Raw genomic sequence first — 71,536 nt, forward strand, 5'->3', positions numbered from 1 at the left:
TCCCCGAGCACCGCCAGGAGTGACCAGGAATAACCGTCACAAGCTGGTAGAGGGTAGATTTAGGTTAGATATCAGGAGGCGCTACTTCACAGTCAGGGCAGCTAGGGTCTGGAACCAGCTTCCAAGAGAAGTGGTGCTGGCCCCTACCCTGGGGGTGTTTAAGAGGAGGTTAGATGAACATCTTGCTGGGGTCATTTGACCCCACTATTCTTTCCTGCCATGGCAGGGGCTCGGACTAGATGATCTGCTCAGGTCCCTTGCGACCCTACAAACTATGAAACTATGAAACTATGAAAAATACTGCTGAGAGGCCATAAACAGGATAATCATGAACTCTCTGTATGCAGGATGACATTTGGAATGTGAGTTGATAAATAGGGATGGTACAAACTGAACCTACCTTGAATTCACTAGCATAAGTAACAGTGCTGAAAAGAAAGCTGCATGTTTGATAATAAGGAAGATGCTTATGCGTAAGAACTGCTCAAAGCCTATTATTGTGTAGCTGTAGAAATTAACAAGACCATAGATAAATCTACAAAGCAGACTGGGTGCTTCAAAGACACAGCTGAAACAAGCAGGGATGCAATCCTCCTCCCTGATTTAACATATCAAAACCAGTATGTAGCCAAAAGCCAGTTTGAACTAATTAGAAGTTTTCTCACACTAACCTGATATCTTGCTTTCTCTTACAGTGGGAAATTCCCACCTACTGTATCGTGTCATGCGCACTAAAAGTTTTTAACTAACCATAGAGGTTGAGTCAATTAAGTGTAGAATTTGTGATGCAAAACGGTCTATATAAACTTGCTTACTTCTTATCAAGGGGGGCTGGTTCTTGGAGGAGACGGGCTGCTCTTTGTTGTTGTGTGCACGTTTCAATAAAGAGCTTTGAGATAAGACCTTGCTGGTGTTGCCTGTCTCTTGCGGTCAGACAACGGACCTGGGAAGTTGGGGTTCGAGTCCCTGACACTAGGATTCCAGACTAGCCCAGGGATTGACACAACACCTCGTTCTATGAGTGACAGAAAGGCTTTATTTACTACAAGTATTTAAAATCAAGTCAAGTGAGTCCAAACCAAATCAAAGTCCAGTAATTAGCTATAAGGTGATGATTTCTCACCAAACAGGCGACAAAGAGGCAATCTGTTTCTTTTCAACTTTTCAGGTAAATCGGGTGCATCAGCAACTGGTGTCAGGGATATTTCTCACTCTTGAAGTGTGCATGCTGTTTGTTGTTTTACTGCCTTTTTATACCCTTAGTTTAGCATCTTCAAAGCATTCTTTTAGTTGTGTAAAACAAGAGAGAGTCCCAAGCAGTAATTGACAGGGAAAACCTGCTCATTACTAGTTATCAGAAATTTTAAATTTGAATTAATTACCTTCTTCGGTAACAAGAGGCTATCCAGTTTGAAACATACTAAATCAGGAGGAGACATCAATTACATATGGAAAATGTCTCTTCTTGCACATAAACACAAGTTAGTCGCAAAAGAAATATTTACCATACTAATTAATCAAGGATAGATCTTTCATATGGTTACACACCAGACAACTAAGAATCTGCTTGAAATCATTCTAAATATAGCAAGATAAGGGGGGAGAGATACTTCATTATTCCTTTTTAGATGGCCTAGCCATGAACTTGCATCCTCTTGTAATATGCAGTTAGCATTATGATTCTGTATTTTAACTTTTGAGAGTAGGCCCAAGCATAGCATGAGTTTCAGAGTCATCGCCGACCCATAGAAAATGTTGAGTCCAGGGACCCAGACAGTGCTCAGGCTACTGAGCCAGCACACAGGGCCAACCCAGAGGCCCCAGAAGCAGCAACTCCCCCAAAGCCCACTGCAGGCAAGAGAGCAGCCTGACGCAGAGGACAAGGCCACCAGGCCTGGGAGCCATGAGTTGCAGGGAAAAGAGGATTCCCACAGGGGAGAGGAGTCCCCCTGGTTAGTTAAGGGCTCCTGAAAGTGGAGGTCCCACTGGGAGGGCCCCCCTAAAATTACCAGCTTCCTTATAGAGCTTGGGAATAGCACAAGCCATTGGGGTTTCCCCTTGGGATTAAAATTATCTTTGGGGTTCTTGCAACATAAGTGGTGTCATGCCATGCCTTACATTTTGTGAACTCTCATGTTTGTAAATTAGTAGATGAGTAGAGTCCTAGGGCTCTGCTGGGACCCCCTGTTGCTATTATTTCACCTGTTGTTTATCTGTATTTATTTGTGGCTTATTTATTGTTCACCCATACTTATCTATAGTTTATCTGTTGGCTATCTATGTTTATTTTGGTCTTTATCAGTTTCAGATCAGATACTTACCTGGATCTGGAGTACTGGTATAAGGTTTTATTGCATTTACCCAGAGGGTATTGTTTATGGGTATTTTTTAAAATATCTTATAAATATAAAGATATATATAGTACATATTTTTATATCCATGTTTCTTTTCCTTGTGATAAAGTAAAACAAATTGTATATAGTTAAGTTCCCTGACTGTCCTGGCCTGGTTCTAATGGGAAGGAGGGACACTGAGCAGTCTGTAGTTCCCTCACAGCACATCTGCCAGCTAACAATTGTCTTCAGTTGGAGAAGGGGAGTATATACCAGAGTTACCTGGGCTACACTAATAAATGAGCACACCCCAAAGTGATGGGTAAATCTGATAACACATCATAAAATTCTAGTTTATTAGATGGATGCAAAAGTCAGATCGTTAACCTTGGGGCTGATCCCCTCCAACACACATGCATTCATGCACACACACACTCACAGTAGCTAGCTATTGTTGCGCCCCATAACGCCGGTGCACCCTTGACCTGCGAGCCTGGGTCAGCATGACCGGCTTGGCGCGAGGCGGGGGATTTATAGGCAGGTGGGTGATAACGGTGAGCAGGAGTCAGTATGATTTAAACACAGTGTGATGGTTTCACAAAAGATTTATTTTACTTATGCTTCTGATGTGCTGGAGTGTAGGCAGAGGAGCTGATTGATTTAGTTACAGCATGCAGATATCATGTTACCCAGGATTTACGGGGTGGGTAAGACAGTTGCTTCCGAGCGATTCATATAAGCCGTTGCAGTCTGAAGATTACTAAGAGCTCTTGATAAGAAAGGTAACACCAAAGATAGATAAATGGATCGGTAAGACGAGAGGGGGGTACGCCAAAAAAGATAACGTAGGCGGAGAGATGCACGATTTGTTCTTCTTGAGTGTATACACAGTTCTCTGCTCTCTGTTCTCTGTTCTTTGGGCGGAAGTTCTTTCAAAGTTTTATTTGACACAGGTGACAAATTACTATACGCCAATTATAAATAATTAATGAGTTGGCACTTGTGCTTTCTTTGTTTGCTCAGGTTTCATAAAAAAGGGGGGTTATTTTTACTTGGGTGGTACTGGTTCTGTTTGGTCACAGGATGGCGCGCATAGCATATGTAATTTTACAACTTCATTAAAGTAGTTTCATTTTTATCTGGTGACTATGGGTACCAATATCTCTCATGCTGAATTGTCAAGGCCAGTTTCTCTCTCAAGTAATTTGAAATGAGGCACAGACAGGGGTGTGTATATGCAGCACTGTTAATACAAAAGCATAAATTACAACCACAGAGTTTGTTGTGTTAGCCTCTGACCCTTTGCCATTTGACCTTTTGCCATCGGCATCTGAAATCAAAGACTTTGATCTTTGACAGCTATGAATACTAAGCACCGATGTCAAGATATACCTATCCCCAAGCGCTGGAGTCTGCTGTCAGTGACCAGTTGAGGCTTCTTTCAGTGCGATGTTGGTTCAGAAGTGGATCGCCAGCTGGTCCTTCTGGCTGGACAGGCAGGGTGCTGATCAGGTCAAAGAGGGAGCCATTGGGGGTCATTCCTCACTGCCTTTTATCCCTCTCTGGCAGACTTTAGTGACTCCCCAATTCTCGGGCTTACTCAGTCCAGGGGTCCTTGACTTGATCAGGGGGTAGTCAGTCCCAAGAGTCAGTCTCTAGCCTCAGTTAGTTCAAACCGGGGCTTCTATACCTTTAACAGTGAAGTTTCAGAAAGTTCCGGCTCTGTATTGATTCTTTCCTCTCCTGTGGTTGTAGGTGTTAATCCTTGCTCATTAACTCATTATGGTAGATAGCTATTGTGTGAATCAATAATGATTCACTCAGGGACCAGCTCAATACAGGGAGGCAATGGTTCGATTCCTGCCCTTGCTAACATTGTTATATGATACAACTTACTTTTAAGCATAAAGTACATTTGTTGCAAAGTTAAAAACCATAAAATATAAAAGGGTGAAATGCCATGGCACATACAACAAATAGACCAAATACAATGAGGGGAAGACATACCGATGCAGAATACTATTTTACACCCATAAAAGCACTTACAAAATATATTTTTAAATTAAAGGACACCTTATATTCTAGTTAAAAAATAATAAAAGAAGAAAATGGGGGAAGGAAGAAAAGATGGAAAAGAGAAATATCCCTAAAAGGCGACAAATACTGCAAAAGGGGTTTTTCCCATATGGAGGGGCTTCACATTGGAGTGGGCATGAGGCAAAAAAAGAGGAGGTTTCTTGCTACAGTAGTACAGTGGGAATAGGGGGCTGTCAGTTGGTAGCTTGGCATGGCCAAATTCTGCTTTGGTCTGGGCAAGTCTCTGGTTACAGATGTCCATGAGAATCCCCTCGTGGCAAAGAGGCATGGGGTGGGGGTATCCCAAGAAGGATTTCTAGGTATAATCCCAGCCCAAAATCCAGTTCCTTATTTGGGTCCATATACTTAGCACAGTGCCTAGGGTGCTGTCAGTTGGCAGACTGGCACAGGCAAACCACGCTTTGGGCCAGGCAAGTCGCTGGTCAGCAATGTACAGTACCATCCCCCAGTGGCACAGAGGTATGTCATGGAGAGGCCCAGAAAGGATTCCTGAGTATAATCCCAGGCAAAAACCAGTACCTTATTCAAGCCTATGCATTTAATACAGTGGGAATGGGGGGCTATCAGTTGGCAGCCTGGCACGGCCATACCATGTTTAGGGCTGGGCAAGATTCTTGTCAGAGGTGTCCAGGAGAGTGCCCTGGTGCTACAGAGTCATGGTGTAAGGTGGCCAAGAAGCATTTCCATTTCTAATCTCAACCCAGAAACCAATTCCTAAAACCATATAGTTAACACAGTGGGGTGCTGTCAATTGGCAGCCTGGTACTGCCAAATGGCGTTTTGGGTTGGGCAAGTCTCTGGTCAGAGACATCTAGGAGAGTTCCCCTGTGGCACATAGGTAAGCCATGGGGTGGTCCGAGGATTTCTAGCTATAATCCCAGACCAGATGTGAGTTCCTTATTCAGGTCCAGATACTTAGCACAGTGTCTGTGGGGGGTGGCATCAGTAGGCAGCCTGGCACAGCCAAACCATGCCTTCAGCCTGGGAAGTTTGTGGTCAGAGATGTCCAGGACAGTCCCCCGGTGCCACAGTGGCATGGCATGGGGTGGCCCAAGAAGGATTTGTAGCTATAATCCCAGCCCAAAATCCAGTTCCTTATTCAGTTTCATATACTTAGTAGGGCTGTGCAAAACGGCACTGTTCCGTTTAGCTTGAAGTTCGAGGCTTCGACGGAACAACGTTTCATATCAAAGTTAATTTCAATTCAAAACAGCTGTTCTCTTTTGCTTCATTGAAACAATGTAAGGCTGTTTTGACTCTGTTTTGACATTTTGCTAGATCTGCCAGGGATGGGAAGTCAGCCCAGCTGGGACTCCCCGCCCCCAAGCCCAATCTAGTATGGGATGTGGCAAGTCTCCAATCAGCGATGCCCATAAGTGTCCCCTTGTGGCACAGAGGTGTGGTCTTGGGTGACTCAAGAGGATTTCTGGGTATAATTCCACCCCAAATTCCATTTTCTTATTCGGGTCCATATTCTTAGCACAGTGGCTGGGGTGCTGTAATTTCTCAGCCTGGCACAGCCAAACCAGGCAAGTCTCCAGTCAGCGATGCCCATAAGTGTCCCCTTGTGGCACAGAGATGTGGTCTTAGGTGACTCAAGAGGATTTCTAGGTATAATTCCACCCCAAATTCCATTTTCTTATTCGGGTCCATATTCTTAGCACAGTGGCTGGGGGTGCTGGCACCCTGGCACAGCCAAACTATGTTTTGGCCCGGACAAGTTTCTGGTCAGAGATGTCCAGGACAGTTCGCTGGTGACACAGAGGTGTGCCACGGTGTTGCCGGCACAAGGTGCCCGAGGGAGGCAACAATTGGGTTCGTTGCCCGGTGTGCGTCGCGCCAAATAAACACACGGGGGGGAGAAGCAGACAGAGTTTATTTGAGCTCAAGTAAAAGGCACAGGGAGACTGTATGGTCTCAAATCCTGTGTGTTTAACCCTGCAACAGCGGAATTTTATACCCCGGTCATTCCCAGTGATTTTCCACCAGCTGGCCCCGCTCTTCCTCCCCTTTCCCTCCTCCTTTCTCTCTCCGAGCGGTGCCCTTGCATTCCACAGATAACAGTTTTAGCTCGCCTGCTTTCCAGAAGGACAGGAGATTGCAGGTGCCATAGAAAGGGTTACAAAGGTTGGGCAAGGGGGGAGGGGTTTGGCTTGTCTGAGCCTGGAGCAGAAGGACTTCCTCAACACTTGTGGTCTTCCATCCCTCTGAGTTACCCACAGTTATGCCTAGTGACACCAACAGCTCCCCCCTTTGAGAATACTCAACAAAGTTTTGGCTGAGTTTTCTCATCTGAAGATAAAAAGTGATTGAGTGTTTGAGGATTGGGATCTTCAATGCAGGGGTATAATGAAGTGCTCGGGGAAGGGGATGCACAGACTTTGCGCAGGAGGGCATTACAGCACGCAAATAAGAGGAGAGTAATTAAACACAACACAACACCGGTGACCAGGAGGTGAAGGATGCCCGTTCCTAGGCCTCCGAGATTGGGCAACCAGCTTCAGAGAGAATCAAAAACAGTGGGTTCACGTTATTGACTTTTCCACTGCTCAAAAGCCTGTTCGGCTGACAAAATGTATTTGTTAATATCTTGGGAATTTTCTGGGATATAAGTACAACATTTGTTCCCAATTAGAGCACATACCACCCCCCCAAGATGCTAAAACATAATCTAGAGCCTGACAGTTTTGAAGAGATAATAAACAAAGTTGATAAATCTCAGAGTTAAGGCTCTTTTCAATAGTTGAAGTGTCACTGGCAAATTTTGTAAGAAACGCAGAAAGTTGACGATACAGCTTGGCTAACCGGCCCACTCCATACGCTGGGAGAAAGATCATGCCAAGTCTGTCTCGTGATGAATCCAGTTCTTGTGTCCATCGACCTTTGCCGCTGTGTGGGAAACTAGTAGGACAGTGTGAGGTCCTTTCCACTTCTCTTGGAGGGGCTCATCCTTCCAGGTACGAATGAGCACGGAATCCCCCGGCTGTAACAAGTGGACTGGAGCATCCAGCGGAAGAGGCTGCAAGTCTTTAGTGTACCTATGGAGAGAAGAAAGAACAGCAGACAGAGAGCACATATACTGTGACAAAATATTACATCTTATTTCCCACTCCCCTACTAGAACCAGCGTCCCGTTCATAGGCCATGCCCTTCCAAACATAATCTCAAAGGGGCCAAGCCCTAATCTTCCCTTGGGGAGGGGGCACGGATACAAAGCAAAGCAAGGGGCAAAGCATCGGGCCATCGCAGAGAGGCCTCCTGGCAGATCTTTGATAGATGACGCTTGAGGATCTGATTTGTACGAGTACTGGGGATCCGGGAGCTCCCCCACTGATGGAATGAGGGCATGCATATGGGTGTCAGCAGGTCTCGGCGTCCTCAGGGTGGCAACATTTTTAGCTTCTCTGTCCGCCCAGGCGTTACCCCTGGCTACGTCTTGATCCTCTTTCTGATGCGCCTTACAGTGCATTACTGCTACTGCCAAGAGAAGTTGAACAGCTTCCAGGAGTCGGAGAATTTGGGGTCCATACTTCACTGGGGAGCCTTGGGCTGTCAGCAGTCCCCTTTGTTTCCATAGGCCAGCATGGGCATGCAGTACTCCAAAAGCATACCTAAAGTCAGTATAGATGTTGACCCGTTTCCCTTTTGACAGTTCTAGCGCCCAGGTCAGGGCTACCAGTTCAGCAAGTTGAGCAGATGTTCCGGCGGGCAAACCCTTGGCCTCAACAACATCATAGAGGGTCACAACAGCATAACCTGCCCTTCTTTGCCCTTCTACAACAATACTACTGCCATCAGTGTACCACTCACAGTCAGCATTCAGAAGTGGCTGATCCTGTAGGTCTGCACGGCTGGAGTACTGTGCATCTATGATGTCTAAACAATCATGCTCTTGTTCTCCCGTTTCAGGTAAGAGAGTAACCAGGTTAAGTGAGGGGCAGGGCTGCAGAGTCACTTCAGGGTTCTCTAAAAGCTTAGCTTGGTACTAAGCCACCCGAGCCTGGGTGAGCCAGAGACCCCGCTTCGCATCTAGCAGAGCTTGGACCATATGAGGGGTATACACCTGCACAACTCCTCCCAGCGTTAACTTTTCAGCTTCCTCAAGTACTGGGGCAGTTGCCGCAACTGCTCGTAAACATGCTGGCCATCCCTTGGCAACTGGATCAAGCTGTTTGGAGAAATAAGCAACGGGACGTTTCCACGCCCCCAACAATTGAGTAAGCACTCCCAGAGCCATCCCTTTTCGTTCATGCACATACAATTGGAAAGGTTTAGAAAGGTCCGGTAAACCCAGGGCGGGGGCTTCCATTAGTTTCCTTTTTAGTATTTTAAATGTCTTGTTGGCTTCTGAAGGCCAATAAAAGGGGTCATGGTCTGCCCCTTTTACACAGTCATATAGTGGTTTTGCCCATAGTCCAAATTCAGGGATCCATATTCTGCAAAAACCTGCCATGCCAAGAAACGCCCTGAGCCGCTTACGGTTGCTTGGGGTGGGAACCTGGCATATAGCCTCCTTTCATTCACTTGAAAGCTGGCGCTCCCCCTGTCTTATGTGAAATCCCAGGTATCGTACTTCGGGGAGAGCAATTTGAGCTTTATTTCGAGCCACCCGATATCCTCCAAGTCCAATAAAGTTCAGGAGGCTTACAGTGGCGTTAAGGCAAGAGTTTAAATCTACGGCAGCAATTAATAAATCATCCACATATTGTAACAAGAGAACTTCATGCTCATTATTCCACTCCTCCAAGTCTTTAGCTAAGGACTGGCCGAAAAGGGTAGGAGAGTTCTTAAATCCCTGGGCTAATAGTGTCCAACAAAGTTGTTTCTTAACCCTTTTTCTGTCCTCCCATTCAAAAGAGAATATCTCCCGGGGGGGGGGTCAACTGGAATCGTAAAAAAAGCGTCTTTCAAATCAAGAACTGAGAAATGAGTATACTGCCCCCCTATGGAGGCCAGCAAGGTATATGGGTTTGGGACAAGGGGATGAATAGTTTTAACCCGTTTGTTAACTGCCCTTAGGTCCTGCACCAGTCGATATGTGCCATCAGGCTTTAGTACAGGCAAGATAGGAGTGTTCCAGGCTGACTGACATTCTCACAGTATGCCGTACTTTAGGAAACGGTCTATAGTCTCCTGCAGTCCCTCTCTGGCTTCCCTTTTGCTTGGGTACTGCTTGATTCGTACTGGACCTTTTCCTGGTAGTAGTTGGATATTAATGGGGGTTTGATGTGTAGCCTTTCCGGGGACCCCCTTTGCCCATACCAATGGGTATATCTGGTCTTCCCACTGGTTCCACTCCGGGGGAGCATTCATAGCCGGGGGTTCAACCGCGAGGGTCATTATCCATGCATTTTCAGGGGGCAATGTGAGGGTTATTTCATCCTGGGTAAAATGCCGTGATGCACCTAATCGACAAAGCAGGTCTCGTCCTAGCAGGGGTGTTGGGCAATCTGGAAGGTAGACCAATTTGTGAGAAAGAGCCCGGTCTCCCAGAGCACATTCTGCAGGAGCATACACAGGGCACTGAGTCTTTTTTCCCGTGGCACTCACCACAGTGAGAGAGTCCGCTACGGGAAGTTGAAGAGGTTGATTTACAGCAGCCCATGCTGCCCCAGAGTCTACCAAAAAAATCAATTTCTGAATTCCCCACCCGCATTTTTACTCGGGGTTCCAGGGGTGGGGTGGTCCATTTCCCCCGACACGCCTATTCCTGTCCTTCCGCTGCCATTACAGGAGTACAGTCTCTCCCTTTCTCTGGGCAGTCATTCTTCCAGTGTCCCTCTCGCCGGCATAAGGCACACTGGTTTCATCCCAGGCGTCTTTCTTGTGGGCCAGGGTGCCCGCACCCATGACCCCTTATACCTCTGCCTCTCCCACCTTCTTGTGGCCTTTCTCTGACTCCAGCCTGTACTGCTGCTACTAGCATTCTAACTTGTCTCTTGTCTTTTTCTCCTTCTCTGAGAGTATACGCCCTGTTTGCAGTCTCCAGGATTTGTGCTACAGACATACCCATTAAGTCTTCCTTTTTTTGTAAGAGGTAAGACGGGTATGATCCACAGGGTTGTTAGGGTCCCATCCATCTAAGGTCTGCTAGGGGAACCACATCTGCCGGACCAGGAACATTGACGGGATCCCTTTCATGCCTCCGCTGTGCTTCCTCCCTTGCTTTGGAAATAACTTGATTCCACTCTACTTCAGATAATAAGGTTCGCATAAGGATATTACAATCGTCCCAATCAGGCTTGTGACTAGCTAAACATCCCTCAAAGACAGAGATAAACTTACTCGGGCTAGTTGAAAATTCTCCAGCCTGTGCCTTAAAAGCCGCCAGGTCCACTGGATTAAAAGGTACATGGGTGTATACTTGCATGGTCTGGGCTGCACGCCCATCTGCCCCAGGCCGGGCTATTACAGTTTCAGTAAGCAAAGGATAAAATCCCACTGAGGGAGGAATCTCTGGAACCGGGGGCATCTGATCTTTATATGGTGGAGGTGTTAAAGCCGAAGGGGACGCTGACTCTGGCATTACAGTAATGGGGGGGAATGCTGAGACTCAACACTGACAACTACTGATCCTGTCGGAGTCAAATTACATTTCTGCAAAATATCTGTCTTATTTTGTAAAGCCATAAACAATTGTGCATACAAATGTTCATTCCACTTACCCGTCTGCTGACAAAACAGGAGTAATTGGAGGATTGTATTGTAGTTAATTGACCCTTCCGGAGGCCACCTTTCATAGATTCATAGATTCATAGATGCTAGGGTCGGAAGGGACCTCAATAGATCATCGAGTCCGACCCCCTGCATAAGCAGGAAAGAGTGCTGGGCCTACATTACCCCAGCTAGATACACATCCAACCTTCTCTTGAATACCCCCAGGGTAGGGGAGAGCACCACCTCCCTTGGGAGCCCGTTCCAGACCTTGGCCACTCGAACTGTGAAGAAGTTCCTCCTAATATCCAATCTAAATCTGCTCTCCTCTAGCTTGTGGCCATTATTTCTTGTAACCCCCGGGGGCGCCTTGGTGAATAAATACTCACCAATTCCCTTCTGTGCCCCCCTGACGAACTTATAGGCAGCCACCAGGTCGCCTCTCAACCTTCTCTTGCGGAGGCTGAAGAGGTCCAGTTTCTCTAATCTCTCCTCGTAGGGCCTGGCCTGCAGGCCCTTAACCATACGAGTGGCCCTTCTCTGGACCCTCTCCAGGTTATCTGCATCCTTCTTGAAGTGCGGCGCCCAGAATTGCACGCAGTACTCCAGCTGCGGTCTGACCAGCGCCCGATAGAGGGGAAGTATCACCTCCTTGGACCTATTTGTCATGCAGCTGCTGATGCACGATAAAGTGCCATTGGCTTTTCTGATGGTTTCGTCACACTGCCGACTCATGTTCATCTTGGAGTCCACTAGGACTCCAAGATCCCTTTCCACTTCCGTGCCACCCAGCAGGTCATTTCCTAGGCTGTAGGTGTGCTGGACATTTTTCCTCCCTAGATGCAGCACTTTGCATTTCTCCTTGTTGAACTGCATTCTGTTGTTTTCTGCCCACTTGTCTAACCTGTCCAGGTCTGCTTGCAGCTGCTCCCTGCCCTCCGGTGTGTCCACTTCACCCCATAGCTTAGTGTCATCTGCAAACTTGGACAGAGTACATTTCACCCCCTCGTCCAAGTCGCTGATGAAGACATTAAAGAGTATCGGTCCAAGCACCGAGCCCTGCGGGACCCCACTGCCCACACTCTTCCAGGTCGAAACCGACCCATCCACCACAACTCTCTGGGTGCGACCCTCCAGCCAATTTTCCACCCACCGGACTGTGCAGTAATCCAAGTCACAGCCCCTTAACTTGTTCACCAGTATGGGGTGGGATACCGTATCAAAGGCCTTCCTGAAGTCCAAGTATACAACATCCACCCCTCCTCCTGCGTCGAGGCGTTTTGTGACCTGGTCATAAAAAGAGACTAGATTGGTCAGGCACGATCTACCTGCCACGAACCCGTGCTGGTTTCCCCTCAGCATAATTTGTCCTGCCGGGCTCTCACAAATGTGAGCCTTGATGATTTTCTCAAAGATTTTGCCAAGGATGGAGGTGAGACTGACTGGCCTATAGTTACCCGGGTCCTCCTTCCTCCCCTTCTTGAAAATGGGAACCACATTGGCCCTTTTCCAGTCCTCCGGGACTTGCGCCACGAGCATTCAAATATTCCCGCCAGTGGCTCTGCAATGATGTCAGCCAGTGCCTTCAGTACCCTCGGATGGAGCTCATCCGGGCCTGCCGACTTAAAGGCATCCAGTTCCTCCAAGTGACCCTGCACCACCTCAGGGTCCACGCATGGAAGTCTGGTGCCTTGCTGCTGCCTCCCTACACTCCCAGTGAGAGACTTGTCATGCCTCTCGCTTAGGAACACTGAGGCGAAGAACTCGTTGAGGAGTTCAGCCTTGTCCCCTCTGTCCGTCACCAATTGTTTCTGCCCATTTAGCAGGGGTCCTATTCCTCCCTGGGCCTTCCTTTTACTCCCTATATATCTAAAAAACAATTTCTTATTGTCTTTTACTTGGGTTGCCATCCTCAGCTCCATGGTAGCTTTGGCCTGTCTAACTGCCTCCCTACAAGCACGAGCAGAAGAGGTATATTCCTCTTTGGTGATCTCTCCCTGTTTCCACTTTTTATGTGCTCCCCTTTTGGCCCTTAGTCTGCCCTGGATTTCTCTGGTTCTGCCCTGGATTTCTCTGATTTCCTGATCCTCCAGTTGATATTGAGGCCATTTCACTGTACAGAACCTTTTAAGATTATTTTTAGTCATTAAATCTGACTTAAACAGTTTCCAATTAGTTAGAATGCATTCTAAGGGTGTACACCGTGCCCTGCCAACTGTACTCTGTCCCTGCCCATACTCCAGGGAGACACTGGGCATCCCCAGGTCCTACAGGGAGACACTGGGCGTCCCCAGGTCTTAACAGGCAATGCTCAGACTGCTGAGCTTATCCTACCTTATCCGAGGGACCGGTTTCACACCGTCGCCCACGATCGCTTCTCCACTGTTAGAGCGCGTTGCACCGTTGTGCCCTCCGGGGTCGATCAAACCACGATAGCCCATAAAGGGGTTCTAGCTATAATCCTAGCCCCAAACCAATTCCTTATTCGAGTTTATGCACTTAGTACAGTAGTAATGGGGTGCTATCAGTTGGCAGCCTGGCAAACTGTGCTTTGGGCCAGGCAAGTCTCTGGTCCAGGACAGTGCCACAAAGGCATGGCATGTGGTGGCCTAATGAAGATTTGTAGGTATAATCCCAGCCCCAAATCCAGTTCCTTATTCAGCTCCAGATATTTAGCACAGTGGCTGGGGTGCTGTCAGTTGGCAGTCTGGCGTGGTCAAATCATGCTTTGGGCTGGACAAGAGTCTGGTCAGATACATCTGGTAGAGTCCCCCGGTGACACAGAGGTATTCTGATGGGTGGCCCAAGCCGATTTTCTAGCCATAATCCCGATCCAAAAAACAATTCTTTATTCAAACCATTATACTTGGTATAGCGGGCATTGGGGCTGTCAATTGGCAGCCTGGCATGGCCAAACTGTGGGAACCACAGTCTGGTCTAGGTTCTTTGGGACAGTCCCCCAGTGTCTTTGACAAGAAGTCTGGAGTGGCCCAAGAAGTATTTTGCCCCATAATCCCAGCCTAATCTGACCTTCATTTAGGGCTCTGTACTTGATGTGGGATATTATTTTACATGTTAATTAATACATACGAATAGCTAATGAAGTCTCTCGCTTTAGGATGTGTAATTAAGTAACAACAGGATTTTATTGAGTCTAGATTAGCTTTGAAAAAAGAACTGGGAATATGAAATAAGGAACTGGGAATAAGGAATCGGGAACTGGGAAGAAGCAACCAGTTTCTACCTCATCCCACCCGCCCCCTTCCCCACAGAGACTGGAAACCACAGGAGAAAGCCAGACCCCCAACTCAAGGTAAATTAACATTGGCAATTAACCCCACTCCAGGACTCGGACCCAGCGCAGGCTCTCATCCAAGGGCTCCCACAGCAGCCCTCTGCCCCCAACTAAGCAGGGGCCTTCGTGCCCCGCGAAGGAGGGAGGACCCCACCCAACGGCACGAACGCGCCCGCCAGCAAGGAAAAACCAGCGGGTGCAAGGAAAACCCGGGGAAGGACAAGGCCCGGGAGCTCCGCAGACACGCGCCTCCCCCTCCAACGCCCTCACGGTGGTACTGCAGGCCCCGCCCGCCCGCGGTAGTCCGCTCCAAGCCCCGCCCCTTCCGGTCAGGTGGCCCGTGCCGCCCTTGCTGCTAAACGGACAGAAGCCCGGGCCCGCCTCGGCCTAGGAGTTCGCCGCGCCGTAGGGGAGGAGGCTCTGTCGGGCCCGTGGCCGCGATTGCCGAGCGCTGCCCCCGCCCTGCGCAGCGGGCTCCGCCGCCTCGCCTCGGCCCGGCCCAGGCACAGCTGCGGCTTGCCGCGGAGGGGCGGAGGCCCGAGGCTGGGCCCGGCCAGGCCACCCCCCAGGTGGGGCTCCCGGATCCCGCACCCCGCTCGCCGCAGCAGCCGGTATCCTGCAGCGCAGGCGGGGCCCAGCCGGACCGCAAGCACCCACGTGTGGCCCCACCGCCCCCGCACCAGGCTCCTGCCAGCCGCGCTTCAGCAGGACCCGCTCACACCGGGCACCCCTGGCCTGTCTGCAAGGGGAAGGACTCTCTGGGTCTGGCTCCACTCTCCCCATCTTTTACCCCAGTACTCTGCACCAGCCGCTGCCACCCACAGCCTGCCCCGGCCTTGGCAGGTGCATCGCCAGCTCAGGAGGGTCCTGCCCCCTCCTAGAAAGTGGTAGCCAGCATCAGATGTCACCACAGCAAGCACAACTTTGTGTCGTGTGGAGCCATGCAACATCTCGTTTTGTGACCATGCGGTATGAGAGCTTGTTCTGGGCACATCCTTTCCCAGGGGGCACTGCCAAGCTGTGGCCTGGTGCTGAAGTGCAGCTGTGATAAGTAGCCCAGTCAGCCAAGGAAGAAGAGCACCTGAACCAGACCAGATTACACAGAGCAAGGCCTTAAATCCAACCTCTTTGTGTTTGCATATCTCTCCTACCGCAGACCTTTGCATCATCAGGTGTTTGCAGTCTCTGGTCAAAACACAACGGTTTCTATAACGTGTGCAGTAGCCTGGAGGGCAAAGGTGAGGGGAACTGCACCAATTCCACACCTGCTGATCAGACCCACCATCTCCCACCCCACCTGGTGAGAATCTGTGTGGTGCTTCACTACTTTGTGGGGGACCTTTGAGGTATGACAGGCAAGCTCAGGCCGCAGATTGGTCTCCTGCCTCTTAGCTGACTGGGTGCCCATAATTACAGGAATTGTAATGGTACCTGCCTTATCCATTTAAAGGGGAATCTTCAAGGGAACCGTAGCTGTGCCTTACTTCTGTACCAGAGCTTTCCAACGAGGTTCTGATTGCAGACTGGCTGCAGTCTTGTCTCAGCAGAGGACCAACAATAATGACCTGTTGGTAAGAACAGGAAACGGGAACTTAGAAGCTAAAACAGCATTGTTAAACCAAGGAGAAGGCAAGTGGAGGTGTGGGGAGGCCTGCTAGAAACTCTTGAGCCTCAGTTTTGCCGAAGCATTCTCAGCAGTGCTGTGCCAGAGCCAGTCAACTCAACCGCCTGCAGGACAGCACACATCCTTTGCAGTCACAGAAAAGACGTGGAGAACAGTCCAAGCTGTCCGCAGAACCCTTCCCAGCAGGCACCACATGCCCCATCTGCCCAGGCAACAAGAACACAACTGTGCTCAGCTCAGTCCTCTTTCTTGGGTCCAGTGCTGAAGCCGTGTCGAGCTTTATATCCTAGCTCTGCTCACTGGTTGGGCAGTGGGTGGTGAGCCCTGAGCCTCCAAGACAGGAGAGGGCAGGAAGAGACTTTATGCCTTGCTCCTCGTTGTCTACACTGCCAGCTAATGGGACCTAAGAGGTTCCTTTAAAACAGCATTTCTCAGCCTGTTGGTTTTCTTCTTCAGTCATCTGTTTGAAAAAACATCCTATTCTTACTGTGAGATACCAGAAGCTTTCTTGGCAAACTAGATGGGAAAACAAATAATAGTAATTGTAATTGTCAGAACCGGGATAATATTAGTACTGTTGTAAAAGCTGTGTTATCCAGGATTTAACTAACTGGAATACTATTAACCAGAATTTCAGCAGTGGGACGCACACAGCACTGTGCTGTGCCACTTCACTGCCTGCTGTGCTGCTTTCAGCAGCAGGATACACACAGTGCCATGTCACTCCACTTAGTTTCCTGCTGCGCTGCTCTGAGGGTGCCCGTGCAGGGTATCTGAGCGTGCACACCCCTTCCCCTTGTGGCAGCATCCAGGCTGCCCTGACGTTTGGGGTGGCTGACTATTATGGCATCCAATATGTTTTTTATTGCATCAAGAAGCAAAGGTGAAAAGCGAAAAAGAGTTGTGTTGACATTAACGCAGAAAATAGACATTTGTAGACGTCTAGAAAAAGGTGAGAACCGTAATGTTCTGATGAAAGAGTTCAATGTTGGATCGTCAACAATATACGATATTAAGGCTCAAAAGGAACAATTGCTCAAATTCGTCTCTAGTTCTGAGACTTGTAAAGCTGTTGAAAAACGCCGTACTCTACATAAGCCTAAATTAGAGCAGCTTGATAGTGTTTTATATGAATGGTTTTCATTAAAACGATCAGAGGGTGCCCCTATCTCTGGCCCAATGCTCACTGAAAAGGCAAAAGATTTCTACAAGCAAATGGATTTGACTGAACCCTGTGCATTTTCGGCTGGATGGCTTTCATGTTTTAAACTTCGTCATGGCATTAGAAAGCTAGATGTGCCTGGTGAAATAAAATCGGCTGACCATGAAGCTGCTGAAAAATATTGTGTGTTTTTTAACAAATTAGTTGCTGAGCATGATCTATCTCCTGACCAAATCTACAATGCAGACAAAACTGGCCTATTTTGGCGATGTTTGCCAAATTCTGCCCTTGCTGGTACGGGTGAATCAAGTGCTGCTGGTTTCAAGCAGAATAAAGACCGAATAACTGTGCTTACATGTGCTAATGCAGGAGGCACACATAAAGTGAAGCTCTTGGTGGTTGGAAAATGTAATCGTCCTAGAGCTTTTAAGGGAATTACACATTTACCTGTTGTTTACAAAGCGCAAAGTAATGCATGGATGAACAAAGGAATTTTTTATGACTGGTTTCATCATGTTTTCGTACCCTCAGTGAAAGAACATTTTAGAAAAATTGGAAAACCTCAAGATAGTAAAGCTATTCTGTTATTAGGCCATTGTCAAGCTCACCCTCCTGCATGTGAGTTAGTGTCAGGTAATATTTTTACCATCTTCCTTCCTGCCGATGTTACCTCACTGATTCAACCAATGGGCCAGGGCATTATCCAGAATATGAAATGTTATTACAGAAGAGATTTTCTGAGAAAGTTAATCAATCATGAAGGCACTATCCAGAACTTTCAATCTCTTTATAACATAAAAGATGCAGTTTTTAATGTGGCTTGTGCCTGGAATTCTGTAAAAAGTAAAACATTAAGGAGTGCTTGGAGAAACTTGTGGCCTAGTGTTATGTTTGCAGAAGGGTCTTCTAATGAAGATGATTTGGAAGGTTTTAATGTGAAACATAGAAAAAATACAATAGCTCAAATTCTTGAAGTGGTAAAGGATGCTCCTGCTACAGACCCAGTCAATAAACTTAAAGAAAGTGAGATAGAAGAGTGGGTCGAAGCTGACAAGGAAGTTGAACATGTTTTTAGTGATGCAGAAATAATAGAGTGTGTTGTGACTCCTGAAAAGTCTAAGGTCACTGAAAAAGACTCTGAAGAAGAAGATTTTAGTGAAGAGGAGAAAATATCTTGGGCTAGTGCTGCTTCATATATTAACAGCTTCATTAAATTTGCTGAAAGGCAGAGTTGTTACTCTGCACAGGAGGTTATGCAGTTACATATTATTCACTCTGATTTCATGCAAAAAAGGCAGGCAGCATGTAGGCAAGCTGATATTAGGGATTTCTGTAAAAAAGCTTCCAGGGCTTGTCATAAAGTCAGTACAGAATTGGTCCCATCACCATCACCTTCTACATCTGCAATTGATGTTGATGGCTGAGGCACTGAAAGATCCTGAAGTGCCTATTGAATCTCCAGGGGCAGTAAATTATGTACAGTAGTGTAAATAGTTTTGGTAAATAGTAAATAATTTTAGTTAGTGTAGTGTTAAATGTACTCTACTTTTAAGTGATCTAGGTGTATGCCATGCACTGTCAATAGTGTACTACATGTAATTTTAGTGTACTGTACTGTACGTAGCTGCCTCAGGATTTTTATTCACTCCAGTGCTACTTTACTACTACTTGATTGGTGAATACCTGTATACTATTTTAGTATTCATGCAGCATGTTATATTGTAATGTATTGTAAACGAATTCTTTGAAAATTTGCACTATAAATATGGCACTGTCTTCTTTGCTGGGTATACTCTCAGATAACCAGAATTTTTAGTAACCAGCACCCCTCCCCATCCCGCCATTCCGCACTTATGCCGCACTTATGCCGGATAAGAAAGCTTTCGCTGTACTGACGTGACTTACTGAAATTTGCTGAATGAAAGATGTAGGTTTCTTCCATGTGCTACCTACCCTCACTAGCCTGTAGGGACATACAGTAAATAAGCTTCGGGGGGGGGAGGGTCTGGAAAACAGGTTGCAGCCCCAGAATTGAAGCCTATACTACAAGGCCTTTTGCTTTCTTGCTACAGTCCCAAAACCAAGATGTCAGAGTCCACTATTCCCAGGCAGTGTGGGCTGCTCAGAAGTGCCTGTCAACCTACTACAGAGGGGTGTGTGCAGTGCCCTGCTTCAGTCAAGGTCATTGGCAGCAGCAGGTAGCCCAGCCCTGGGGGAGGCAGGGGGAGACTGGGGCATTCTGGGGTTGCTGAACCCTCACCCAACTTTGACCTCTGACCCCCTAACAGAGTGGGAAACCTACTTTCCCTCCTACCTCTTCAGTTGGTCAAGTAGCCAAGAGTGCCCATCAACAAACAAGCACTGAAGGAGGGATGTGCAGCCACCCCCAATCACTGGCAAATGCGATAAGATTGTAATGTGGGCCCCTGTTCATGTTTTTTTCTTTTTCATGTCCTTGTGACAAGGTACATAAAAGAGTTCACAGATTTTGTGGGAGTCTGAGAGGCCACCCTCAGCACTTCTGCTAAAACCTTGAACTTGCAAATTCTGGTCTGTCAACCACGTGTCTTGGCCCCTCTGCTGCACAAGTCTTCCTGCTCAGATGGCTCAGGTTTGCACAGGGGGTGGGATGTCACACAGATTTTCCAAACAGCTCGAAGAGGCTGTGAGGTCTAGAGATATGGTAGTTATGGGGGACCTTAACTACCCAGACATATGCTGGGCGGAGCAGTCAGCTAGATCTAACTCCTGTCACAGGTTCTTGACCTGTATTCAGGACCTCCACCTAACACAGGAGGTAAGGTGTACCGCCAGGGGCAACGCCTTGCTCAACTTGGTGTTGGCCACAGGATGACCTGGTGGGGGATCTGCAGCTTCAAGGCAACTTAGGGAACAGCAATCACCAAATGATTCAATTTACCATCCAGCAAAGGGCAGGCATTATACCCAGCAGGGCACGGGTGCTGAACTTTACAAAAGGCTAACTTTAATAGACTCAGGGGATTGGTTAGCAGGATGCTAGGAGCTAAGACATTAGATGTGTTGAGGGTCCAGGATGGGCAGACATTCCTCAAGGAAACCATTCTTTGGGCTCAGAGTGAGTCAATCCCATGGCAGAGGAAAGGGGGCCAGGAAGCTCCTTTGGCTAACTAGGGGCATCCAAAATGCCTTAAGGGCAAAAAAAGAGGCATACAGGAAATGGAAGCAGGGGGTAGCTAGCAAAGAGGAGTATACTTCTTTGGCCTGCACCTGCAGGGAGTCGGTCAGGAAGGCCAAGGCAACTCTAGAACTCAGGCTAGCATCAGGGATTAAGAACAATAAAAAGTCCTTTAGGTACGTTGGGAGCAAAAAGAGGATGTGGGGTAGCATAGGACCCCTACAGAATGGGCAGAGGGGCTTAGTGACAGACAGCAGGGGCAAGGCAGAGCTCTTCAATGAGTTTTGCCTCTGTCTTCTTAAATGGAAATCTAGACAATTCCTCAACATACATCACGGATACCAACAAAGAGAACATCAGCTGGCCAACGGTCAGTGCTGACACAGTAAAAAGAGGGACTGGGTGTATTCAAATCACTGGGACTGGAGGGACTCCACCCACGGTTATGAAGGACTCCACCCACCGGTTATGAAGGAGTTAGCGGGAGTCAGAGCTGATCCACTGGCAAGGATATATGTGCACTCATGGTACTCAGGTCACGTTCTGGAGGATTGGAAGAGGGCTAACATTGTCCCAGTCTTTAAGAAGGGGAGGAAGGAGGACCCAGGGAACTATAGACCAGTCAGCCTTATCTCTATCCTTGGGAAAATCCTAGAAAAAATTATCAAGGAGCACATCTGTGGGAGCCCACTGGCTAATGTGATGCAGAGGGTAACCAACTTGGCTTTTTAGCAGGTAAGTCCTGCCTGACTAACCTAGTTTCCTTTTATAACAAGGCCACCAATTGTTTAGATGCAGGAGTCAAGGTAGATGTTATCTATCTGGACTGCAAGAAGGCCTTTGACACGGAATCCCATACCATCCTTATAAATGAACTGAGGGGATTTGCCTTGGATAATTACATGGTAGACTGGGTAGCAAATTGGCTCAAGGGTCACACTCAGAGGATGGTAGTGCATAGGTTGGTGTCAACCTGGAAAGATGTGGGCAGTGGAGTCCCTCAGGGCTCAGTTCTGGGGCTGGTGTTGTTAAACATCTTCATCAGTGATCTGGACAAGGGGGTGGGAAGCACCCTGTCCAAATTCATGGACAACGCAAAACAAGGGTGCAGCTAACACCCTGGAGAGGAGGAACCAGATCCAGGCCAATCTAGACAGGCTGGGGAAGTGGGCAGAGAGCAATAGGATGTGGGGTCTGCTCCCTACTGGGGTCTCTGGCGCGCCAGCTGGAGGAGCTCCAGGCCACAGTCCAGAGACTGGGTGCCATCAGGGACTGCGAGCAGGAGATAGACTCCTACTGCCAGGCCCTTCTCCCCCGGGAGCTGCAGGGTAGAGCTCCGTCTCCCTCCATGACTAAGGAGGACTCTGGGACCTCCCGCTCTGCCCAGTCAAGGGCATGGACCAAGGTGGTCAAGGGCCCGAAGGCCCACCGCACCAAGGCCCCTCCCTTGCCGGAGCTTAGCAACAGGTTCGCACCTCTTGCAGCCCCAGCAGAGCCTGCTCAGTTGCCAGCTCCCGCAGGCAACCCAGGCTCAACCACAGCTACTGGCCCCATTCTCCCCAAGACAAAGCGTAAGGTGTTTGTTGTGGGAGACTCCATCCTGCGGGGCACTGAGGGGCAATCTGCCAACCCGACCCCTTAGCCCGGGAAGTCTGCTGCTTCCCGGGGGCCCGCATCCGAGCCATTGCAGAGAGGATCCCGCTTCACCCTAATCGTAGCGTTCATCCTTGTGCCGCAAGCCCCACAGCTCCCGCGCCAAAGCCCGGCAGCCCCGCGGGTCCTCCGCGCACTGCCTGCTCCCCCCCTCGCGTGGCTGCAGCCTTCGGTGCCGCACGTTGCGCTGTCAAAGGCTACAGCGAGTTGGGGAGCAGGCAGAGCAGCCTGCTCGTGGGTCCAAGACACATGACAGGGCGGTACACACTTCACCTAACAAAGGTACTGGAGACAAAGGCAGCTCTTTGGTAACTGAAGACAGAGAACGCAAATGCTTGCCCATATTTAAGTATTAATTAAGTCTTAATCCTGGCCACATCCACATGATTATGAGGTAGCATGTGGGTATTACAGCTAGTTTCTTGTATTATTTACAACAGTGCAAATTAAAAGCAGAATTGGGCCTTTAAAGGAAAACATCTAACAAGATGATAAATAGACTGAGACAATATTAAAGAATGCATCTGGTACACTGTAATATTAAATATATTATAGGGGGAAGCAGGGCCAATTCGGTAATGGACTGAAGCAGGGCGCTCACGGACTGAAGTGGGGTGCTCACAGATGGCTACACCTCAGAGGGAACATTGGTAGGAGGTGCAGTGTTTGAGGGGCATGGGTGAGGGGGTCTGGGTTGTTTTTGGGTTGCATGCGAATTGAGAAGAAAGGCAGGAAGAAAACCTGTGTGGGGATATGACTGTAGGTGATGATCTGCCAATACAGCAGTTAAAAGATTGAAATTAAATTTCTTATCAAAGTTATAAGGAAATTCCTGTTTCTTTCTTCACTTCAACTACAGCATCCCCCTGCTGTGCGATGGTAGGGGTGGGGGTATTAGTTCATGCTCGCCATGTGTGGTGATCACAGGAGGAGGGGGAATTGGAGCAGGCTGATTGCGGCCTCCCCCAACACCACTCTGGGGGCAGCTATGGTAGGCACAGGGATGCCCAGTACCCAAGGAATCTTAATCAACCTCGATAACAATCCCAGCCCACCTCCCATGCGGGTTCTTAGCTTTGGAAAAAGTCATGCTTTTTGACCCGAGGATACCAACAACAGGAGACACAGGATTTTTTTCTGTTTTACATAAAAAGTCTACTAATGTTTCCACTGAGGATTTAGCAAAACCATGAGCGAGTTACATTTTTATTAGGCCAAGCATTGACAGTGCCTTTTTTATATAAACCATTTTAATGTTGAGATATACAGTGTAGAAATACATGCAGTTCCTGAATTGGGTATTTTCCTCCATAGGCACACTGGCAAGTTGCAATGTTTTCTAATGGTTACAACCACCACATGCTGACAATAAGCAGGGAGGTGACACCAGTTTTGTTTTAGAGTGCCATGCGCGTAACTGTAAAGCTTATAGTTAGTCAAAACTAACATAGATTACTTACAAAACTTTATCAACACACTCAGGTAGGCTCTGGAGCGGTGAGAGACGCGCGGGTGAAGCCCGCTGCGCCCCCACTCCCCCAAAGCCCCCCAGACACCCCCTCAGCAGCCGCCGAGCCCCCTGCTGACCCCCAGCACAGCCGGAGGTAAGCGGGCTCGTGGTGGGAAGGGGTTAACTCCTCGCTTGCTGGGAGGAGGCCGCTGCCTGGTGCCCCCGCCCAGGCCCCTACTTGGCCCAGCCCCCCAGGGAGCCCTGCGACCGGAGCCGCGCGAACAGGCTGCGTAAACAGGCGCCCGAGTTAGCGCAGAGTTCGCGCAGGGGAGGGCGCGGGAGGGCACAAGACCCTGCCTGCGACCCCCCCCAGCCTTAGCCAGCCCCAGCCGTAGCCAGCCTACCAGAGGCATGACACGGATGGGCACGCGCCGCACCCCGAGGGTCCCCTCGGGGTCTGTGGCCCCCCCATCGGGCACCTCAGAGACGGCCGCCTAGACGGAGCCCACGGTCCCGGGCTCCACGCAGACGGAGCCCCTGGCTCTTGGCTGCGGGGGCTGCCTGTCCCTTTCTCAGGCTCTGGGGCCTGGGAGCATGGCCACCTCCCCTTGCGGGGTCTGCTCCCTACTGGGGTCTCTGGCGCGCCAGCTGGAGGAGCTCCAGGCCACAGTCCAGAGACTGCGTGCCATCAGGGACTGCGAGCAGGAGACAGACTCCTACTGCCAGGCCCTTCTCCCCCGGGAGCCGCAGGGGAGAGCTCCGTCTCCCTCCATGGCTAAGGAGGACTCTGGGACCTCCCGCTCTGCCCAGTCAGGGGCATGGACCAAGGTGGTCAAGGGCCCCAAGGCCCGCCGCACCAAGGCCCCCCGCCCTCGCCGGAGCTTAGCAACAGGTTCGCACCTCTTGCAGCCCCAGCAGAGCCCACGCAGTTGCCGGCTCCCGCAGGCATCCCAGGCTCGACCGCAGCTACTGGCCCCATTCTCCCCAAGACAAAGCGTAAGGTGTTTGTTGTGGGAGACTCCATCCTGCGGGGCACTGAGGGGCAATCTGCCACCCCGACCCCTTAGCCTGGGAAGTCTGCTGCTTCCCGGGGGCCCGCATCCGAGCCATTGCAGAGAGGATCCCGCAGCTCCTCCGGCCCACAGACCACTACCCCATGCTCCTTATTCACGTGGGCACCAATGACATGGCTCGGAGCACCCCCAGCCAGGTCATGAGGCGCTACAGGGAGTTGGGAGTGGGGCTTAGGGGTCTGGGAGCTCAGGTGGTGTTTTCGTCGATCCTCCCAGTCTCGGGCTATGGGCTGAGGAGGGAGAGGAGGATCCACGCGGTGAACCAAAGACTGCGGCGCTGGTGTCATCGGGAAGGCTTTGGCTTCCATGACCACAGCCCGCTCTTTGGAGAGAGAGGCAGGGAGCTGTTGGGAAGAGATGGCCTCCACCTCTCTCCCCTGGGGAGGAGGCTCTTCTCAGCCAGGCTGGCTGACCTGCTCCACCGGGCTTTAAACTAAGCCCACTGGGGGATGGGGGGACTACCGCCACTGCTGGCCCACTGAGCAACCCTTGCAGAGCCAGCAGACCAAGGCACTTAAGGGAGCCCACCCCTGCCCCAGCCCTGGCACAATCTGTGGGCAAGGCAAGAGCCCCTAAGGGCACACTTGCCTGCCTGTACACTTATGCCAGGAGCCTGGGTAACAAGCAGGAGGAGCTTGTCCTCCTGCTCAGTGCAAAGAATTATGACGTCATTGGGATAACGGAGACCTGGTGGGACTCCACCCATGACTGGACCACGGGGATAGAGGGCTATACCCTGTACAGGAGGGATCGTGTTGACAAAAGGGGTGGGGGGTGTAGCTCTCTATGTGAAGGAAAGCTACATGTCCCTGCAAGCTGATGTTGGCGACCGGCATGGACAGCTAGAGACCCTCTGGGTAAAAATTCGTGGGGAAAATGGCACAGGGGACACAACGGTGGGAGTCTACTACAGACCTCCCACTCAAAGTCCTGAGCTTGACCAGGAGTTCGCCCGGGAACTGACTGAGGCTACTTGCTCCAGGACCTTGGTTGTCATGGGTATCTTCAATTACCCGGACATCTCGTGGGAAGATCACTCAGCAAAATCCGAGCGGTCGCAAAGCTTTCTCTCATGCGTGGATGACCTCTGCCTGACTCAAGAAGTCTATGGGCCAACGAGAGGCAAAGCGCTGCTTGACCTGGTACTGGCTACGGGGGACGACCTAATCAGCAACCTAGTGATCGATGGGATGCTGGGTGACAGCGACCACGAGCTGATCACCTTCACCATCCGCCGTAAAGCTGGCAAGTCAGTCAGCAGCACAGAAGTCATCGACTTCAGAAAAGCCAACTTTGACAAGCTCAGGAGGCTTGTCGGTTAGGCCCTCAGGGACCATGACCCCAGGGAGATGGGAGTTCAAGAAGAGTGGTTGCTTCTCAAGGAAGCGATCCTCAATGCACAAGCTAAATCTATTCCAACACGGAGGAAAGGCAGCAAGAAGGCACAGCAGCTCCCCTGGCTCTCCAGGGACCTAGCGGACCTACTGTGGCTAAAAAGGAAAGCCTACAAAGGATGGAGGACGGGATTCACCTCCAAGGAGGATTATTCTGCGGTGGTCCGGGCCTGCAGGGAGCAAACCAGGAAAGCCAAAGCTGCAACTGAACTCCAACTAGCTTCAAGCATCAAGGACAACAAAAAGTCCTTTTTCAGATATGTGGGGAGCCGGAGGAAAAGCAAGGGCAATGTTGGACCCCTGCTAAACCAGATGGGGCAACTGACAACTGACGCCCAGGAAAAAGCCAACCTATTAAATAGGTACTTCGCGTCAGTCTTTCATCAGTCCCATGGGATGCCCATGCCTGCTATGGGACAGGGAAATCTGGGTGAGGGGGATCCCCTACCCTCCATCAATGCTGACCTCGTGAAGAAACACCTTGAGAAGCTGGATACCTTCAAGTCAGCTGGCCCTGACAACCTGCACCCCAGGGTACTCAAGGAGCTGGCGAGCGTCATAGCCCAGCCCCTGGCACGGGTCTTTGAAAACTTCTGGCGCTCTGGTGTAGTGCCCGAAGACTGGAAGAAGGCCAACGTGGTGCCGATCTTCAAGGAAGGGAGGAGAGTGGATCCAGCTAACTACAGGCCCATTAGCCTGACTTCGATCCTGGGGAAGATCTTAGAAAAGTTTATTAAGGAGGCCATCCTTGAGGGACTGGCCCAGGCTAACATCCTAAGGGATAGCCAGCACAGGTTTGTTGCGGGTAGGTCTTGTTTGACCAATCTCATTTCCTTCTATGACCAGGTGACCTATCACCTGGATGAGGGAGAAGAGATTGATGTCATATATCTGGACTTCAAAAAAGCCTTTTATCTGGTATCCCATGATCACCTCTTGGCCAAACTGCCCAGTTGTGGCCTTGGCTCCACCACGATCCGCTGGCTGGGAAACTGGCTCTGTGGTCGGACCCAGAGGGTTGTAATTGATGGCAGTCACGCATCGTGGTGCCCTGTGACCAGTGGGGTCCCTCAAGGCTCTGTCCTGGGACCCATCCTGTTCAACATCTTCATTAATGATGTGGACGTTGGAGTCAGGAGTGGACTGGCCAAGTTCGCCGATGACACCAAACTTTGGGGCAAAGCATCCACGCCAGAAGATAGGCGGGTGATCCAGGCTGACCTGGACAAGCTCAGCAAATGGGCGGATGAGAACCTGATGGTGTGTAACTCCGAAAAATGCAAGGTTCTCCACCTTGGGAGGAAAAACCTGCAGCATCCTTATAGGCTCGGCAGTGCTACGTTGGAAAGCACTACAGAAGAAAGAGACTTGGGGGTCATCATTGACCACAAGATGAACATGAGCCTGCAATGCGATGCTGCGGCTAGTAAAGCGACCAAAACGCTGGCTTGCATCCATAGATGCTTCTCGAGCAAATCCCGGGACGTCATTCTCCCCTTGTACTCGGCCTTGGTTAGGCCGCAGCTGGAGTCCTGCATCCAGTTTTGGGCTCCACAATTCAAAAAGGATGTGGAGAAGCTTGAGAGAGTCCAGAGGAGAGCCACACGCATGATCAGAGATCAGGAAAACAGATCTTACGATGATAGGCTGAGAGACATGGGACTCTTTAGCCTGGAAAAGCGCAGGCTCAGGGGTGATCTGATGGCCACCTATAAGTTTATCAGGGGTGACCACCAGGATCTGGGGGAACATTTGTTCACCAGAGCGCCCCAAGGGGTGACGAGGTCGAACGGTCACAAACTCCTGCAAGACCGTTTCAGGCTGGACATAAGGAAGAATTTCTTTACTGTCCGAGCCCCCAAGGTCTGGAACAGTCTGCCAGTGGAGATGGTTCAAGCACCTACATTGAACACCTTCAAGAGTAAATTGGATGCTTGTTTTGCTGGGATCCTATGACCCCAGCTGACTTCCTGCCCTTTGGGCAGGGGGCTGGACTCGATGATCTCCCGAGGTCCCTTCCAGCCCTGATGTCTATGAAATCTATGAAGGACAAGTGGAAGGAACTGCATCTAGGGAGGAAGAACTGCCATCATAACTACAGGCTGGGGGGGCCAACCTCAGCACCACTGAGGCTGAAAAAGATCTTGGAGTTACTGTTGACTCCAAGATGAACATGAGTTGCCAATGTGATGAAGCAGTTGGCAGAGCCAATTGCACCTTGTGCATCCATAGGTGCTTTGCAAACAGGTCCAGGGAAGTGATTCTCCTCTCTATGCAGCACTGGTCAGACCACAGCTAGAGTACTGTGTCCACTTCTGGATGCTGCAGTTCAAGTGGGATGCAGACAACCTGGAGAGGGTCCATAGAAGAGCCACTGAGCTGATCAGAGGCCTGCAGGGAAGGCCCTATGAGGAAAGGCTAAGGGACCTTAACCTCTTCAGCCTCTCCAAGAGAAGGCTGAGAGGGGACCTTGTGGCATTGTACAAATTCACAAAGGGGGAGTAACACGAAATAGGCGATGATCTGTTTACCAGGGCACCCTCTGGAACCAGAAGGAGCAACGGTCATAAGCTATTGGAGAGAAGGTTTAGACTGATGATTGGAGGACTTGGGATTCCCTTTCCTCCCAGTCTGGTAATGATTTGGCCTAGGGGTTTTGAAGGGGTAAAAGATGATTGGAGGACTTGGGATTTCCTTTCCTCACCAATCAGGCCTCAGAGACTCACCCTCCATGTCCCCTGATTGGCCCCTTGGGTCACCAGGAGGGGATAAAAGGGGCAGCGTGGCTGACTCGGGAGACCAGTGAGGGACCAGAAGGAAGGAGATTCAAAGAGCTGGCAAAGAGCTGAGCTAGTGGGGCAGGAGCAGTTGCCCCAGAAGAGCCTGAAGGAGTGGGACCTGAAGGCAGCAGTTGGACCCTCAGCAGCTGGGCTCCAGGGTCCCTGAGAAGAGGCTGTGGCCAGCAGGAGAGGCTCCAGCAAGGATCTGAGCAGTGACGTAAGGGGTTCCCAGCTCTGCTTCCAGCTCCTCTGAGCAGAGTCTAGGCAGCTCGATATGAAGCTGGGCTCTTGAAAGGTCAAGACCCCTAGCAGAGTAGAGTAGTGCTAGCCCTGGTGGCTGTGTAGTAGTGTTCCTACCTACCATGTAGAAGATCTAGGTTCAAGTCCTAGCTGTCGTGGCTTGGGGTGAGTAAGCTAACAGGGAGGAATTCTTCTTGCAGTGGAAAGGGGCCATTGTGTTTTCCCCGCTTATCCCCCTCCAAGTTACCTAGGCCCTATTTTCCTTGTCATTTGACAATTTCTATATTGTGCCTTTTATATTTCACCAACCCCTATTGTTTGTTCTGCTGTTTGTGTTTTACATTTTGGTTAACCCTGTCTTTTGTCAACTGGATGAATATGTCTATGATTCTAAGTGTTTAGCCTTTGTTGAATCCTGCCCCTCAGGGCATTGTAGTATCCCCTATACCCCCTTGTTTATGCTGGTTATGTTCCCAGTATTGTTCTCTCATTAAAAGGTATATGGTTAAGTCCCCATTGGTGGTCTGACTCTGCTCTATAGGGGGAGGAGAGTCCCTACACCTCCCACAGCGCTTGTGCACCTACTTTGATCCCTTCAATTGTAGAGGGGGTACCTCTTGGAGTACCGCCTGGGTTACAATAGTAGACAAGACCAAGACCAAGTAACTGCTTTCAGAAATAGTGGGAAACAGTGGCTTGGACCAGTACCTGATGTTTGGTTTTGTGACCCTGTTAGAAATTAAAATAGGTCTAAACATCAGGGTAAAACAGCCACAACAGGGCAAGAGGTGTTCCCAGGCAGGAAGGGAAAAAGATGTGTAGTGCTCCACTGCCATTGCTCAATATGAGCGGTCTGGAGCAGGAGTAACATAGGCCGAGGTGAGAGCTGTGCATGTGCGTTCTGGTTGGTCCACTTTGGCTGGAGTGAGTCCAGAGCAGGCGCAGCACGGGCCCGGTTGGAGGTGGGGATGTTTAGTGTTGGCTGTGGCAGGAAGGACATCATAGGCAACCTGAGAATTGGTGGTACTCTGGCCAACAGTGACTATGAGCTGACACATTTTACCATCCACTGTAAGACTGGGCAGTTAGTCACCAGAACAGAAGTCCTGAATTTCAAGAAGGCAACTTTTGGAAAACTCAAAAGCCTCATTGGAGAGACCCTCTCCAACTGTCATTTGGACAATCTGGGTGTGCAGGAAAAATGCTTCCTTAAGGAGACAATTTTCATGGCTCAAAAACAGACCATCCCTACACAGGCAAAAAGCGGGAAGAGAGCCAGGAGACCTGCTTGGCTCAGCAACGATATTAGGGAGCTATTTCAAAAGAAAAAAGTGTCTATGCAATGGAGAAATGGCTCAGCAACCAGGGAGGAATCCACCCGTATCACCGGGGCCTGCAGATCCGAGACACAGAAAGCTAAGGTAGGCCTGGAGCTCAAACTGGCAACCGGTATAAAGGACAACAAAAAGTCCTTCTACAGGTATATCGGGCGCATGAAAAAATTGGGCTCCACTGTGGAACCTCTGCTGAATACCCAGGGGCAGCCCATAGCCTATGCCTGCAAAAAAGCAGAACTCCCAAATACATACTTTCCATCAGTTTTCCTGAAACCCAGTGGGTGCTGCTCATCTAACCAGAGGCCCAGGGAACAAGGGAAAGGTGACAACCAACATGAAATCAGCCCAGAACAGGTAAAGGATCTTTTACAATGCTTGGACATCTTCAAGTCTCTGGAGCAGATGATCTGCACCCAAGAGTCCTGAAAGAACTTATAGCAGCACCATTGGCCAAGCTATTTGAAGAGCTGTGGAACTTGGGAGTGATCCCAGATGACTGGAAGAGGGCCAGTTTCTTTTAAGAAAGGAAAGAGGGATGACCCTCCAAACTAAGGCCAGTCAGTGTGACTTCGGTCCCAGGTAAAATCTTTGAAAAGTTGGTTAAGGAGACCATCAGCTACAAGCTGGTAATGGCAGCAACCAGCATGGCTTTGTTGAGGGCAGATCATCCCCGATAACCCTTGTGTCCTTCTATGACCAGGTCACTTATCATCTGGACGAGGGACACAAGGTTGATGTTATCTACTTAGACTTCAACAAAGCCTTTAACTCTGTCTCCTATGGGACCCTCTCTAACAAACTGGAGAGTACTAGGCTGGACCAGTCTACAGTGAGGTGGGTGGACAAATGGCTCAGAGGCTGCTCCCAGAGAGTGGTGATCGATGGGTTGGCCTCATCCTGGAGAGCCGTCTCCAGTGGGGTCCCCCAGGGATTGGTGTTTGGACCAGTGCTATTCAATATATCCATTAATGATTTCGATGAAGGGATAGAAAGTGCAGTGATTATGTTCTCAGATGATACCAAGCTGTGGAGAAATGTGGGCACACCAGAGGATAGGGCAAAGATCCAGGAGGACCTTGACAAACTGGACTTATGGGCAGAACAAAATCAGATGAGGTTTAACAGGGAGAAGTGCAAGGTCCTTCACTTGGGTAGGAAGAACCCTCACCGCAACTATAAAATGGGTGGTGGCCTACTGGCTGGCACAAAATCTGAAAGAGACTGGGGGATCACAATCAACTGGAAGATGAATATGACCCAACAGTGTGATGCAGCTGCCAAAAGGGCCAATAAAATGCTGGCATTCATCAGCCACTGTGTGGCCAATAGATCCAGGGAGGTACTCCTCCCTCTCTACTCAACATTGGTGAGGCCTCACCTGGAGTACAGTGCCCAGTTCTGGGCACCACTCTTCAAGAAGGACATGGATAAGCTTGAGAGGTTACAAAGAAGGGTTACCCATCTGATTAAGGGGATGGAGGGTCGGCCCTATGAGGAGAAACTCTGGGAACTAGGCCTGTTCAGCCTGAGGAAGACAAGGCTGTTACCAGATTTGCCCACTATTTTGGGGTGTGCTCATTTATTAGGGCTAGTGTCTTGGTAATTCTATCAATGTGCTGCTTGTGTTACTTGTGTTTCTATACAGAGCTGTATCTCTCCCTTCTGCAAGCCCTCACCCTCAATGGAGCTATCTTGCAGGACTCAGTTCAGTGGGGCTGAGTTCCTCCACTCCCCAAATCAGTCATACACACAAACACATACAGATTAACGTGACACGCCTGACCTGGCCGGGTTGATCAGCATGGACAGGCTGACACCCTCATATGCCAAGAATCAGTTCATCAGAGCAACAATTACTACAGTCAGACACAAGCACACAGTTAAACAGAATACCTCTGAATCTGGCTGGGTGTCCAGATGACACCCTCATGGGCCAGCATTCAGTTCGTTAGGGCATCTCTGAGCCAAATTGGGTCAATCAGCCTGTACAAGCTGATCCCCTTATGTGTTTCAAACTCAGCCCGTCCCAATCTTTTAGCCTCTTGATGAGCAGACCCCCACAGTATTTCTGGGCTTCACCGGGATCTTTAGCTTAGGTAAAAGGAGTGTTGCTGCAGAGCAAGTGGGGAAGGAGAAGTAAAGAAGGCAAAATATACCCAGTTACCACCACTTTGACTATAAAAGGTATTTATTGCTAAGTAGATGAAATATATATTGACACTAGTAGTAATAGACATGCAAAGGAAAAACAAACACAAATCGTTACAGTATTACCCTGGTTTCACAAAGTATTTGGGGAAACTTAGCTCAAGCTTAACTAATACAGTTCAAGTTCAGAACTTTGTGCTTAGAGAGAAGAGAAGAGAGAGAGCAAGAGCTGGGATCTCACCAATCCACTTGGGTTGCAAAGCTGACAGGTTAAAGTTCTCAGCACGATCCTTGAAGGGAGATGATCTGCCTCCTTCAGCCTCTCCAGAAGAAAGCGGGTGGTGTCAGCACACACACTGCTGCTTCTTTTACAGATTTGTATACCCTCAGTTCAGCTTCTTTCAAGCATTCTCAATAGTGTAAATCAAATTGTCTTTTTTATTGACAAGGGGTTATCTGGTTGGAACGTCTCAGGAAACTGATTGATACTCAGGAAACACATACTTAGGAGCCAGCTTGACATTCCTATGAATAGCAGATATACTTGATGGGACATCGCCTGGTTGATGGGACATCGCCTGGTGTCTTCAGAAACAATAGATAGCTTGCAGCATCAGGGTTTTGGATTTTTACTTGCTGTGAACAAGCCTCAGCTTAGCATGACTTTTCCAGATCTTACTATAGTCTTTTAACAGACTTCAGGCAATTATTGGAGTTTTCATAACCTGTTGTGGAGAGGATTTCCACCAGTCATCTCGGGAAAAGTATGACAACACTTGTGGACAGAACTCCAACCGGGCTGGATGCTGTGATGAACCCTGTACCACCGTTCAAATATTGTCCATACCCCACTGACTCAGTCTATTGCCTCAGCATTCCCTAACCCAGCAACCAAGTTGTAGCCAATTAAGTTTACATAGGCCTCCCATAGTGGGACCAGGGAATGTACAGCCCGAGATGCCTATTAAACTTAGTTCTGCTTAGAGTTGTGGGGGGGTTGGGGAAGAGAAAAAGTCCTTTGTAAATCCAGATTAGAACTGGTCTGATAAATGATGAGCTGGGTGTGTGGGTTGATTAGCATTTGGAGCACAGATTCCCCATCATGCAGTGCTCCCCTGCTGTGCTGATCCCAGAATTCACTGCAGTCTCTGCTTCAGGCTTTCTTTTCTCATCTCTTATGTAAATGAATGGTCATCTGGTCTCATCTCAGATGCAAATGAGACCTAGGGCAGTTGTTTCACTTTTGCCATGCTTATCTGGAGGATTTTAGGTGTGTCTCTCACTGCATTTTAATCAGTTTCTGTTTGGGGGGGGGATTCTTTGTGAGTCAGACAGTCTGCGTCCTGTGTCAGGGTTCCCAAAGAACATGGAGCTGAGAGGTAACAAGGCTGAGAGGTGATTTGATAGCTACCTACAAGTACCTCTGGAGGGAACATCAAGAACTAGATCAACTCTTCAGGAGGGCATGTCAAGGGAGGATGAGGACCAATGGACATAAACTAATAGAGGGTAAATTCAGGGTTGATATAAGGAAAAACTTCTTCTCTGTAAGGGTCACCAGAATCTGGAACACACTCCCAGCAGAGGTGGTGCTGTCGTCCTCCTTGGATATGTTCAAGACAAGGCTCGACAGGCACCTTGCTGAGCTTATCTGAGCCCAATACATCCTGTCCATGGCAGGGGACTGGACTTGATGATCATACAGGTCCTGATGAGGAAAAGTACTGGAGCAAGCAAAATAAAGTTAGGCCATAATAAGGAGCATAAGTAAAGGCCAAATAACAAAGAGACCTTGAAGATTAGCTTATTGGGAGACAGCTGGAGAAAACGCGTTTAGTCTAGCAAGACTCCAGGGTGAGTTATTGTCAGACTGCCAAGAATGTATTAAGGGGGAGGCTGATTTGTGTCTTTTTCTCACAAGTATATAACAGAACCTGTGTCCTTTTTCTGTTGAGCATCAGCCGCCTCTTGCTGATCTCCCATGGCCATGTAAAATAAAGAGCGTCTGTTAGCCAAACGGTGTTGTGTGGATTTTGCAATATAGAAGTGAGGCCATTTCTTTTACCTTTAACCTCAATACACAGAAGCGGACACAGCACATACTAGATGGGTGAGAAGAGAAGTGCTGTGTAAAGGGTTACTGATAAGATATGAAACTAGCTGAATCCAGTCAACAGAGGAGCCTCGTCAACAGAGAAACCTTGAAAGCAGTACAAAAATTGTTTTCTTTCAAGCAGACTACTTGGCAAAAATATGTAAAACATGCAGTCGTGAGAGTTAAACTTCGATGTTCACGCGCACAATGTCACTTGATTGGATAGAATAGTAATTTAGTTAGTAGATGATTGAGTATTCTTACAAGCACAAGCTAATCATGAACTAATGCTGCCGTACTAACAAAGTATAAAATAGTATTATAACTAGTAGGCAGGGTGCCTCCTTGGAGGCACCTCGCTGCAGCGAATAAAGATTCTGTATCTGACTTTGAATACTTGCTCTGCATGATCATTGCCCCAGCCTAGAGCAAACTGCACATGGCTTTAAGAGTGTAATTCATAACAGCAGTGATCCTGTCATGATTTCCACATCAGTCCCTTCCAGTTCTGTGATTCTATGAGCAGTAGCACCCATGGGCTGAGGGTGGTTGGGAGGGGAAGAAGGAGGGGGCAGTGTTAACTGCCCTGCTGCAACTTCCCAGAACTGCCTGTGTGGCCAGCATGCCCAAATAGTTGACCACCCCTGGCTTACACCAACGTCCAGCATATACAGGAGACAATGGCAGCGCAGGCAGAGTAGAAGGGAAAATGGGAACTGAAACAGATGAACAGTGTAACTTGGGCGGTACTTCAAGAGGTACCCCCTCTACAATTGACGGGATCAGAGCAGGTGCAGAAGTGGGGGACGGAGAAGAGAGAAGAGCAGGGCTTAGAAGAGCTGAGGAGAGATGGTTAGCACGGTGATGCAGTAGCCCAGAAGAGCCCCTGAAGAATTCTATCAGTGGGGGGCTGTGGACAGCTCCAGTAGTTAGGCTTTCAGTGCACAGCACAGCGCACAGCACACAGCGTCTGGAACCTGGGAGCTGCATGAGGTGGCTGGGGTCTGCAACCTTTGGTGTGTAGCCAGAGACATGGTGCACAGGACAGTGCATGGAGCAGGATCTTTGGAGCCACTTGGGTGGCTCAGGCCCCCAACTCCAGTACTCGGTGCAGACAACACAGCCCAGGGGATCCGGGAGCAGACCGACCCCCAGGGCTGCACAAGGCTGTCCAGACCTTCAACCCCTAGCACAAGACAAAGTGCCCACTACACACAGCAGTGCATGTGGCCCTAAGCCAGGCTGGCAGCAGCAGAGATGGGCAACAGTAAAACCCAGCAGAGAACAGAGCTTGACCTGGAGAATGGGAGACAAACCTCCAGGACTGTGGAGTAGTAAGTTACCTTGGAGCGAGGGTCCCCACAGGGGAGGGACCCCCCAGGGCTGCGAAGGGGCACCATGCTGGGTGCTCCTGGGTGATAGTGGGGGGGTGCTTAGGAGTCTTTGGGGTCTCCTTCTCCTTTTATTTCCCCCACCTACTTTCCTGTAGTGGTACCTTAGGAGTGGGGCCCCTGCCCTGGAGGGCACCCAGGTAGTCTAATAGCTTGTTATATTTGTAGACTGTGCCTTATAGTTTATGTAAATAAGTTGAAGTAATAGTTTGTATATTTATAGAGTAGAGTTATAAGGTTGCCCAATCAATATTCTTTGTTCTGGGTTGTTCTATTGCTCATCTGTATTTTTTAATAATAATTTGGGGGAGGGTGTATACACACACACACACAGAGTACAGGGTTTATTGTTTTGTAAATCTGTACATGTATATATAATCTATGTCCTTACCCTTTGTGGAAAAAATCAAACTTCATGTTGTGATTGAATCAGAACTGACAGCCAGCTTTTCTTTATTTAGGGCTATACTGTGATCACAGGGAGAATTCCATACAGCAAGGGGAATCGCCCACTTGTCTGTTTCAAAGGATTTCTTGCACTCTCTAAGTTTACAAGCATATTTATACTTAAGACAGAGAAAGAGAAAAAAAATGACCTTGGACAGTAAATCACTGATCGTTAATACACACACAGACATACAGGCTGTTTACTTAAAGGAGTGTGAAACACTGTGCTTATAGAAATAGTTCTGTTTCTGGTTTCTCAGAAAGAAAAATAAACTTAACATCCGTACACATGGTAATATCAAGACAAAAACGAGGCATGCAGAATTCCTTATCTCACAACATTTAACTGAAATAAACAGTATCAGCTCTTCTGGTCTTTGTCTGTTTTTCTAGTCAAATAGGCCAGAAGCCGACTTAATTTACTCCTACACCTTTAATGTTTTTTTTATAATAATACATTTGTATATACTTAAGTAAATGATTGACTGGGCCTGACTCTATAGGGGACAGAGGTGGCCGCTGGGCTGTTGTGTCCCTCCACAGCACACTGCCCTGCCAATAATTCCCTCCATTGGAGCGGGGAGTACAAACCTGTGTACACCAAGGCTACATTTTTGTGACGAAGCTAATATCAGGCAGTGATTCTTGAGGAGCAATGTGAATAAGAAAGGGGATGAGGGCCTGGATCTGGAGGGTGTTCCCACATAGAAACTGGAATAAAGACAGAACCGCGAAAATAAAATAAAAGGAGCACCAGAGCAAAGAAGATTTGTAGAAACATGATGAAGTGTGAAATTCAAGATGTAGGTATGAGGGGTAAAGTTGTGTGTGGTATCAAATTCAACAAGAAATTTAAATTTGATACACTGAAGAAAGAAGAGTTATTAGAAGGATCAGAAGAGTGACATGGTCCATGTGACAGTTGAGTGAAATAATTAGTTACCTTATCTTTAAGCCAAATCTTGTTCACTTTACAGAACATTTTTGTTGACAACAATTTGGAGTTCTGCTTGAGTAAAGCAAGCATGATATGGCCCACTGTATCCAGTTGATTACATTTATTATATATCCAATGATCAAACATACATGGAAGCAATATGTAACCTTGTAATCGTGTAACAAATGTAGTATTGCAGTGACTATAATTGCTTTAATTGCTTATTTTATTATGAGTTTTTTTTATTTTGTTATTTCTCTTTTTATATAAAGAAAAGATTCAATCATTAAGATAAAGTTAATCTTGTTATGATTTACTTTTGTATAATCTGATCAGTAATTATTAGTGCTTGGAATTAACCATCTATTTTAAAGTTCTTATTGCCTAGCATAAATGTATTTGACATATTGGCCTCATAATTTTAGACATATTTGACTCACGACTTTAGAACTTAAATCTAATATAAGGTGTAGTAGGAAGCCACCTTTGTTTCTCCCCAAAATCTCTGTGCTGTGACAATGTGATTAAGATGGGCCCAGCAGAGGAGACACCCCTTTACCCTATCTCTTTAGGTAACCTGAGCTGGATACATTCCTATGGGAGGGGGGAAACCTGCTCCCTCTGCCTGTGATTGGTATCAGCCACTTGGGTGAGGGGCTTCTACCTGGTGGGCTAGAGTCTGCCAGGCAAATGGTGATATATTTCAAATTGGTTGGCCGACAGCCAACAGGTGCTGGCCTCCATTGGACCAGGTGAACGAGGTCACAGGGGCTATAAGTTAAGACCGCCCAGGAGGAGGGGGCAGCAGCCATGCAGGGACTCAGACATAGAGAGGAGATTTACCATCTGAAACTGGCTCTTTCCCCCGTAATTCATGAGCGAGGAACGGCCTGCCTCCAGAAGGGATCTCCAACAGCCTTAGGATGATGCTTGTGAGTAAGCTACTCAAGATCTGGTTAGATATCTAGCTGGCAGTAACTCAGATGTGATCAAAAGGCTACCTCAGCCAGACTGTTTTCCTCTATGGGATTTCTATGATATTGCTCTATCTTGTACCCTATTTTCACCCTACCCCTGGAATCAATAAAGTTCTCCTTTGTGACTGGTGTAGGAGACTTATTGAGGGGTGGGTCCATATTATGCCTAAGAGGCCCCTTAGGTCTGCGGACTAAGAGGGACTTTCCTTTTTGGCCCCCAACTTGGGGAAGTGCCCCAAGTGCCTGTACTGGGTCAAGTACCCATAGGACTATTAGGCCTGTGTTCCCCCAAGGACACAGGGCCGAGAGAGTCCCTTCTCAGGGTGGTGGCAGCATACATTACCCCAGGCTAGCGAGTGTGTTCCAGGAAGGGGGTCAGCCAGATGCAAGGCACCCCAGGGAGGCACTCGGAGCCGGGAAGGTGGTGGGGCACAGGGAGGTGGGTGGCTCAATGCAGGTGTGCCCCCTACTGGCCTACCACATAAGGAAAATGCTTGTGTAAGGGTTTTTGGTATGTCTGGTGTGTGTGAATATGTCTGGTTTATGTGGAAAGAGGGAACGAAAGAATGAATTATGGACATATAGGATAGCGACAGAAGAAGACAGGCCTCTTGCAGAAGGTGAACATAGTCTTCTGTGGTTTAATGGTGAAGGGCTGCAGTCATGTTGAGTCAGCAGTGAAGGATTACCAGACACTAAATCATGCTCCATCCTGATGGCTGAAGACTGCAAGCGACAAATCCTGAAGATAGTAGTGGATGATAGTGGATGGGTCATTTTCAACCTAGAGGGATGTGGGCAGTGGGGTCCCCCAGGGCTCGGTCCTCGGGCCCACACTGTTCAACATCTTCATCAGTGACTTGGACGAGGGGGTAAATAGCACCCTGTTCAAATTTGCTGGTGACACTAAGATGCGGGGGGATGTGGGCATGCTAGAAGGGAGGAATAGGCTGCAATCGGACCTAGACAGGCTACAGGGGTGGGCGGACAAGAATAGGATGCGATTCAACACTGACAAGTGCAAGGTGATGTACCTGGGGAGGAAGAACCAGCACCATACCTACAGGCTGGGGTACTCCCTTCTTGTCAGTGCAGAGGCAGAAAAGGATCTTGGAGTCATCATTGATGCCAAGATGAACATGGGCTGGCAGTGTGGGGATGCAGTCAGGAAGGCCAACTGCACCTTGTCATGCATCCACAGATGCATCTCAAGCAGGCCCAAAGAGGTGATCCTCCCCCTCTATGCGGCACTGGTCAGGCCGCAGCTGGAGTACTGCGTCTAGTTCTGGGCACTGCACTTCAGGAGGGATGTGGACAACATGGAGAGGGTCCAGAGGAGGGCACTCACATGATCAGGGGGCAGCAGGGCAGGCGTTACGAGGAGAGGTGACAGGACCTGAACCTGTTCAGCCTCCATAAGAGAAGGCTGAGGGGGGATCTAGTGGCCTGTTACAAACTAGTCAGAGGGGACCAGCAGGCATTGGGGGAGTCCCTGTTCCCCCGAGCACTACCAGGAGTGACTAGAAATAACTGTCACAAGCTGGCAGAGGGTAAATTCAGATTAGACATCAGGAGGCACGACTTCACAGTCAGGGCGGCTAGGATCTGGAACGAACTTCCAAGTGAAGTGGTGCTGGCTCCTACCCTGGGGGTCTTTAAGACAAGGCTTGACAATCACCTTGCTGGGATTGATTGACCCCAGTACTCTTCCCTGCCATGGTAGGAGGTCGGACCTGATGATTTGCTCAGGTCCCTTCCGACCCTACTAACTATGAAACTAAGATTGCAGACCACAAAGCCAGAAGATCATGACCTACCCATCTCAGCCTGCCAACAGGACAAGGATGGTCTTTGCATCTGACTCAGCCGAATCCATAGGCTGCTACGAACAGCTATTACTATAAAGAATGAACACAAAGACAAGGCTTTGGGTCTCTTCCACCTGCAAGAAGGAGTTTTGGGTGCGTCCAACAAGACCTGACTCCAACTCTCTTGGTCAGTTTGGCCAGCCACCAGACTAACCTTGAACAACTTTAAAACTTGGTAACACCTTAACCTTTGCAGGACTGTCTAACTTCTGTGTGTGTGTGTGTGCTTGTCTCTTTTGAAGGAATGGATGAATGAATGAATGAGTATGCATGGAAATGAGTGAAGCAAATAACCTTACTGTTCTTTATTCCTTTTATGTTTTACGTTCCAGTAAATGCGGCGTTGTGCCTTATCCCCTGATAAGATTCCAGCTTGTTTTTAATTCACACTGTACACCCTGTGCACACAACACAAGCTATTGAAGAAAGGATCATTTGGTCTGATGTGTTTGTACAAAACCTGCTACCACTGGGCTCTGCACTGATTGGTACTAACAATAAGTGAAAACCTGGCATCAATATAACAGTGATTTACCTGTACAAATGGAGCGCAGTCATGGCTCCACCCACCCTGTGGAGCACAGCCTGACAGCGGGAGGCTGAGGCTAGCCTCCCAGAGTGCAGCCCGGCCCAGCCCACCCCATCCCACACAGATCTGGGGGAACACATGGTGTGTGACACGCCTGCTCTCATGCCCTCCCGGACTGGCAGTGAAAGCCGCCAGAGGAGCCACCAAAAGAGGAGTTCCTGGACAAGTTGTCACTGCTTGTAGTCCTATGTGCAGGGGGACCCCAAGACACACCTAGAACTGGCAGTATCGGGGACCCCAATACAACCCCACCGCTGGGTTCGGGGGGAACCCCAAACCATCCCAGAGCCAGGTGCTAGGGGACCCTGAGACCCTCACTAGAGCCAGGTGCCTTGGGATCCCAAGACCCAAGCAGGGCTGGCAGCATTGAGGACCCAGAGATCCCCCTGGTCCCAAGTACAGGGGAGAGTCCCTGAAACCCCACCAGAGCCAGCAGCATTGGAGACCCTGAAACTCCCACCAGAACTGGGTGCTGGGGGACACCGAGACCCCCAAAAGCCAGCAACACTGGGGACCCCAAGACTGTCCCAGAGCTGAGTGCGGGTGGACTCGGGTGCCAGGGGACCCAGGTGCCAAGAATCCCCCAGTCCCATGTGCCGAGGGACCCTGAAACTCCACCAGAGCCAGCAGCACTGGAGACCCTGGAACTCCCACCAGACCCAGGTGCCAGGGGACCAAAGACCCAGGTGTCTTGGGACCCTGAGACTCCACCACAGCTGGCAGCATCAGGGACCCAAGACCGCTGGAGAGCTGGTGCAGGGGGACCCCGAGACCGCATTGGAGCCGGCAGCATCAAGGACCGCTGAGATCCCCCTAAACCCAGGTGCCGCCGGGACACTGAGACCCTTCTAGACCTGGGTGCCAAGGGACCCGAGTCCGCCCCAGAGCCAGGTGCTGAGGGACCCCTCACTCCCGACCCGCAGCCCGCCCCCCAAACCTGGGCCTGGGTCCTCGGAGGCAGGGCATTTGGACAGGCCAGGCAGCCCCTCAGAACCGGGGTCAAGGGTCGCTGAGTCATGGCCTTGGATATGGGGCTGGGGGTCATGTGGGGCAGGGGGATGGCTGGGTCGTGGGGGAGGGGGCGGTCTCTAGGCCAGGGAAGGGCATGGGTGGAAACAGGCTCGGGGGCTAACAGGCTCTTTGGGAAACTGAGGCATGGGGGCTGGGGAGTTAGGGGAAACTGAGGCACTGAGGCCCGGGGCAAAGCACACGGAGAGAAGCCGGAGAGGGGAGTGGGGGCCCAGAGGAAACTGAGGCAGAGCGCTGGAGGGCATCCGGCAGGAACTGAGGCGTGGGGGGATCCGGGCATGGCGGAAACTGAGGCACGGGGAGACCGAGGCGCAGGCGCTGCAGGGTCCTGGAGGGAAACGGGGGCTCAGGGCGTGGGGGCCACTCGAGACCCTGAGGCCCGGGAAACAGGCAGGGGCTGGGGGCGGCGAGGCCGGGGGCACCCTCAAACGAGCATCTCCCTCCCGCCCTGCGGCTCCTACCCGGCAGCTGCTGCCACCGAAGAGTTAACGCGCAGGCGTGACGCGCCGCTGCCGTGAGTGACGTCGGTGTGTGACGTGATGGGAGGAGCCACGAAAGCGACGGCTGCACGACCGGTGTTTGCAGTTCCCTGGAGCCCCCGTGGCGGAGGGAGGGGAGCGGAGCGGGGCCGGCACGGCGGTGAGGAGCTGCGGGTCGGGAGCGGGGGGCACCGGCAGGGCAGGGCAGGGGCTGCGGGTCGGGAGCGAGGGGCACCGGCAGAGCTGGGGGGCGGGGGCTGCGGGTCGGGAGCGAGGGGCACCGGCAGAGCTGGGGGGCGGGGGCTGCGGGTCGGGAGCGAGCGGCACCGGCAGGGCTGGGGCGGCAGGGGCTGCGAGTGGAGAGCGAGCAGATGCTGGGCAGGAGACTCCACTGGTGTCTGGGGCTTTTGGGAGAAGCTGAAGACACTTCCCAGGCCAACGCTGCCTGGCCGTGGCGCAGCCATGTGGCTGTGGGTTGGTGCTGGGGGCCCAGCGCAATGTGCAAGGAACTGTGGTGGGGCTCCGGGGGGTACCTGTGTCCCATGTGGGTGCTTTGGGGGCACTGGAAGCTCTTAAAGTACAGGGGCTCTGGGCCAAACTGGGTGCCAGATTGGTGCTGTAGGGCCTAGTGGAGGGCAGGGGCAGATGTGAGACTTGTGGTTGGGGGTTTCTGGAGGAAGCCCAGTCCCCGCAGCCTGTGTGGAGCAGGAGGGGAGCAAGGACGATCCTGAGGCTCTGCATGGGGACAGTCAGGGCTGGGCAGACCTCGGGGCTGCGGCAGGATCATGGTCCCGGGTCTCCCATCACATGGTGGCATCTGTGCTGTCTCCTTTCCCACAGAGCCCTGCAGGCCAGCTGCTGTGGGCAGGCACTGTGCCTGAGTGCAGGGGAGTGAGAGCCGGCGGGAGGAGGCGTCTCCTGGAGGAGACTGTGGCTGTGCTGGAGCTGGTGGCAGCTGTGGCCCTTCCTTTTGCAGCCTTGCTGCAGCCTGAGGTGATACTGGAGGAGCAGGATCCAGGGGGGCTCCAGGCAGGAGCTGAGCCTGGGATGGGGCAGGGGGCATCCCCAAGGTGGTCAGCACCACAGGCAATAAAGCAGCAGCTGCAGGAGGAGCTGGTCCAGCACCAGGAGATCTGGGGGCAGGAGGTGATACAGGCCATGCAGCCCCTTCTGAGGCCAAGATTTCCACAGAGACCCCCACAGCTACACCAGGGACGACCTCCCCACCCCAGAGACCTGATGCCAGAGCTTCTGGGGCCTTCGCTACCTGGAAGTCAGGGGGCTGTGGGAAGTTTGTAGCCACCTGTGGAAGCTCTGTCTGCTCTGGATGGAGCCCTAGGACTGCAGCAAGGAGCAGATCCTGGAGCTGGTGATGCTGGAGCAGTTTGTGGCCATCCTGCTGGGTGTGGGTGCACAGCATGGGGCTGTAGCATGACCAAGGGGTTCCAGCTGTGATAGGTGGAGGATGAGAAGCTCCAGTATGGGCCTAGGATTGAGGCATGTCTCCAGCTGAGAGCGTTTAACCCTGATCGTTCATACTGCCATCCCCATCTTCACCTGCTTTCCATTCCCACAGCTTTCCAGTGACATATTTATCTCATCCCCAGGTCACAGTGAGTGTGAAGGTTGAGGAGCTGTCCTCAGACAAGATGCAGCCTACTGGGGGACTGCAGGACCCTGGTGATTGCTGGCTGGAGCCGCCAAAGGCCCATCACACCAACAGGTCACTGGGGGAGGCAGGACAGAGGGAAACCCTGGCACCTGGGGACAAGCCACCTTGTGTCCCCAAAGAGGAGCCCCCACCCCACCAGGAGTCAGGTGAGGTACTGGATGTAGGCCTGTGCATGGGTCTGGGTGCCTGAGAAGCTGTTCTGCATGGGGATGGGTAGAGGCTTGAATGTCTGCCCCTGTCCGGGACAGATGTAGCCTCACCAGTGCTGAATAGAGGGAAGAATCACTACCCTCAATCTGCTGGCAGCGCTCCTAAAAATGCAGCCCAGGATGCCGTTAGCCTTCTTGGCAACCACGCCACTGGGTCCTATTCAGCTTCTTGTCCCCTGTCACCCCCAGGTCGTTTTCTGCAGAGCTGCTGCCCAGCCAGTCAGTCCCCAGCCTGTACCTGGTTCATGGGATTGTTCCCTCCTAAGTGCAGGACTTTGCTGAACCTCATGAGAGTTCTTTGGCCCAATTCTGCAATTTTTCTGGGTCGCACTGAATCCTAGCCCTATCCTCCAGCATATCTACTGCTCCCCCTAGCTTGGTGTCTCTACAAACTTGCTACGGGTGCACTCTGCCATCTTCCAGGTCACTGCTGAAGACTTTGAACAAAACCAACCCCTGGGCTGACCCCTGGCGCATTCCACTTGATACTGGCTGCCAGTTAGACATTACGCCATTGATTACTGCCCTCTGAGCCCAATGCTGCAGTCAGTTTTCTGTCCACCTTACAGTCCATTCATCCAGCCCCTACTTCCTTAGCTTGCCTGCGAAAATGCTGTGGGAGACCATATCAAAAGCCTTGTTAAAATCAAGGTACTACCACATCCCCCGGCCTCCCTGCATTCACAGAGCCAGTCACCTTATTGTAGAAAGCAATAAGGTTGAGCTTTAACATATCTTAAATTAAAACTATCTTTTAAATAGGTTTACTTTTTAAAATAAGCATCTTAAATAAAATACCATTAAATAAAAAAAAATCTTTTTTTTTTTTTAATCCACCCTGCTTGCTGTTCTAAGGATCAGTGCCTTACTCATCCCTTTCTCATGCCCCCATGAGCCCTTTGTGCCCAATAAGCGGCTGGTGCAGGTAACGGGGAAATGAGACTTCCCCAGTGGCCTCTGGCTGGTTCAAGTACAGCTAACCCAGCCCTCCGTCCTGCTACAGATTCCCCTGAAACTGAAGAGACCTGGGAGTTGTTGGCAGATAGAAGCCTGTCAGGCTGGTGCCCCAAACAAGACCCTTCCCAAGGAGCAGGTAAGGAGTGGTGGCTTTGCCCTTTCCAGCAGCAGGAGGCACCATCCATCTGTCTGCCAAAACATCTTGATGGAGTCAGTGCCCGAACAGAGTGGCTGTTCTTGTTTTCCTTGGAGAAGATTGACCTTGCATTTCCTCTCCCCCTGCCCTTAATGTGTGGATCTGATACAGTCCCTACATCCCTTGAGCTTCTTTCTCAGGTAGTGATATTGCTGCAGGCTCTGTTGTGGTGCTGTGATCACCACCCTGCATTGGGATAGTTATTGGGGCTCATCTTCAGCTTTGTGCTTGTGCAGATCTGTTAGCCAGACCTGTGGGACTTTGATTCTTCCTTCTCCCCACGCTTCCACACTCTGAAGCCTCTGGCTCCTCAGTCCCAGGCCCATACAGGAGACTAGCAGGCCTTTCCCCATGCTAATGGCATTAGGGCTAACGTGTGCACTTTCTTCCCTGCCCTGAAGGTGCTGGAACCCTGAGCAGAGCTGAGCAGCAGCCTCCTGAGGAGGGGCCTGTTAACCCGGAGCTGCAGAGGACTTCCCCAAGGAGACTGGAGGAGAGGAGCTCCAGGGCACCTGAGCCAGGCCAAGTGCAGATGTGGCAGAGCAAACCTCCAAAGCAGGGGGAGAGCTTGGAGGTGAGCTGGGCACTAGGTCGAGTTGGGTGTGGGAATAAAGCTGGGGCAGAACTCGGGAAGAGTCAGGGGTGGTGTAAACAATATGGGGTGCAGAGAGACCTGAAGAGCATCAAGTCTGTGGTGATGGAGGCTGCAAACACACCAAGCTGGCATTAGCAGGGGCTGCCTCCTAAGTGCAGATAGCCAGGGGGGTGCTGGCATGGGCCTTGTGAATGCATAGAGCCAGGGCTCCCTGCCCCTAAAAGTGCTGCCCAGGCTGCCTCAAAGGACCAAGCAAATAAAATGGGATGAGCTGGGGTAAGGCCAACACATGAACTCCTATGTCCACAGCTGCATCCACATCACATGTCAGCTGAAGACTGGGGAGAATATTGCACCTTTACCTGTCATGGCAAAGCCTGCAATTAGTTGTAATACAGAGTGATTCCAGATAGGGCTGTGGGGGCTGGAAGCAGCTGGAACAGGAGACACTGATGGTGTAACACTTGTGACTACAGCTCCAGAAGGTGTTTGAAGATGTGGCAGTGTATTTCACACAGATGGAATGGGAGCTGCTGGAAAATGAAGACAAGGTGCTTTACCAGGACCAGATGCTGAGAAATTTCCAAGCCCTCGTTTCCCTGGGTAAAGCTCTGCTTCTTGCTTCCCCATGGAGCTATGTGAACTTTGAAGTTTATTGTCTTCCTGTTTTTCAGCAGTATCATCCTCATGCACCTTTGGCTGGTGGCTTAAAGATGCTTCCTCCCCATTGCTTTGTCAGTGTCTCTTACATATATTGACAAATCCTCCTTCATTTGATCCAGCCACCTTCACTTGTGTCTTCTTGTAGCTGCTGGTGTTTCCATATCCAGCAGTTTCTTGATACCATGATCTCCCTTTGCCTTGTCAATATGCACAATGAATTGAAGATGATATGACTATCTATTCACTAACAGTTCTTCCTTGGGGAATATTTCTAATTTTCCCCTTCACTAGTGTGTCCTGTCCAAACACATTTAACAGTCCTAGCATGCTCAGTTCAGTAGTATCTAAATGACCCAGCACAGGTTAATGGAAGTTTTATTAGCCGTTTCTGCTACAACATGTGGATGATGCATTTCCGCAACTCTTCCTCTAGTGACAGGCGTACACGTGATGGTACCCCAGGTACCTATACTTCCAGGGGTCGCTGGAAGCTTCTGTCCACATTCCTTCCTGTGGGTATAGACCAGCAACTCTGGCCTTGCTGTATTTAGATTACGGCCTGTGCTCTCAAGCTCGCTCTGCCATTCTCCAAAGTTTTCTTGTTCTTCTCCTAAAATCCCTCTGCAGATCTTATCACAGTGATGGATGTCTGAAGTGCGCTAGGTGCAGGGCCTAGTGAAAACCATTTTTCATTTCCAGAGGATTTCTGATACAGGGACTTATTCTGGCTTTTGTGCAGGGTTTAGGTTACTTACCTTTTACCAAGTTAGCTTGCTTTTCTAGTACTTTCTTCCCCCTCAGCTTCCCCCAGAGGATTTCCTTAAGGAAGTTCTCAAATGTTTTCTGTTGGGGGGGCAAGAGTGCCCGAAAAGATGCAAGGGGGGGAAGAGTGCCCGAAAGCCCCCCTGGCTCACCAAAGACGTCCGGGAATGCCTGCTTGCCAAAAAGGCGGCGTACACCCGGTGGAAGGGGGGGTGCTATCTCCCAAGAGGAGTATAACTCCTCTGCTCGAGCCTGCATCCAGTACCCAGTCACAAACGCTCTTTAACCACTGTCCCAAACAGGACATCGAGGTCCCACACCCAACTTAATCCACCGCATCCAGCAAGGACAGGTGGAGCTCTGGGTCTGTGATGATGAGGATGGTGGGAAAATCTCAACGTCAAAGGACCTGCTACCAAGTGAGTTGTGGCTTTCCCCTCCGCCTGACTCCCCTCTCAGAAATGATCCATGTCCAGAGTGCCAGGGCAACCTGGAAACTGCTAACATGCCCTGTGTTACCATTCCAGGGTGCTGACCTCAAATACAGTATATTATACTGTAATGTGTCCAGGCAGGTGTTGTTCCCCCTCCCTGAAATGCAACGGTATGGAGACGAGCAATTTTTCCCTTCTTTCCCCCTCTAATTACAGCTTTTAGGGGACAGTCATGTTTGATGTCTTGATTTTTCAGCCCAGATCTGGTTTCCCTGGGATACCATGATCTTAAATTTGCATCTTCACTCAGTAATGTAAGAGTTCATTCCCCAGCCCAAGATAGCCATACCTCCCTAACACCCTCTCCAAGGACATGATGGGAAGGATGAGAGTCCCCCAACTGTTAGTTCAGACCTAGTTAAGGATTACCTGGAGGGCTTAGATGTGTCCAAATCGGCAAACCTGGATGACCTTCATCCACGGGTGCTGAGGGAATTGGCTGGTGTCATTGCGGAGCCATTGGCATAGCTGTTTGAGGACTCCTGGTGCTCGGGCCAAGTCCCTGAGGACTGGAAAAGGGCCAGTGTGGTCCCTATTTTCAAGAAGGGGAGGAAGGAAGAGCCTGGCAACTACAGGGCAGTCAGCCTCACTTCTATCCTGGGGAAGGTCTTTGAAAAAATTATCAAGGGCCACATTTGAGAGAGCCCTGCAGGGGAAGTGATGTTGAAGGGTAACCAGCATGGTTTCCTGTAAGGCCGATCCTGCCTGACTAACCTGGTCTCTTTCTATGACCAGGTAACAAAGAGCTTAGATGGGAAGGAGGAAGTCGATGTCATCTTCTTGGACTTCGAGAAGGCCTTTGACACAGTGTCCCACCCAATTCTGGTGGGCAAGCTGAGGGGTGTGGCATTGACGAATGCAGAGTCACATGGGTGGCAAGCTGGCTCCAGGGGTGCACCCAGAGGGTGGTGGTGGACGGGTCGATGTCGACCTGGGGGGGTGTGGGCAGCAGAGTCCCCCAGGGCTCGGTCCTTGGGCAGGTGCTGTTCAACATCTTCATTAGCGACCTGGACAAGGGTGTGGAGAGCACCCTTTTCAAGTTCGCTGATGACACCAAGCTGTGGGGTAAAGTGAATACACCGGCAGGCAGGGACTGCATCCAGGCAGACCTGGATAAGTTAAAGATGTGGGCAGATCTGAACAGGATGTGGTTCAACAAGGACAAGTGCAGGGTGCTGCACCTGGGGAGAGGGAACCAGCATTATGATTCTAGGTTAGGGGCTGACCCTCTCGGCAGCACAGAGGCAGAGAGGGATCTTGGAGTCAGGATTGACTCCAGGATGAATATGAGTCGCCAATACAATGAAGCAATAGGCAGAGCCAATCGCACCCTGTCCTGCATCAACAGGGGCATCACTAACAGGTCCAGAGAGGTCTTGCTCCCCCTCTATGCGGAGCTGGTCAGGCCACAGCTGGAGTCCTGTGTCCAGTTCTGGGCGCTGCACTTCAAGAAGGACATGGAGAACCTGGAGAGGGTCCAGAGGAGGGCCACTCGTATGGTTGAGGGCCTCTGTGGCCAGCCCTATGAGCAGAGGCTGAGGGACCTGAATCTCTTCAGTCTCTGCAAGAAGAGACTGAGCGGGGATCTTGTGGCTGCCTACAACTTTATCAGGGGCCACCAGCAGGGACTCGGGGAAAGTCTGTTCACCAGGGCCCCCCTTGGAGTCACCAGAAACAATGGCCACAAGCTGAGGGAGGATAGGTTTAGGTTAGATATTAGGAAGAAATACTTCACTGTAAGGGTGGCCAGAGCCTGGAATAGGCTTCCCAGAGAGGTGGTGCTCTCACCTTCCCTGGAGATCTTCAAGACGAGACTGGATAGGCACCTGGCTGGGGGTCTTATGACCTCTGCCACCCCCAGTGATCCTTCATGCCCATGGCAGGGGGTCGGACTAGATGATCTGTCTAGGTCCCTTCTGACTCATTGATTCTATGGGATTTGAAGTTCCCCATGGAAATAAAGATGAGATACAGAAGTTCTGTTTAACCATGCCTGTTGGACAAAAGAGAAGCTGGGGCTCTGCTTGGCTTCTGCTGGTCAGATTGACCTGTAACCCAGGTACTGTTTCATCATGGTCTCAGGTTGCATTAAATAGCTCCATCATGTGGGTGGGATTTAAAAGCTTTCAGGCTGTGACAGGAAGGTAATGCCCCATGTTTTGCACCAGAATTGCCCCCTTCCTGTTTTCTCTCTATGGCCGTGAGTGTCACAAAACCAAAGAGTGAGCACAGAGTCCAGGGTCATGCCAAGGCCTTACACCCGGTTCAGACTCCTGTGACATACAGACCAGCTTGGACTTGTCAGCAGAGCAAAGCTCCATGGGCTCATGCCATGCACCAGACCTGGCCTTAGAAGAAGGCAGGAAGCACAGCCCTGTTCCTTTCAAAAGAGAGAGCCACAGCTCCATACACAGGTCCAGGGGACACGTGCTCCCCATGCCTCCTTCAGGGTGTGCGCAGCCCCTTGCCAGCAGGGCAGGAACTAATCTGGAGTTTCTCTTCCCCATGCAGGAGGTGCCTGGTTCCTGAATGGAGCTGAGGAGGAGACTCCTGTGGAAGGGCCTGCAAATCTGGAGCCACCATGGACTTCCCCAAGGAGTTTGGGTGAGAGAGACTCCTTGAGACATGAGAAGGAGAAGTGGCCCAAGAGTCAGGGAAGACCCCAAAAGCAAATGAAGAATGTAGCAGTGAACCAGGTACTATCTCCAGTCGGGCGTGAGAGTGGTGAAGGGGCAGACCCCAGTAAGAGCCCTGGGTGTAGGGAAGAATGTGTGTAGATGAGAGACCTAAAGACCCACTTGAAAGAGGCACTCTATCCAAGCCAAGGCAGTGGGGAGGGTGTCAGAGGGAAGCAGAAGCTCACTGCCAAGCACAGGGGCAGAGCCCATCCCTGCTTCAAGGTCAGGAAAACCTTTAACTGCCCATCCCTCCTGGCTCTTCACAAGATAGGGCACACTTGGGAGAAGGTCCATGTATGCACCAAGTGGGGGAAGAGCTTCACTTGCCTCTAGACTCTGGTTGCTTACCCCCAGATCCATTCTGTAGAGCTCCGCCACTACTTCACCAAATGTGGGAAGAGCTTTGTGTGCCCCTCAGACCTGGACAAGCACCTACATGGGCACATGAGGGAAATGTCAGTACCACTGTGTAATGTGTGGTAAGACCATCACCCATTTTTCCTCCCTGTCTTAGCACCAACGCGTCCACCTGGGGAGGAAGACACACCGCTGCACTGAGTGCAGGAAGAATTTCATCAGCTGGCAAGACCTGTCCCAGCACCAGTGCATACAGAGCTGGGAGCAGCCACACCGTGGTACCAAGTGTGGGAAGAGCCTCAGGCAGCCCTCCAACCTGGCTCAGCACCAGCATATCCATACAGGGGAGAAGCCACATCAGAGCTTAGAGTGTGGGAAGAGTTTCGACTTGTCTTCCAACCTGACCAAACACCACAAAGACAAGAATCCACATTGGTGCTTCAAGTGTGAGAAGAGCCTTACCTGTGCCTCTCATCTGGCCCGGCACCAGCTTATCCACGCAGGGGAGAAACCATATCAGTGCTCGGAGTGTAGGAAGAGCTTCACCCGCTCCTCCCACCTTGCCCAGCACCAGCTCATCCACACAGGAAAGAAGCCACATCAGTGCCCAGAGTGTGGTAAGAGCTTCACTCAGTCCTTCAGCCTGGCTGAGCACCAGCGTATCCACACGGGAGAAAAGCCACATCAGTGTTTGGAGTGTGGGAAGGCCTTTAACCATTCCACAACACTGAGAAGACACCGGCTCATCCACACAGGAGAGAAGCCACATCAGTGCCCAGAGTGTGGGAAGAGTTTCACCCTACGCTCAGACTTGGCCAGGCACCAGCTTATCCACACGGGGGAGAAACCACATCAGTGCTTAGAGTGTGGGAAGAGTTTCACCCGATCCTCCCACCTTGTCCAGCACCAGCTCATCCACAGAGAAGAGAAGCCGCATCAGTGCCTGGAATGTGGTAAGAGCTTCACTCATTCTTTCAGCTTGACTAAGCACCAGCGTATCCACACAGGAGAGAAACCACATCAGTGCTTGGAGTGTGGGAAGACCTTCAACCATTCCACAACCCTGAGAAGACATCGGCTCATCCACACAGGAGAGAAGCCACATCAGTGCCCAGAGTGTGGGAAGAGTTTCACCCTGCGCTCAGACCTGGCCCAGCACCAGCTTATCCACACAGGGGAGAAACCATATCAGTGCTCAGAGTGTGGGAAGAGCTTCACCCGATCCTCCCACCTTTTCCAGCACCAGCGTATCCACAGAGAAGAGAAGCCACATCAGTGCCTGGAGTGTGGTAAGACCTTCACTCGCTCCTCCAACCTGGCTCAGCACCAGCATATCCATACAGGAGAGAAACCATATCAGTGCTTGGAGTGTGGGAAGAGTTTCACTCGCTCCTCCAGCCTGGCTCAGCATCAGCATATCCATACAGGAGAGAAACCACATAAGTGCTTGGAGTGTGGGAAGAGCTTCACTCGCTCCTCCAGCCTGGCTCAGCACCAGCGTATTCACACAGTGGAAAAGCCACATCAGCAAAGATCTGGGTTTTCCATTTCCCACGGGAAAAACGGAGAAAACCATGGGTTTCCCATGTTTAGCAGAGAAAACACAGATTTTTCCCTTTTAGCAAAGAAACCTGTGGATTTCCCCTTTTTGCAAAGAGCTCTTGCAGACTGACTTGAGTTCCAGCCTGCAAAAGCTGATTGCAAAAAGGGCAGGAAAGCCCCCAACCCTGCCCTTTTTGCAGGGGGAGCTGCCCCCCCACCCCAGGCCAGCTTCAAACCGCCTCCCTCCCAGAGTGCCCGAAGCTGGCTGGGGGCTGCGGGGGGTGTGTGTGTGTGGAACTGCAACCTCCCCACTTCTGGCTGGAGTGCCTGACCAGCTGTAAACCTCTGCTCCCTCAGCCCCCAGCCAGCTTTGGGCACTCCGGCTGGGAGTGGGGAGGCTGCAAACCCCCACTGCTCCTGGTTGGCTGCAAACCCCCCCGCCACTCCCAGCCAGCTGCAGACCTTCTGGCCAGAGTGCCCATCCAGTTGCCACGTGGAACACGAGCTGCACAAGTGTCCCGACCAGACTCAGCGTCTCCATGTGCAGCTTCCTTTAAGGGCCGATTAGCATAGCTCACAGTCCACATGCAGCGAGCCGGGCGGGCACTCCACATCTTCCCCCAACTCTTCCCTGCTTCCTTAGCCACCAGCCAGTTCCCCATGGGAGTATGTTGTGTCCACACCCCCACCCCACAAACACACATGGATATGCACATAAACATAAGGCCACATGCACATACAGATGCTTATACACGTACACAGATAGATGTGCACATGGGTATGCGTACCTGTACACCTGCATAGATGCATGCACACATGAAAGAGGGGCACGGGGGGCTGTACTGGGGGGGCCGTATTGGTGCCATACTGGCAAGATGGTTGTGTGGTGGCACCACGTACACAGTAGTGTATACCAGAAGTAGTGGGGAGTGGGGGTTGTGGGCTTATCCATAGTACCGGTGGAGTAGGTAGGGTAGGACCACGAGTGGGTGCCCATGCCTGGTGATGAGGACAGTGGCACAATGGGCAGTGGAAAGGCATCTCACAGCTTTCTGGGTTCCTGCTGTGCCCTGTACATAACATATACTACATTATGTAGGGTGTTTTGCCTAATGCCTTTGTAAAGGGGTAATGGCTGGTCATCACTGCTTGATAAGTGCCCTCAGCCACAAGCCAGTAGCTTTGGTTTTTCTTGCAGGCCCCAAGCTGGGTGTCACCAGTTTTGGGATTCATATTATGACGTGTCTCCCTGTATCACACCACCGAACATCACAAAAGATTTTCACCAAGCCTCTTCCCTTCTCCCTTTGTGGTCTTCAATAAAGATAGTTCAGCTTTTTCAAAGCTGTCTTGAAAAGACAGTTAAAAAGGCAACTATTATACAGGGCTGAACACAGTGTGTTATTGAAGATTTACTTATGTATGTGGTGTAATGCCCTTTAGGGGTTAATCAGCCAGCCCTGTCAAGTATGCAGTGCTGGGCTTCTGTTGCCCTGTCATGGTGCAGGCATTTCTGGTGTTAGAGCGTGGCAATTGGATTGCTATACTGATTTTGGTATTCCTTGGAGTCTGGAACTTAAGTGGATTTAAAGTGGAATTTAAGCTTTTACTTATATGGAAAAAAAACAGTACAGGACATTTTCCAAAGTGCTTTGTGGAACTTTATTACTATCAGAGTTTTCCAAAAAATTTCTAAAGCAGATAGCGAGAAAAGACAGATACATAGTGAAACTAACCTGGTTCACGCCCCCATCCCTGTCTTTAATGTTAGAGAGAGACAGAGGTGTACACTCTGCTTTGAGAAAATTGGAGTGGCAGCACATGAGGGAAAAACACACCACCACAAGTGGTAATGGAGCATGCTTTAGTCATGAGAACCGGCTGCCCCATGAGATGCCCCCCTTTGACCCTTCTCGGGGCTATTCAGTATCCCTTCATCCCTGAACCGTTTTGGGGCTCGCCTCTTGCAGCTAGAGGAGGCATGGCTCTTCTTTGGAAAAGAATGGAGAGTTGTATGGGGTGGCCTATTGTCAATCCTGCTTTCAGTACTTTTGCAATCATGAGACTCTGTTAGTAACTCCTGTCTTAACCTTTGATTCAGCTGCAAAATAAGATGAACCTTTATATTGAACTCGTGAAACATTCTACCATTTGATTTCTCATACTTTGCATAATCTGTAAATTGGCTTCCTCAGTCCTCTTTATGCCATTGAAGATATCCTTAATTTTGTATGTCATTTGGTCAGTGTACATAGATATGTCTTGAGACACTTCTGCCAGTAGCTGAAGAATATTTTCCTCTGCTGCTCTTTGATTTGATTTCATAGATTTCATAGACATCAGGGCTGGAAGGGACCTCGGGAGATCATCGAGTCCAGCCCCCTGCCCAAAGGGCAGGAAGTCAGCTGGGGTCATAGGATCCCAGCAAGATAAGCATCCAATTTACTCTTGAAGGTGTTCAATGTAGGTGCTTGAACCACCTCCGCTGGCAGACTGTTCCAGACCTTGGGGGCTCGGACAGCAAAGAAATTCTTCCTTATGTCCAGCCTGAAATGGTCTTTCAGGAGTTTGTGACCGTTCGACCTTGTCATCCCTTGGGGCGCTCTGGTGAACAGACGTTCCCCCAGATCCTGGTGGTCACCCCTGATAAACTTATAGGTGGCCACCAGATCACCCCTGAGCCTGCGCTTTTCCAGGCTAAAGAGTCCCATGGCTCTCAGCCTGTCATTGTAAGATCTGTTTTCCTGACCTCTTATCTTGCGCGTGGCTATCCTCTGGACTCTCTCAAGCTTCTCCACATCCTTTTTGAATTGTGGAGCCCAAAACTGGACGCAGTACTCCAGCTGCAGCCTCACCAAGGCCAAGTACAAGGGGAGAATGACGTCCCGGGATTTGCTCGAGAACCATCTATGGACGCAAGCCAGCGTTTTGGTCGCTTTACTAGCCGCAGCATCGCATTGGAGGCTCATGTTCATCTTGTGGTCAGTGATGACCCCCAAGTCTCTTTCTTCTGTAGTGCTTTCCAACGTAGCACTGCCGAGCCTATGAGGATGCTACAGGTTTTTCCTCCCAAGGTGGAGAACCTTGCATTTTTCGGTGTTAAACACCATGAGGTTCTCGTCTGCCCATTTGCTGAGCTTGTCCAGGTCAGCCTGGATCACCCGCCTATCTTCTGGCGTGGATGCTTTGCCCCAAAGTTTGGTGTCATCGGCAAACTTGGCCAGTCCACTCCTGACTCCAATGTCCACATCGTTAATGAAGATGTTGAACAGGATGGGTCCCAGGACAGAGCCTTGAGGGACCCCACTGGTCACAGGGCACCACGATGCGTGACTGCCATCAATTACAACCCTCTGGGTCCGACCACAGAGCCAGTTTCCCAGCCAGCGGATCGTGGTGAAGCCAAGGCCACAACTGGGCAGTTTGGCCAAGAGGTGATCATGGGATACCAGATCAAAGGCTTTTTTGAAGTCCAGATATATGACATCAATCTCTTCTCCCTCGTCCAGGTGATAGGTCACCTGGTCATAGAAGGAAATGAGATGGGTTTGTTGCGGGTAGGTCTTGTTTGACCAATGGTGGCTATCCCTTAGGATGTTAGCCTGGGCCAGTCCATCAAGGATGGCCTCCTTAATAAACTTTTCTAAGATCTTCCCCAGGATCGAAGTCAGGCTAATGGGCCTGTAGTTAGCCGGATCCACTCTCCTTCCTTTCCTGAAGATCGGCACCACGTTGGCCTTCTTCCAGTCTTCGGGGACTACACCAGAGCGCCAGGAGTTTTCAAAGATCCGTGCCAGGGGCTGGGCTATGACACTCGCCAGCTCCTTGAGTACCCTGGGGTGCAGATTGTCAGGGCCAGCTGACTTGAAGGTATCCAGCTTCTCAAGGTGTTTCTTCACGAGGTCAGCATTTATGGAGGGTAGGGGATCCCCAACACCCGGATCTCCCTGTCCCATAGCAGGCATGGGCGTCCCATGGGACTGATGAAAGACTGACGCAAAGTACCTATTTAATAGGTTAGCTTTTTCCTGGGCGTCAGTTGTCAGTTGCCCCATCTGGTTTAGCAGGTGTCCAATGTTGCCCTTGCTTTTCCTCCGGCTCCCCACATATCTGAAAAAGGACTTTTTGTTGTCTTTGATGCTTGAAGCTAGTTGGAGTTCAGTTGCAGCCTTGGCTTTCCTGGTTTGCTCCCTGCAGGACCGGATCAGCGCGGAGTAATCCTCCTTGGAAGTGAATCCCGTCCTCCATCCTTTGTAGGCTTTCCTTTTTAGCCCCAGGAGGTCCGCTAGGTCCCTGGAGAGCCAGGAGGGCTGCTGTGCCTTCTTGCTGCCTTTCCTCCGTGTTGGAATAGATTTAGCTTGTGCATTGATAATTGTGCCAACGTTGAGCATTAACAGGTGCTCTTGATGATCCTGGGGTTGCTGTGTACAGAGAAAAAGAAAGCTCTCATGAGGTCTTCAGCTACTTTTAAACATTTTGTTTTTAAAAAACAGTGAGTCATTGTTAAAATAACTCCACAAGAATTAGCAATGAAAGACCACTAGCTAGCACCCAACTATCTTATTAAGGCTGCACCCCAAAAGTATTCTGCCCAGTCTCAAGGCATCCAGTCCCTTACTTGCCTGTACCTGGTACCCCTCCACCTGGAAAAACACCGCCTGGGTAATGTGGGTGGTGTGCTACAATCTCTTTTTTAGGTGCAGAGCATAGAAGTTGAATATTCCATGTGCTTGAGGTTAACAGTGTTTTCATGCAAAGGCACGAGCAGGCTGCACCCATCCATGATGACTTGGGGAACTGAGAAGCCCTCTCTCCTGGAGAGACCATCCAAAACCATTTAAAATTGTTTGCTTGGGCAGCCCTGACATTCAGCTGAAAAGCAACACCGGGAAAGTCTGAATTCATAGCCCTGCATTCAAAAGAGATGTAAATTATTGGGACAAAACCCAAGGAATATGTAAGAGGTGGGGTGGATGCTGTATGGTTTCATAGTGTTCAAGCAGACAACAGGAAATTTCTCACAATAGACAGACAAGCATAGCCTACCTTTTGTTGGGGGAGGGGGTGTTTCACACATCAAATGTGAAATGCTTGAAGCTTAGGAAATATTAGGCATTATAATAGGAATGTGGTAACATTTCAGCTCTTTTAAACCAAAACTGGAAAGATGCAGTTGCAGGAAGCACATGATGCTTTGTGTAGTTATTGACATGTAAATGACACAAGTGGTTTCCTGGTAACATAGGACAATCTAACATGCAGGCTTTGAGCAATACGGAACACAACAGACCAAAATCCTTGCGTTTCCTGCTTGCTAAAGACAACGTCTTCCAAAAAGCCTGATGGATTAAGCAAAAAGCAGAAGTTAGTCTTGAAAGTTGTCAAACATTCACATTGCAAACATATGGTCCTACTGATGGGCTTTACCAGCTTGATGCACCAGTGGTCTTGTCTTTTAAAAGTCCTCCTGAACAGCCAACTTTGGATGTTTGCCTTAAAGAAAATGCTCTTAAGAGAACTGTGGAATCAGCTCTCACATTGCAACAGACAAAAAGCTTGGTTTCCAAAGACTATAGTGGCTTCCTGGACATACAGTAAGGGCAAGCCTCGTCAGGTATGGGCACACAAAAGCAGCTCGGACTGGTGGGAAAGAATAGTCATGTCAACATGGAATGACGACCAGTGGCTGGAAACACTAATGAGCAAAAAGATGTTCTTCCACATTGTTAGTTTGCTAAAACTGCACATTGTTACCAGATTTGCCTGCTACTTTGGGGTGTGCTCATTTATTAGGGCTAGGGTCTTGGTAATTCTATTAATGTGCTGCTTGTGTTACTTGTGTTTCTATTATGGAGCTGTATCGCTCCCTTCTGCAAGCCCCCACCCCCAATGGAGCTATCTTGCAGGACTCAGTTCAGTGGGGCTGGGTTCCTCCAGTCCCCAAATCAGTCATACACACAAACACACACACACAGATTAACGTGACACGCCTGACCTGGCCGGGTTGATCAGCATGGACAGGCTGACACCCTCATATGCCAAGAATCAGTTCATCAGAGCAACAATAACCACAGTCAGACACAAGCACACAGTTAAACAGAATACCTCTGAATCTGGCTGGGTGTCCAGATGACACCCTCATGGGCCAGCATTCAGTTCGTTAGGGCATGTCTGAGCCAAACTGGGTCAATCAGCCTGTACAAGCTGATCCCCTTATGTGTTTCAAACTCAGCACGTCCCAATCTGTTAGCCTCTTGATGAGCAGACCCCACAGTATTTCTGGGCTTCACAGGGATCTTTAGCTTAGGTAAAAGGGGCGTTGCTACAGAGCAAGTGGGGAAAGAGAAGTAAAGAAGGCAAAATATACCCAGTTACCACCAGTTTGACTATAAAAGGTATTTATTGCTAAGTAGATGAAATATATATTGACACTAGTAGTAACAGACATGCAAAGGAAAAACAAACAGTCACAGTATACCCTGGTTTCACTAAGTATTTGGGGAAACTTAGCTCAAGCTTAACTAATGCAGTTCAAGTTCAGAAATCTCTGCTTAGAGAGCAAGAAGAGAAAAGAGAGAGAGCTGGGAATCTCACCAGTCCAAAGCACTAGGGCTGCAAAGCTGACAGGTCAAAGTTCTCAGCATGATCCTTGAAGGGAGATGATCTTCCTCCTGCAGCCTCTCCAGAAGAAAGCGAGTGGTGTCAACACCCACACTGCTGCTTCTTTTACAGATTTTTCTACCCCCAGTTCAGCTTCTTTCAAGCATTCTCAATAGTGTAAATCAAATTGTCTTTTTTACTGACAAGGGGTTATCTGGGTGGAACATCTCAGGAACTTGATTGATACTCAGGAAACACCAACTTGGAGCCAGCTTGACATTCCTATGGATAGCAGATATACTTGGTGGGATATCTCCTGGTGTCTTCAGAAACAATAGATTGCAGCATCAGGGTTTTTGGATTTTTACTTGCTGTGAACAAGCCTCAGCTTAGCATAACTTTTCCAGATCTTACTATAGTCTTTTAACAGACTGAAGGCAATTATTGGAGCGTTCATAACCTGTTGTGGAGAGGACTTCTACCAGTCGTCTCGGGAAAAGTATGACAACACTTGTAGACAGGGCTCCCACGGTCTGGACGCTGTGATGAACCCTGTACCATTGCTCAAATGTTGCCCATAACCCCTCTGACTCAGTTATTGCCTCAGCATTCCCTAACCCGGCAACCGAGTTTTAGCCAATTAAGTTTACATAGGCCTCCCATAGTGGGACCGGGGAATGTACGGCCCGAGATGCCCAATAAACTTACTTTTCCTGGGGGGGGGAAGGAAAAGTCCTTTGTAAATCCAGATTAGAACTGGTCTGATAAATGCTGAGCTGGGTGTGGGGGTTGATTAGCATTTGGAACACAGCTTCCCTGTCATGCCATGCTTCCCTGTTTTGCTGATCCCAGAATTCACTGCAGTCTCTGCTTCAGGTTTTCTGTTCTCCAACTCTCATGTAAATGAATGGTCATCTGTTCCCATCTCAGATGCAAATGAGACCTAGGGCAGTTGTTTCACTTTTGTCACCCTTATCTGGAGGGTTTTAGGTGTGTCTCGCACTGCATCTTAATCAGCTTCTGTTGGGGGGGGGGGTGATTTTTTGTGAGTTAGACAGTCTGTGTCCTGTGTCAGGGTTCCCCAAAAACATGGAGCTGACAGGTAACAACATCTAGCATCAGAGAACTGCCATCAGCCCAGATAAGCGTGTTGACATGGCTGTGATGAAGCTGGCTACTTCAACAAGCCTGCACCATGTTGTGAATCAGTTCAGCGTGGCTCCTTGCACTGCTGGGAGGGTGATCAGCAATGTAGACTACCTGCTTCAGGAGCTGGCAGCAAACAAATTGATATGCTTAAGTAACCCCTGGAGGGTGGTGGAAGGATACTGGGCAATGGGCTTCCTGAACTGCATGGGGGCACTTGACAGCATGCATATTCCTGTCCTGAGCCAGTCCCAGGACAACTGTTCATTCATAAACAGAAAGGGCTTTCTTTCCGCCATTCTGCAAACTGTCATGGATCACTGAGGCAGATTTACAAACATTTCATAGAATCAATGAGTCGGAAGGGACCTAGACAGATCATCGAGTCCGACCTCCAGCCAGGTGCCTATCCAGTCTCATGAAGATTTCCAGGGAAGGTGAGAGCACCACCTCACTGGGAAGCCTATTCCAGGCTCTGGCCACCCTTTACATGGGATGGGCAGGAAGCCCCCACGCTGCATATGTATTTCAAAACTCACCACTGCCTGGGTTGATGGACAAGGGCCAGTATGCCCCAGGACTGGAGGAGGTTGTAATCCAGGGTGTTTTAGTGCACCCCTGATACCTACTGACATGGCTTAGCCACTTCTGCCCTGGCTCATGAAGTTCTACAGTGGGCAAGTGTGTCACCCACAGAAATTCCTGGTCAGCAAGAAGCTAAGCAAGTGCCACATGAGCGTAGAGTGTGCATTTGAGTGGTTGAAAGCCCGTTGGAGATCACTCAACTACAGGCCAGAGGTTGATGCTGATAACAGCAACCTCTTCATAGTGGCAATATGTGCTGCATAATATCTGTGAGACTAGGGATGAGGTTTTCAGTGAGTTTTGGAAACGACATTTAATTCCACCCAGAGAGTCTGCTAGGGTCACACACACAGCAGGACAGGAGGGAGGGGGTTAGACATACAGGCAAACAGCAGCAGGGGAGCTGTCATTAGAAATTGCCTGGCAGAACACATCACAGCTGCTCAGGAGGAGGAATGTGCTCTGTAATTGTGTGAACTGATCATTTTTATATTTTGTCTCGCATTTCCTATTACTTTGTTATTGAACAAAGTCTTTCTGAGATAATTTTGTCTTTGATACTCTGGTCATAACAGGCTTTCGAGGAGGTCTCTGTGGCACGTGAACAGGACATGCTCTATGCATGATGTCAGGTAGATGGCAAGGTTCCCTCTAAGCTGCGGAGGTGTGCAGCCGCGCACAATACAAATGTTGCCCGGCAGTAACTTTGCAATGCCCCGCACCGAGCCGGCGCGGGACACCTACTGCTCGGCTGCGGGCAGCTGCTCTGCTCCGCTCCTCGCCGGCACTCCCGGCTGAGGGACAGACAGCCCCGGCCAGAGCGAAGGGCTGCGCTGCTGATCAGTGGGCAGCTATCGCCCCGCCCCGCCCCGCTCCTTGCTCCTTCATGCCTGCAGTGCGGAGCGGGCAGCGGCTCCTCCCCGAGTCAAGGCAAGGGCGGGGACCAAGCCGGGCACCGTGCGGGCTCCGTTGGCTTCAGGGAACTGCTTCGCTCCGCTCCCCAGCCCCTTCAGGCAAGCTTCACCCCAAGCCCTGCCGGCTTCACCCTAATCGTAGCGTTCATCCTTGTGCCGCAAGCCCCACAGCTCCCGCGCCAAAGCCCGGCAGCCCCGCGGGTCCTCCGCGCACTGCCTGCTCCCCCCCTCGCGTGGCTGCAGCCTTCGGTGCCGCACGTTGCGCTGTCAAAGGCTACAGCGAGTTGGGGAGCAGGCAGAGCAGCCTGCTCGTGGGTCCAAGACACATGACAGGGCGGTACACACTTCACCTAACAAAGGTACTGGAGACAAAGGCAGCTCTTTGGTAACTGAAGACAGAGAACGCAAATGCTTGCCCATATTTAAGTATTAATTAAGTCTTAATCCTGGCCACATCCACATGATTATGAGGTAGCATGTGGGTATTACAGCTAGTTTCTTGTATTATTTACAACAGTGCAAATTAAAAGCAGAATTGGGCCTTTAAAGGAAAACATCTAACAAGATGATAAATAGACTGAGACAATATTAAAGAATGCATCTGGTACACTGTAATATTAAATATATTATAGGGGGAAGCAGGGCCAATTCGGTAATGGACTGAAGCAGGGCGCTCACGGACTGAAGTGGGGTGCTCACAGATGGCTACACCTCAGAGGGAACATTGGTAGGAGGTGCAGTGTTTGAGGGGCATGGGTGAGGGGGTCTGGGTTGTTTTTGGGTTGCATGCGAATTGAGAAGAAAGGCAGGAAGAAAACCTGTGTGGGGATATGACTGTAGGTGATGATCTGCCAATACAGCAGTTAAAAGATTGAAATTAAATTTCTTATCAAAGTTATAAGGAAATTCCTGTTTCTTTCTTCACTTCAACTACAGCATCCCCCTGCTGTGCGATGGTAGGGGTGGGGGTATTAGTTCATGCTCGCCATGTGTGGTGATCACAGGAGGAGGGGGAATTGGAGCAGGCTGATTGCGGCCTCCCCCAACACCACTCTGGGGGCAGCTATGGTAGGCACAGGGATGCCCAGTACCCAAGGAATCTTAATCAACCTCGATAACAATCCCAGCCCACCTCCCATGCGGGTTCTTAGCTTTGGAAAAAGTCATGCTTTTTGACCCGAGGATACCAACAACAGGAGACACAGGATTTTTTTCTGTTTTACATAAAAAGTCTACTAATGTTTCCACTGAGGATTTAGCAAAACCATGAGCGAGTTACATTTTTATTAGGCCAAGCATTGACAGTGCCTTTTTTATATAAACCATTTTAATGTTGAGATATACAGTGTAGAAATACATGCAGTTCCTGAATTGGGTATTTTCCTCCATAGGCACACTGGCAAGTTGCAATGTTTTCTAATGGTTACAACCACCACATGCTGACAATAAGCAGGGAGGTGACACCAGTTTTGTTTTAGAGTGCCATGCGCGTAACTGTAAAGCTTATAGTTAGTCAAAACTAACATAGATTACTTACAAAACTTTATCAACACACTCAGGTAGGCTCTGGAGCGGTGAGAGACGCGCGGGTGAAGCCCGCTGCGCCCCCACTCCCCCAAAGCCCCCCAGACACCCCCTCAGCAGCCGCCGAGCCCCCTGCTGACCCCCAGCACAGCCGGAGGTAAGCGGGCTCGTGGTGGGAAGGGGTTAACTCCTCGCTTGCTGGGAGGAGGCCGCTGCCTGGTGCCCCCGCCCAGGCCCCTACTTGGCCCAGCCCCCCAGGGAGCCCTGCGACCGGAGCCGCGCGAACAGGCTGCGTAAACAGGCGCCCGAGTTAGCGCAGAGTTCGCGCAGGGGAGGGCGCGGGAGGGCACAAGACCCTGCCTGCGACCCCCCCCAGCCTTAGCCAGCCCCAGCCGTAGCCAGCCTACCAGAGGCATGACACGGATGGGCACGCGCCGCACCCCGAGGGTCCCCTCGGGGTCTGTGGCCCCCCCATCGGGCACCTCAGAGACGGCCGCCTAGACGGAGCCCACGGTCCCGGGCTCCACGCAGACGGAGCCCCTGGCTCTTGGCTGCGGGGGCTGCCTGTCCCTTTCTCAGGCTCTGGGGCCTGGGAGCATGGCCACCTCCCCTTGCGGGGTCTGCTCCCTACTGGGGTCTCTGGCGCGCCAGCTGGAGGAGCTCCAGGCCACAGTCCAGAGACTGCGTGCCATCAGGGACTGCGAGCAGGAGACAGACTCCTACTGCCAGGCCCTTCTCCCCCGGGAGCCGCAGGGGAGAGCTCCGTCTCCCTCCATGGCTAAGGAGGACTCTGGGACCTCCCGCTCTGCCCAGTCAGGGGCATGGACCAAGGTGGTCAAGGGCCCCAAGGCCCGCCGCACCAAGGCCCCCCGCCCTCGCCGGAGCTTAGCAACAGGTTCGCACCTCTTGCAGCCCCAGCAGAGCCCACGCAGTTGCCGGCTCCCGCAGGCATCCCAGGCTCGACCGCAGCTACTGGCCCCATTCTCCCCAAGACAAAGCGTAAGGTGTTTGTTGTGGGAGACTCCATCCTGCGGGGCACTGAGGGGCAATCTGCCACCCCGACCCCTTAGCCTGGGAAGTCTGCTGCTTCCCGGGGGCCCGCATCCGAGCCATTGCAGAGAGGATCCCGCAGCTCCTCCGGCCCACAGACCACTACCCCATGCTCCTTATTCACGTGGGCACCAATGACATGGCTCGGAGCACCCCCAGCCAGGTCATGAGGCGCTACAGGGAGTTGGGAGTGGGGCTTAGGGGTCTGGGAGCTCAGGTGGTGTTTTCGTCGATCCTCCCAGTCTCGGGCTATGGGCTGAGGAGGGAGAGGAGGATCCACGCGGTGAACCAAAGACTGCGGCGCTGGTGTCATCGGGAAGGCTTTGGCTTCCATGACCACAGCCCGCTCTTTGGAGAGAGAGGCAGGGAGCTGTTGGGAAGAGATGGCCTCCACCTCTCTCCCCTGGGGAGGAGGCTCTTCTCAGCCAGGCTGGCTGACCTGCTCCACCGGGCTTTAAACTAAGCCCACTGGGGGATGGGGGGACTACCGCCACTGCTGGCCCACTGAGCAACCCTTGCAGAGCCAGCAGACCAAGGCACTTAAGGGAGCCCACCCCTGCCCCAGCCCTGGCACAATCTGTGGGCAAGGCAAGAGCCCCTAAGGGCACACTTGCCTGCCTGTACACTTATGCCAGGAGCCTGGGTAACAAGCAGGAGGAGCTTGTCCTCCTGCTCAGTGCAAAGAATTATGACGTCATTGGGATAACGGAGACCTGGTGGGACTCCACCCATGACTGGACCACGGGGATAGAGGGCTATACCCTGTACAGGAGGGATCGTGTTGACAAAAGGGGTGGGGGGTGTAGCTCTCTATGTGAAGGAAAGCTACATGTCCCTGCAAGCTGATGTTGGCGACCGGCATGGACAGCTAGAGACCCTCTGGGTAAAAATTCGTGGGGAAAATGGCACAGGGGACACAACGGTGGGAGTCTACTACAGACCTCCCACTCAAAGTCCTGAGCTTGACCAGGAGTTCGCCCGGGAACTGACTGAGGCTACTTGCTCCAGGACCTTGGTTGTCATGGGTATCTTCAATTACCCGGACATCTCGTGGGAAGATCACTCAGCAAAATCCGAGCGGTCGCAAAGCTTTCTCTCATGCGTGGATGACCTCTGCCTGACTCAAGAAGTCTATGGGCCAACGAGAGGCAAAGCGCTGCTTGACCTGGTACTGGCTACGGGGGACGACCTAATCAGCAACCTAGTGATCGATGGGATGCTGGGTGACAGCGACCACGAGCTGATCACCTTCACCATCCGCCGTAAAGCTGGCAAGTCAGTCAGCAGCACAGAAGTCATCGACTTCAGAAAAGCCAACTTTGACAAGCTCAGGAGGCTTGTCGGTTAGGCCCTCAGGGACCATGACCCCAGGGAGATGGGAGTTCAAGAAGAGTGGTTGCTTCTCAAGGAAGCGATCCTCAATGCACAAGCTAAATCTATTCCAACACGGAGGAAAGGCAGCAAGAAGGCACAGCAGCTCCCCTGGCTCTCCAGAGACCTAGCGGACCTACTGTGGCTAAAAAGGAAAGCCTACAAAGGATGGAGGACGGGATTCACCTCCAAGGAGGATTATTCTGCGGTGGTCCGGGCCTGCAGGGAGCAAACCAGGAAAGCCAAAGCTGCAACTGAACTCCAACTAGCTTCAAGCATCAAGGACAACAAAAAGTCCTTTTTCAGATATGTGGGGAGCCGGAGGAAAAGCAAGGGCAATGTTGGACCCCTGCTAAACCAGATGGGGCAACTGACAACTGACGCCCAGGAAAAAGCCAACCTATTAAATAGGTACTTCGCGTCAGTCTTTCATCAGTCCCATGGGACGCCCATGCCTGCTATGGGACAGGGAAATCTGGGTGAGGGGGATCCCCTACCCTCCATCAATGCTGACCTCGTGAAGAAACACCTTGAGAAGCTGGATACCTTCAAGTCAGCTGGCCCTGACAACCTGCACCCCAGGGTACTCAAGGAGCTGGCGAGCGTCATAGCCCAGCCCCTGGCACAGGTCTTTGAAAACTTCTGGTGCTCTGGTGTAGTGCCCGAAGACTGGAAGAAGGCCAACGTGGTGCCGATCTTCAAGGAAGGGAGGAGAGTGGATCCAGCTAACTACAGGCCCATTAGCCTGACTTCGATCCTGGGGAAGATCTTAGAAAAGTTTATTAAGGAGGCCATCCTTGAGGGACTGGCCCAGGCTAACATCCTAAGGGATAGCCAGCACAGGTTTGTTGCGGGTAGGTCTTGTTTGACCAATCTCATTTCCTTCTATGACCAGGTGACCTATCACCTGGACGAGGGAGAAGAGATTGATGTCATATATCTTGACTTCAAAAAAGCTTTTGATCTGGTATCCCATGATCACCTCTTGGCCAAACTGCCCAGTTGTGGCCTTGGCTCCACCACGATCCGCTGGCTGGGAAATTGGCTTCGTGGTCGGACCCAGAGGGTTGTGATTGATGGCAGTCACTCATCGTGGTGCCCTGTGACCAGTGGGGTCCCCCAAGGCTCTGTCCTGGGACCCATACTGTTCAACATCTTCATTAACGATGTGGACATTGGAGTCAGGAGTGGACTGGCCAAGTTTGCCGATGACACCAAACTTTGGGGCAAAGCATCCACGCCAGAAGATAGGCGGGTGATCCAGGCTGACCTGGACAAGCTCAGCAAATGGGCAGATGAGAACCTCATGGTGTTTAACACCGAAAAATGCAAGGTTCTCCACCTTGGGAGGAAAAACCTGCAGCACCCTTATAGGCTCGGCAGTGCTACATTGATTAGCACTACAGAAGAAAAAGACTTGGGGGTCATCATTGACCACAAGATGAACATGAGCCTCCAATGCGATTCTGTGGCTAGTAAAGCGACCAAAATGCTGGCGTGCATCCATAGATGGTTCTCGAGCAAATCCCGGGACATCATTCTCCCCTTGTACTCGGCCTTGGTGAGGCCGCAGCTGGAGTCCTGCGTCCAGTTTTGGGCTCCACAATTCAAAAAGGATGTGGAGAAGCTTGAGAGAGTCCAGAGGAGAGCCACGCGCATGATCAGAGGTCAGGAAAACAGATCTTACAATGACAGGCTGAGAGCCATGGGACTCTTTAGCCTCGAAAAGCGCAGGCTCAGGGGTGATCTGGTGGCCACCTATAAGTTTATCAGGGGTGACCACCAGGATCTGGGGGAACGTCTGTTCACCAGAGCGCCCCAAGGGGTGACGAGGTCGAACGGTCACAAACTCCTGCAAGACCATTTCAGGCTGGACATAAGGAAGAATTTCTTTACTGTCCAAGCCCCCAAGGTCTGGAACAGTCTGCCAGCGGAGGTGGTTCAAGCACCTACATTGAACACCTTCAAGAGTAAATTGGATGCTTATCTTGCTGGGATCCTATGACCCCAGCTGACTTCCTGCCCTTTGGGCAGGGGGCTGGACTCGATGATCTCCCGAGGTCCCTTCCAGCCCTAATGTCTATGAAATTTATGAAATCTATGAAATCAAGAGCAACAAAGATTATCTCATGTGCCCAGTGCATGAGACAGGGGAAGGAGGGGGCACCATTGGTGAGCCCTTCTGTGCATGTGTGCAGTTTAAAAAGAGCCCCACCAACGGCAAGGCCGCAGTTTACCCCCCCTCCAAGTTTTGGCAAGGGATGCACGGACGGAAGCCCGTCATGCCTCCATTGAGCCCAGGAACCCCAGTACCCCCCAGCAGGACCCTGACCTAGACCCCCAATGCAGCCGGAGGTAAATGGGGCCCGCAGCAGGGGAGGGAGGGACCCAGACGAAGTCAGCTACAGGGCAGCTGAGTGGAGCCAAGGAAGGACATGCCCCCACCCCACCCCGCTCCTACTTGGCCCAGCCCCCTCGAGAGCCACACAACCAGAACCTTACACACAACGTGCAAACAGGCACACTTCTAGGCCCAGAGTGGGAGTTTGCACAGGAGGTCAAGTGGGAGGGCCTGAGGCCCTGCCAGCAAGCCCCAAAAGAAAGTTGTCACAGCAGCAGCTGGATTACCAGCAGTACAATGTGTATGGCCACACGCCCCACCCCAAGGTTCCCCACAGCATCTAAGACCTCCACCCTGGTACTTTCTAAGGTCTCCACCCAGACAGCCCATGGTTCTGGGGTTCACGCGGACGGAGCCCCTGGCTCTCGGCTGTGGGGCTGCCTGGCACGTTTCCAGGCACATGGGACCGGGAGCATGGTCACCTCCCCTTGCGAGGTCTGCTCCACTTTGGAGTCTCTGGAGCACCAGATAGAGGAACTCCAGGCTGCAGTCCAGAGACAGCATGCCATCAGGGATGGCAAGCAGAAGATAGGTTCCTACTGCCAGGCCCTTCACCCCCTGGAGGCCAAGGGTAGACCAAGGTCAGTTTCCAGGACAAGGGAGGACTTGAGGATCCCCCACAATGTCCAGCCAAGGGATTGGACCAAGGTGGTGAATGGTCCTAGGGCCCACTGCACCAGGGTCCCCTCCCCTCTGGAGCTTTGCAACAGGTACAAACCTCTTGCAGCCCCAGTAGAGCCTGCAGAACTGCCAGCTCCCTTCAGGCAAAAGAGGACCACTCACAGCTACTGCCCCTGCTCTCCCTAAGGCCACACGTAGAGTGGTTGTTGTGGGAGACTCCCTCCTGAGTGGGACTGAGGGCATGATATGCCACCCTGACCCCTTAGCCCGGGAGGTCTGCTGCCTCCTGGGACCCCATATCCAGGACATAGTGGAGAGGATCCAAAAACACATCTGGCCTACTGGCCACTACCCTATGCTCCTTATCTATGTGGGCACAAATGACATGGGTCAGAGCAGTCCTGGCCATGTCATGAGAGGCTACAGGGCTCTGGGAGTGGGGCTTAGGGGGTTGGGGGTGCAGGCGGTGTTTTCCTCAATTCTCCCAGTTTCAGGTTATGGGGTGAGGAGGAAAAGGAGGATTGAGGTAGTCAACCAAACACCGTGGCACTGGTGTCATCGTGAAGACTTTGGCTTCCACGATCACAGTCTGCTCTTTGGTGAGAGAGGCAGTGGTCTTCTGAGAAGAGACAGCCTCCAAATCACTTCACTGGGGAGATTCAAACTGTGGCTGTTAAAAGCCATGATTTGTCACATTCCCCGGCAGTTGGGGCTTACAGGAGGAGCAGAGCGGAGCAAACCAGGCACACATGGGTTACCACACACACACGTGTGCCCCCTAAATCTTACCACTGGCAGAAGAGGCAGCAGAGGAGGCAGGTAAGCAGGGTAGAAGAACCAGGCAGCTGAGGAGGATCCAGAGGGGGAGCCCCCCCGGATCCTTTTTGACTGAGCCAGCAGGGAGCCGCGCTCCTGAGCCACGCACACTGCGAACAGAGTGCACAAACAGGAGCGCTCTGTAAGGGGTGCCAGTGTTTGCGCTGGTGTTTGTGCTAGCAGGCAAGCAGGAGGGCCAGGAGGAAATCTTTGGCAAGGGAAGGAAGGAGGCACCACAAGCTACAGTAATGGCAAGGATGCAGAGTGCTGCTAGGGACCCTGCCCAGAGGGCGCCACCTACCCGGGGCTCCTCTGAGGCCACCACCCAGACAGAGCCCACAATGGGGATGGCGACACCCTGCTCCTCTGCTTGTGGGGGGTGCCCTGTGGGGCAGGCAGGGACAGGGGCAGGGTCTCCCCACCTGTCCCACATGTGCCCTTCTTCAGGCCTTGGAGGGGCAGGTGAGGGAGCTCCAGGCAGAGGTTAGCAGGCTGAGGGGGATCAGGGAGGCAGAGGATGAAATAGACGGGTATTTCCATTTTCTGCTGGGCCAAGTACCAGATGGGGAAGCACCCTGGGTGGTGCCCTCCACAGCAGAAGAGAAGAAGTTTCCCTTCAGAGCCAGGGCTGCTCGCAGTGGTGCAGTATCAACTCCCCCAGTCCAGCTGGGGAACAAGTATGAGGCCCTGGCCACACTGGAGGAGGAAGAAGCGGGGAGGAAACCCTGGGAGAGGAGGCCACTCCACACACAGGACAGACTGGAGGAGGCCAGAACACCCAGAGGAAGAAGAGACGCTGGGTGCTCGTCATAGGCGACTCCATCCTGAGAGGAACAGAAGGGCCCATCCATCGCCCTGATCCCGTGACCCGTGAGGTCTCCTGTCTGCCCAGAGCTCGGATTCAAGACTTGACAGAGATGATCCTGAACCTTATCCGGCCCACCAATTATCACGCCATGGTCCTAATCCATGTGGGCACTAACAATGCGGCCAGGAACAGCCAGATCACCTCATGACGGACTACAAGGCTCTAGAGGCCAAGCTGAAGGAGACAGGGCACAGGTGGTCTTCCCATCTCTCCTCCCAGTGAGCAGACATGGACGACACCATGAGATCTGTAACAGCTGAAAATTACGTCTGTGTGATAAAGGTGCTTGCTGAAGGCTCTGTGAAGATTAGACCAAATGTTTTTCTGTCATTTGTTTAGATACTAAGCTATACGTTGTTGCTAAGAGCCTAATTAAAGTTTAAGATGTAGTGAGGCCTTGTATGAAGTAAGGCCTAGTAAATCATGAGATACCTACAAGATCAGCCCAGGTAAGTACCAAAGACCTTTTAGACAGGAGTATAGAGGTGATCTAGGGGTAGCCACCAGGGGAATTAAATGTATATATGCAAATGCCAGGAGCATGGGAAACAAGCAAGAGGATCTAGAACTCTTGCTTCGAGCAATACCTTTGACCTAGTAGGTCTAAGGGAAATCTGGTGGGACTCTGCTCATGACTGGGTAGTAGGAATAGAGGGCTATAGGTTGTACAAGAGAGATAGATAAGGGAAAAAAGGAGGAGGTGTTGCTTTCTATGTCAAAAAACAGTACACATCTTCCCTAATCAAATTAGGATCAGAGGATGGACAAGCAGAGACTCTGTGGGTTAGGATCCAAGGGGGGTGGGGGGAAAAGGGACCTGGTGGTGGGGGTCTACTACAGGCCTCTGTACCAGGAGGATGAGCTAGACGGGGAATTTTCCAAGCAGCTCTCAGAGGCTGTGCGGTCTAGAGAAATGGTAGTCAAGGGGGACCTTAACTACCCAGACATATGCTGGGGGAACAGTCAGCTAGATCTAACCACTTACGCAGGTTCTTAACCTGCACACAGGAGATAAGGTGTCCCACCAGATGTAACATCTTGTTCAACTTGGTGTTGGCCATAGGGGATGACCTGGTGGGGGACCTGCAGATTCAAGGCAACTTAAGGGACAGCAATCACCAAATGATAAAATTCACTATTCAGAGAAGGGCAGGTACTTTATGTAGCAGAACACAGGTGCTAAACTTTAAAAAGGCTGACTTTAATAGGCTCAGGGGATTGGTTAGCAGGGTTCTAGAAACCAAGAGCCTAGATGCTTTGAGGGACCAGGAGGGGTAGTCATTCCTTAAGGATACCATTCTTTGGG

The 71,536-nt window shown here is 50.8% G+C and overlaps 1 protein-coding gene across 1 annotated transcript; it reads left to right on the forward strand.

Annotated features, from left to right (window-relative positions):
* Window positions 1–42,272: 42,272 nt before the first annotated feature.
* On the forward strand, window positions 42,273–58,103 carry LOC149867834 (uncharacterized). Its single transcript, XM_090037397.1, is given in 10 exon segments — window positions 42,273–42,369; window positions 43,050–43,202; window positions 43,817–44,027; window positions 45,094–45,183; window positions 45,645–45,817; window positions 46,315–46,441; window positions 47,566–47,682; window positions 50,269–50,453; window positions 50,950–52,314; window positions 52,316–58,103. Coding segments are annotated over 8 exon segments (2,325 nt in total). The 5' UTR covers window positions 42,273–42,369; window positions 43,050–43,202; window positions 43,817–43,858; the 3' UTR covers window positions 52,415–58,103.
* The last annotated feature ends 13,433 nt before the right edge of the window (window positions 58,104–71,536 follow it).

Source organism: Crocodylus siamensis, chromosome 3 (genome assembly GCF_052110815.1).
Source record: "Crocodylus siamensis isolate JL-2025a chromosome 3, ASM5211081v1, whole genome shotgun sequence".
Lineage (NCBI taxonomy): Eukaryota > Metazoa > Chordata > Crocodylia > Crocodylidae > Crocodylus > Crocodylus siamensis.